Raw genomic sequence first — 72,089 nt, forward strand, 5'->3', positions numbered from 1 at the left:
AAAACACCCGCGTGTACGAGATTTCGGCGCACGTTACAGATCCCCAGGTGGTCAAAAATAACCCGGAGCCCTCCAATACGGCGCGCCTCATCGCCTGCGTTGCGTCGGTGTGTTAAACCCTACAATCAATCAAGAGCCACCATCTTTTAACAGGCCACCTTCGGATGGACTTATCGTTTTTTTTAGATTACCATTTCGTTTCAGCATCATGTCGATGCACGCTTTGATGGGGGTAATGCCTAGAACCATGCCTTGTGTTGTTTACTTGCGTGTTTTATTGCCAGAATCTGGCCACGCTTGACTGTCTTATCAATGTTCGAGGGGAAGCACGCGTTTCCTTCTTTTTTTTTCATATGCTGCACAAGCCCAGCATTCGATTTGCTGACGCTCGTCTGTGCACGCTATTTTGAAGACTGGTACTTTTTGAAGGTCAGAAAACCTTTTTCTTTCGGCTTGCCTCAAATATAGCAGAATGAAAAAGGCAGTGGACTGGGACTAGAACATGCACTTTATTACGCTTGCGGCACTTGTGGGAGCACATTCAATACTAACTCGTCGTGTTTGTAGTTATCCTCTTCCCACTGCGCACTGTCCTCACTTCCATCTAGTGTGTTGGTGATACTGCACTTGCAGGGGCCCGTACGGTTAGCTTGGCCAAAATTTTTTCCAATGCTGTGGTCACTTGGCTGAGTGAAGCGCACTTGATGCGCTCGGTAGGTGCGAGTTGGTGGCCTTGGAGTGTCAGCCAGTCGCAATGCCTTCGCAGCCTGTCCCTCAAGGGACCCTAAAGGAAGGACGAAATAGTTTGAACTGGAGGATCATGTTTAGTAGCTCTCAGCTGGCGTTTGTCACCTTCTTCCCTTTCATTTTTTCACCATTGCGTCACAAAGTAGGGGCGAAGCACAAGCAGCACTGGTGCGGTCTATAGTGCAAATTCTGGTTACGGTAGCATTTAAGTCTCCAAGCCATTGCTGACTACAGCAACATTTTTTACCGAGAGAACGCGAAACAGTTTTAGATGGCTCGAGAAGCCGGTGTGCCTGCCTACTCCCGATTTCCAGACCCTATCCAGCCGGCTCCTAGCAAAGCCTTTTTTTTGGAAGCAACAAGTGCAGCGTCCTGGAGGGTGCCTTCATTTCATCTGGCGATGGTGGGCATCTCATATCTTCTCTCACAAGGCGAGAACCTAACGTCTGCTTTGAAGTCACAAGGGCGAATATTCAAATGAACTTCCCGTGCGTCATTAGGCTCTGCAGCCTTGCTTACCGTCAGTCCTCCCAAACGGCGCTACCATACTGGGCTGTGGACCGGTGTCCACCGTTGCCTTGTTTTTAGGGGCCAAGCTCCTTATTGCGTTGGTCTGTCCATCCTCGACGTATGTATGTAGCCACCTCTAGTTTAGTTCTTGGATTGTTTACTAGATGGCGTGGCTACCTCTAGTTTAGTTCTTGGATTGCTTACTAGATGGCGGTACTTGTATATGATGAAAAGATGCGCTTGGATTGTTTACTAGATGGCGTGGCTACCTCTAGTTTAGTTCTTGGATTGTTTACTAGATGGCGGGGAGCGTTGTAATAAAATCCGTTCGCTGTTGGCGCGCGCTCGGAGTCGCCCGATGGATAAGGCTGCAGATGTGCGAGCCCGCGAGGCAGAAGCGCTCCGTGAAGCTGCGCGACGGCGCCGCCAAGATCCTGCCGTACGAGAGCGGGAGGCCGAAGCGTGTCGTCTGGCTGCGCGACGACGCCGCCAAGATCCCAGCGTTCGAGAACGAGAGGCCCAAGCGTCACGGCAACGGCGCGAGGACCCTGCCGTACGCGAAGCGGCACGGCTGCGGCGCGAAGAGGATCTCCAAAACGTCAGAGAACGGGAAGCGGCGAGAAAGCGCGCGTATCGGCAGGCAGACCCCGATGCAGTGAGAGCTCGTGAGGCGTCTGCAAAGCGCATCAGGCGAGCTCAGCCCCAAGGTGCCGACGCGCGGTTTAAGCAAGACTTTCTAGACGTTACGTTCGGACACAGATGTAGTGGGCGAACTTTCACTGAAGAGTCACGGTTTTACCGATGATTTCCCCTCAGGAGCTTCGCCCACTCATCATCATTCACCCCGTGGATATGCTGTGAATTTTTGACCGTATTTGCACCTGGCCTGTTTTTGTTACAGTAATCGTTTCTTGAAACATGGGGTATGCTCGACAAACGGTCACATAAGACAACGCCACTTACTCCAATCGGCCAGTGTGGTGTAAGACAACTCCAAAGCAGCGGACTGCTGTGCAGCTAAAACGAACATAGTACGCCCAGTACCAACAGCAGTGCGCACAGCTGGTACTTCCGTTCCTACTGCTCGAATGCGCCTAGCTCAGAGGATAGGTTTATTTTATTCGCAGTTTTTGCGCTGAGAGTTTGAGAGGATACCGGCGTGGGAGACTGTGCACAGTGCGTTCCTCGCAAATGCATCACGTCGTTGGCCTTGAAAACGGCCTTTCGGAAGGGAAAAAAATGCAGTCGACTTCCTTGGCTCATGGTCTGGGGAAGGTGAGAAGACAGCGGGAAGAGCCCTAGTCCGAGTCAGTGGCAACATTGCTGGTCGTTGCCTCGTTGGCTTCAGACTCCTTATCGTCATCCCACAGAAAGTGGTCTTCAGGGGCATCCGGGGCATTTGATAGGCCCGTCTTCTTGAAGCTGGAGGTAGAGGCCCAAGCCACGCACCAGTGAGGCGAGCTCACCCGCCGCGGTGGCTCAGTGGCTACGGCGTTGCGCTGCTGAGCATGAGGTCGCGGGTTCGATTCCCGGCTGCGGCGGCCGCTTTTCTGATGGAGGCGAAAAGCAAAAACGCTCTTGTGTGCGAGATTTCGGCGCACGTTAAAATCCCCAGGTGGTCAAAATTAATCCGGAGCCCTCCACTACGGCGCGCCTCTTCGCCTGCGTTGCGTCAGGGCGTTAAACCCTACAATCAATCAAGTGAGGCGAGCTCACGCTGGCTTCCTCTTAGTCATTCAGCCCATGGACGAGTGGGGGCAGCGAGATTGCCTGCTCTGTACGAGCTGCGCCTTGCGCTCCCTGGCTTCGTCCTTTGATGCTGGCCTAGTGCAGTTCTCAGCCTCTTGTTCAGACGCAAGGAACTTGGTGCTCTCGCGGCTGGTCCTGTACGACTGGGTCTCGCACCGTTGCACCGCATTCATCATCAGCTCGGCCACATATCCTGTGAACAAACAGTGCATGGCAGGCAATTTTTCAGGAACTCAGCATCGTAATATTTACTGTTGTATTTACTCGAATCTAGGCTGGCCCTGATTCTAAACCGACCACTGAAATTTTGAAGGCCAGGAAAAAAAAACCTGAGTGGGAGGCAGCTGAAATAAGCAAGGATGACAATAGCCGTAAAACTGAACTGCGTTTATTCGCAACGAACCTGCCTGGATTGTCTCAACATTTTCCTCGCTGGCTTACTCCGTCTCGCCTTCATTAGCGCATGCGCAATATTCTGTACTGTAAAGTGCACATGCAATGCTGTACGCTTTTGAACAAGCTTCCAGAGAAATTATCTACAGCCTACCTCCATCACAGAGACACCTTTTATCAATGTTACGTTGCAGTCTGATAACATTACTGAACAAGCAACCACAAGCTGTCGCAATTGCTAGTTAGTTTTGTTCATGTATCATAACAGACAAGTGGTCATAACAGTGAACGTGCTACTGTCCGCCTGTCCCTCGGTGGTATTGTTGGCTAGCAAATACAAAAAAGGCTGTCTAGAGGCTCAGTGGTGATTTCTTAACAACTTGGAGTGCAAGCTCCTTCAGTAAAACATTTTACTGGCACTTGCTGTAGCTTCTGTCCTTCACTGGGCAGGCGGTATAGTGCCCCTTCCTCGACTTGGATGACTTGATTTTATACCTTTTAATCCCATCCTGTGTCTCTGCCTGCTCCCGTGACGCATTCTCGTTAAAGTGGAGCACAGCGAGCCGAGTCCTGCAGAAAGAGTTAGCAAAGCCCTTAGCTCAGCTCGGTGTAATTTGCAATAGTTAGCTCACCTGGCTTTCATCACCCCTTGAGTGAAAGCATTCGATTTTTGGGCAAAGTGGATCAGCACGCTGTGGAAGGATTCCGGAGAGAAGGTCTGGGCTGCAGGCGCTATCTGTGTCACGTCACGCAGCAGGGAAGGGCTCTCCACGATGCCTTTGAGGGCAGCAAAAGCTCGGGACGCTAGAGAGGAGACAGCAGAACAGGGCTTAGGAATCCCGTACAGTAGCATTGCGTGCACTGGCCATCATTTAGCATGCAGTGACATTGCCAGTGTGCTGCGAACTCCCTCCTTATACATTCCATGACAGCTGCAGGTGTACGGATGCCTACCCCCTAGTCACTGCTTGCAAGTTAGAACAGTGTGGACCCACTAATATAGCCACTGAGCTGCAATCCAGAGAGGTGTGCTTCTTCAAGGCAACTGCAGATAACTTCGGAGCTGTTGAGACATTCCATAAAAGGTACATTGAAGAAAGAGACATGCAATGCAAACAAACACAAATCAGTTTAACTCTTTTGGTGCTGCCGGAAAATTGACCAATTTTCAGGAGTCCAAGAAAACATTTTTTCCTCCTAAAAACATTGGTTAGGCACTAATTACAGGAACGCAAAATGCAGAATATTTACCTGCCTTCCCAGTAACACCAGTTTTTTAAATGTTTTTATATATCATAGTTGTGAAAAAATATATATCAATCAAAATTTCTGTCAAGTTGTCGAAAAAAAAATGATAAAAAAAGAGTTGTGTAAATCAAACCACCGATAGTAAAAAAAAATTAGAATATACTTTTGTCGGGAAACATTTCAAAAACATTGCGCAGATCAGTTTGTCAGATACATAAAAAAATATTAGCACGCACGGTGCTCGTGTCTTGCGGTGAAGCCCAACCTCCAATTCAAAATGTGCAATTTCGGGTGGTTCCCTGGAATAAATCTGGCGGTTTGACATTATCAGAGGCACCAATTTGCCCCCACATAATGTAAAAACATCTTGTCAATGACTGACTTTGCATTTACAGCGAGCACAATATTTGGGACAAGCACGCGATGCGGAAAAAAAACATGCATGAAGTTGAAAACGGAACGCCGTGGTTGATGCTTGTGGACGCTCACGGTCAGTTATCTCAAAACATAAAGCTGAGCTTTATTATCATCTTCTTCCTCGCAATTGTAGCCTTGCTCGCAAAAATGAGGTACGATGCCCTAGAATCGTGCCCTGTGATCTTTGGCCGAGTAGCAGTTGTGCGATAAAAAAGATCAGCACAACGAGCCTCCTCTATTGCAGCGCCCCCTAACAGTTTTCAAATGAAACAGTAGAAAAACTTATCGGGGTCTCTTTCCGAATAGACAGTTCAACTACGCGGCAACATTAGACACCCGGATATACCCTCACATGGTAACGAAACTGGAAGGCGAGCAGCTGGCAGTGTAATGCCTGTTTGAAGCGCTGTCCTGGGCGTAACAGATATCTGGCGACTAAGTGTAATATTTTGACTTGCATCCAAAGTTCTCATCGCACAAATCGGGTTAGGGTGGGAGAAATCAGGAGCGGCGTGCTTTTTTCGAGGATCAGTCGCGGACGCTGCAGGTGCCATGGCAGGTAGCCTTGAAGTTGGGTAACTGCGTAGTAGCACTAAATATAAATTTTGCGATGCAGAAACGAAACTGAAACTTGTAAACTGTTCGCGACTGGTCCTTGGGTAAGTAGAACTACCACATAACGTAGAACAACGTGCGCAAAGGCAATAAAACTGCCTAAAATCATAAAGTAGCTTTCCAACCAGGCACTGCTTGACATTTTCAGCCGATTTCTGGGATTATTACAGTCAGAGCGCGAACCTGACGATTGAAAATTGTTTGCTGGCTCACCATTCACGCTCTCATAGCAAAAAACAAACGCTGGTGCAGAGTAATTACGAGTGACATGCATTCTTCGTTGGTAGCAGTGACGCGCGATGACCACGCCCCTTTTCCACACCCAGGTGTTTCAAAAGCATGTCAAAAATTATGTTTCCGTTCAAAAATGAAAACAACACTGATTTTGAAAGGCCATTTTCTGATCTAACTCCGAACAGCTTTACTTGTTCGAGCAACGCCTGAAACGCAATGAAAAGGCGCTCCCAAATTATCGATCAAATTGATCGATGTGGTGCTAAGCGACAATACAGGCCTTTTGTAACTATTACAAAAGGCTTTTCTGGGTCCTTTGAAGAGCGCCACTTTTCCTCCATCTCCTGCACTGTTTTCCCACTTGCTGAATATTTTGCAAGGCTAGTGACGCATAGCAGCCTTGCTTACTGGATGAAACACACAAGTACTAACCAGTGAATTTAGAGAGAAAAAAAGAGGAACAAATGCATTTTAACTCTTTTGCTATCGCACCACTATAGCGAATCAGGGGGGGGCGGCTCGCCGTTGCGTCAGCAGCGATCGGCTCGCTGCGGCGTCGCGCTCATCAGCTGAGAAGGGCTATCTTCAAAAATTGTTTAAAAATTATCCGTGCAACGTATGGGGCTCACACTTAGCTCAAAAATCCTCCGTTATGTGTTCTACCACCTGAATGCATTTGATTGTAATCTTCACAAAGCTTTCTGGGGTCCCTTTAAGCTCGTGACCTTACAATACTAAACAGGTGGCATGTAAGCACTTCGTGTACTTTCCTTTTTTTGTGGCATCTGCAGACACAGGAAAGATAGAAAGTAGAGCTGGTACAGTGCCAAGCCAATGTCCGAGGAAAAGCATGTAAGCACAGTTTGGCAACACAGCCATTTTGTGCACACGCTTGTGCTTCTCCAGCACATGCCACGAGCATAACCCGTAAGGGGCAAATGTTTGCTGGATAACTTACATGGTTTGATCCACCGTCTGTCCTCAAGGGGCTCGTGCAGGCATTCAGCAAAGGGCCCGTCGTGGCCAGTGTGCACATCACACACATGGTTCAGGATGCTTTTCCACATGCTGAGGATCAGCTCGCTGTCACCTTGGCCCATTGCAGCCACCCAGCATAGATGGTTGCCTATGGGCTGGATCCAGCACTCCAGCACCGCGTGCCTTTTGCTGGCAGTACGGAGCTTCTTCTTGACGCCTGGGATATGGATACACAGGAACTCCGTCAGGCCGTGCTTGCGACATTTCCAGCTGCTCTTAGCTGATAAAGTTCAGGACAATTACCCTTGGCGATGTGCCAGATGTCGAAATAGTGCCTCATACCAGGCCTCTCCAGCCTGAAGTATCGCCTGATGCTAGGGTGATGGTCTGAAGAAAAAAGTTAGCCACATGAACTGTTTTACACTCGGAGCCAGTAAAGTTAGTTAAGCTTTGTACAGTTTTTTAGCACACTACTTGTTAGCCATCGTTAACGGTCAGATAGGACTGGTTTTGGTGCCATTTGGTTGTTGGCGAAGGCACACGACGAGTGAATGACCAAGCAGATATTCAACGCTTTTGGAACTAATCCAGGTTAGTAGAATGTGTTCTAGAGTAATTTTAACCTGCTCTTGTTGCCCTAGTGTAACACCTTTTTCTTTTGAGTACAATAGCGAAAGCATTGACGAAGTCATGCAGGTGTGGTAACTGCTCCACTAAATGCAGTTGCATCATCACTCGCCACAAGTGTGATCACCGCCTCACCTTGTGACACGCGTTGCGTGACGTGCCCAAGTCGCAAGTAGAATGTGCCTTTAGTCCGTGTGAAGAGTACACTACTTATCCCTTCAACACACACCATCGACTTCATCAAACAGATTGCCTTCTCCTGCCTCCAGGCCACTCATCTGCACTGCTGCCTCTATCGTTAGTACCCAGAATGATGATGATGACCAGCTGCACTATGCTGACTGAACACATGCACCATTCAACACACGTTATAAGTGCCCCTTAGCAGGCAGCTACAAAAAACCTTGTAAGGCTTCATTTAAGCTTAGACTTATTTCCAAAATATCGAGACTAAGTGGTACGAGTATGCTGCTGTAGATGAAACAAGTTGCTATATAAATGTGTGAGCTATCTACAACCACTAAAAGACACCTGCTAACCTAATGTGGCTTGTGCGCTTCTATAAGAACCAAACTGGAGTGGTTAGCTGTTGCACGTCACTTGGTGACTCGGCATAGATATGCTGCTGCTGTTTTTAACTTGTACTGGCCATAGGCATGTTTTTACCACACTAGCCTCTGGATTCTGCACCCTAGCTGTTGTAGCCAACTAAGTTGCAAAGTTATGCAGCATCTGTCTCCCTTTCTAATGTCATTGACTTTTTTTCCATTTCACTAGAGTACATTGGTCTGATGTGATGTACCAAGTTTTTTTAGGTCGCGCACGTCATAATGAAACTGGCACTAGTCTTCCATGTTTTTCCATTTTCCACTGCACATTTCTGTGACACAGGAGGGACTGTGTTCATTCCCTCCTTTTCCATGGAGACACTGGTGGTCACAGCGCTTGACTGCAGGAAAAAAGCAACCGAGTTTAAGGTTACCTTTTTCTGTGCGTATGTGGAGGGCCTACCTCGCCAACCCGGATTTGCTCGCTGAGAATGATGCGGCCAACCTCTGTGGCCAGCACACTGCACGTCATGTACGTTGCACTGAAGCCGGGAGAGTCGAAGCGGCCGTCACCTGCCAGCTCCACCTCAGTCCCTTCCAGGTCAGCTATGAGCCTGTACTCGTCCTCTTGGAAAACCTGCATTCAAGGGCACCACACACACACGTCTGAGCCAGCAACTACCAGAACTGATACTGTTCTCCAATAGTTAGCTTTTATGCAGACAGAAGCTACAATTACTGCCACCCATGGGCATCGGCAGCGGGGTGCAAAAGGGGCACTTGCCCCCCTCACCCCCAAGCCACCATAGAACACAATGCCCGGCCCCCTTGCCCTCTCCCTCTTACCCCTCAATACAATGGGTTTGCCCCCCACAAGACCAAATCCTGCAGACGCCTATGCTGCCACCCACTGTTCGTGTCATGAGCAAGAGATCGAGCAACTGGCCGAAAAAGATATGCAGATGCAGTAAAACTCCGTAAATTTGGATTATTCATTGTAGTGGCGAGAATGTTCAAATTAACTGAGTGTCCGAATTATCGCAAGTACTGTCATAAGAACTGAAAAAAGCTGTTAACGTAACCAAACTTTTGTTCTGTTAAAATAACAGTGGCTGTCGTTTACTTTGCGGAGGTGACGATGTAAATAATGACACGAGAGTGTTCAAAACAAAAGAAAAAAAAATCAATGGTTGCTCTCTAGGCTGATGGCTACAGCGATGGACATTCTGCCTTTCACTTGCTGGTGAACCATTGCCATGCATTCTTTTGTGCCTCCGAGAAGTACACAAGCTTGATAGCATCCCGTTCCATTCTTTTTTTACGTGCGCCTTTCATTTCTGCTGCGAATACGTATTAGTTGAACTCCGGAAAGCTCAAATTAATTGAATTGTGCCTGAATCTGTCCAAATAAATGAGTTTTCAGCCATAGAACAATGCACAATTTGGATGGGACCAGATGCCTCGTCTAAATTAACCAAAAGTTCGAAATAAGGGGTTTTAGTGTATTTTGTATTTCTCGCACATAGCGAAGGGATTCGCCTCTAAACTGCTTTAAAGTTATGTCGCCAGACACAAAAGCTCGAGATAGACAAGGTGCAATAGTGCCCCACCTCATTTACGGCAGGCACCAAGTATGCTCGCTGGTAGTTGTAGAACGTCCTCTCCGTAAAAATCTGAATGTTGATAGACGCCAGCAAGCGGAGCACTGGGGCTGCGAGGCAGCCCGCGAAGAAGATGCCCGACACCAGAAGGAGGTTTCCGGCGGGGTTGCCACCCACACTTGGCTGGCTCTCCCAGGTTGTCGAGTGGGCCACAGAGCACAGGCTCACGACCTCCAGCTGCGTGCCAGTGACGGTGAACTTGTGTGTGCACTTTCGGCAGAATGGGCAGCTCTCGCAGCAGGCACGGCAGTGTACAAGAAGCTTCTCCAGGCACCTTTCAAAAACCAGAAATTTTCGTTCCGCGTGCACAGCAAGCTCCTGGGGCTGGTGGCTGCTGCATGAAAATGCACACCAACTTTAGTGCCTTTCAATCTCACACGTACTACCCTCATTTTTGCCACAAATGCTAAAATACACAAAACGCTACTTCTCTGTTCCTTTGCATTGCCTTAGCGGTTCTGGAACCACGGAAACTGGTACTGTGGAACTAAAATGTGCTCAAACAGAAGAAAGCGTTCAGCTGTTTAATTAAGGGCGCAAAGTGATCATAAAAGACATAATTTTGAGAATGGGGCAAAGCAGCAATTTCTGCGCCAAGTGCATTTCGGCATGCATAAAAAAGTAGCATCCTTTTGTTAACACCTTTTTGTTACTACCAGCCCACAGTCACAATGCTAGCTAAACCAGCATCAGAATGGACAACTCGGTGAGTTTGGACTGGTTCATGGCTACTAAAAGCACTGCATAGATGCGGGTTGAAGAAGCATCAGGACAAGCACTGACTCACAACAAAAACTTATTGCAGACCACACCGAATGGAACCACCTTGAACACAAATCGAGCTGCCACGTGTGGCAAGCAGCCACCACAAGAACCACTACAGAAAGAAAAAAACCTAGCTGTGGTTCCCTATGTGCCTAGCATTTTGCACAGACTAAAAGCGCCCATTAAACTAAGTTGTCTGTTCGGCTGTCTAAAAGAAAGATGCCAGCAGAAAGCAGGTGTCAGAGCTGCAAGGTAAGCCACAAAGCACGATTTGTGCAGGGCAGAACAAGTGTGGTTTACAGTGCTCTATTGATGTGCAGCGGTCAATATGTGGGCGAGATACGCCGTTGTTTGAATGTGCGCATTATGCAGCACAGGAGTGGCCTAGGGAAAGGCATGCGGGAGCATTTCTCACTGCACTGTTAGAACTGTTGCTGCAATCCTAATCCTAATAAAACTAAAGTGCTGTTTTCACTCAGAGACAGGTCAAAGCATACGGTGGTTGAGGCATTCCATATTCTGGGAACAATGTGCGTAAACTGCCCATCGACTGTGCTGAGCAAACAAAAAAACTGGCCGCATATCTGCTCCTTTCATTGCAAATGTTGACAAAAAACTATAGTCTTTGTCGACTTTTGCTTCCCTTTGCTTTCCCACTCACCTCCCATGTTACTTCTCTTACGGCGCGCTCCTCGTGAGGTAAAAACACCAAATGTTTGCTTAAATCATTTTAAATTTACCGCGTTCAACTGCACCAGGCCAGGTGCATCTATGCCAACGCTGCCGTACGGCAAAGACGCGCGTGAATCGAGACGCCCTACTTCAGCATTTATAGAACCCCGTTGTCCCAATCCACGTGCGTTACAAGGAGAACGTGAAACCTATCTAGTGGGATCTTATGTAACTGTCGCTAATTGATTTCTTAAAATGGCGCAAGAAGCTATAGTGGCGCTGGCGACAGCAGGCGACGGTGGGGAGAATTTTTTTTCTGCAGTTGGTGAAGTATTTAATTTCGCAAAAATCAATCATGTGTGATTTTTTATAAAGAAACGCTGCAAATATCATTTCTGTATCAATTTCTTGTCTTATATTTGCGTAATGTCTTGTTATTCTTCAACAATGTTGACAAGTATGAACACTACACCGGACTTAGACGGGTAGATTTAGGTGTGACTATATAAGACTATTGCGCAGGGCTTGTTCTACTTTGGCCGGGTGGCTGAATCGAGTCACGGGCAGGCAGACAGACATACAGACAGACCAAAATTTCTGGGTTTAAGTAGCCCAAGAAAGACTATCGTCTTTAAAAATTGAATAGTGAGATGAAACAAGGTCCTGCTCCTCCTGGCTTGGAGTCGCCTGCCACGCACAGTTTGGTTTGTCGTAGTATAAATTCAATTGTATTGTTCAATGGTGTTGATTGTGAATCAGCATGTTGCTTCTTTGTTCGTCCCTCATTTGTGTGGGCTGTTAGTAGCCATAAAAGCATAATCTTGAATACCTGCTGAAGATGGCATCCAAGGGGAAGTCAGCATCCAAGGGGAAGTCTGACGGGTCGTACGTTGGGTCATCTGTTTGGCACATCTCATCCCCTTCAGATGCCAACGTAGTGTCGCCCGACATGTCTTGTCCTCTGGTGCCTTGCGTCGCCTCATCCTCTAATCGAGGTGATGAACAACGAGCTGGCCTGAAGCTCGCCGGCAGAGGAGTGACAGCCACTGCTGCAGCCACTCGTGAAGTTCTGGCAGGTTCAAAATCGGGCTCAGCTTCTCCAGGAACTGCCTCCACAACAGGGGCATCAGTTTGTGTCTTGGCCGACACGAGAAGCCGCAAGGTGGTGTTGGCCTGTGTGGCTGCAAAATGTCCCCATAGATACTCAGCAGTTGTGCATTACCACACGGGGTGAATTAGATTGCGTCACCAAACTCATTACAAACACTTGCATTCAGTTGCGAATATTTTGTGTCTTGAAGAGGGTGCCATGTTGGGCTATTTGGTGGTCAGACACAACGGAAGGAATAGCGCACATTTCGACGAAGGACAGGCAGAAACACACACCACAAGTGCTGACTATCAACCGATCACTTTATTACAAGTTGCAGATAATAAATAGTACACTTACTGGGAAAGATGCAACAAGCGCGTACAGAAAAGAGAGAAGGTTGCCTAACCTGTCAAACCATTATGTCAAATTCGGTGATATCAATGGTTTGGCAGGCTAGGCAACCTTCTCCTCTATCTTCTGTACGCGCTTGTTGCATCTTTCCCAGTAAGCGTACAATTTATTATCCGCAACTTCTAATAAAGCGATCGGTTGATAGTCAGCACTTGTGGTGTGTTTCTGCCTGTCCTTCGTCGAAATATGCGCTGTTCCTTCCTTTGTGTCTAGAAGCTGGTTCACACAAGAAAATATCTCTCGAATGTCATGCTGCTACTTCTTAGATTCCATTACAGGCACTAATGGGTGCTGTTATTGCTGTGTAATGCAAACTAGGAGTTCTCCGTCACCATATGACATTTTTTGCCATAAGGCTTCTTATGCTGTTTAGCTTACCGATGGATCGACGCTCTGGTGTTGTCTGGGTGCCCACACTGCGCCTCTCAGCAAAGCATGTGCATGTCCGCAATGGTCCCTACAAAAAAATGGGCATATGTGAGCTCCCCTCTGATTGACGAGGCAAGGGCAGTTAGTACACACCCCGAACACTGTATTTCATTTAGCAGCACACACTTCAGAAGCTTGGGAGTCGAAGAAAATGAAATGGTAGATTGGGTAAGTTGAAGGAAAAATGAAGGGCAGGGTACGATCGGGGGTACAAACCATTGAGGGCAGTAAGGTTAGCGGCATCAGAGGAGCTGCTTTTACCTGGGCAGGGCCGATTGCAGTGGCACTCGCACTTGCTCCAGGCACTTGCATCACCAGCACCTGAGCCTGCGTAGCAATATAAAACAAAGTGCTATTTTAATGAGGTAACACAACATCGATATTAATGGTTTTTTCTAACTACATTCACCATCTATATGCAACTGTTCAAAGCCCGCATACTTCTTACCTGAGAGGTAGAGGCACGGGTCATCACAACAGCTGGCCCTTGATTCTCCTGGTGAAGTATCTGCGTTTTGAGTAACACACAAGTGGTTGTGTGGAGGTTCTTCTCAAAGCACGCTCAAGTTACATGCATGAAATGTTGTTCTTACGAGAGAGGTAGAGGCCTGGGTCGTCACATCAGCTGGCCTTTGACTCTGCTGGTGAGCCAAGTGTGTTTTGAAAAAAAAAAATGCCGAGGTGGTTGTGAGAAAGTCTAGGAGCAAGTGTAAAATTCTCCCTCACTTATTGGCATGTATTCATCGACGTACGACATGAACTTTCAGATTGCAATTGCCTCCAATGATACCAGCTGCACGCCTGTTTTTTGCATGGCATCAGTCACAAATTGCTCCATCTTAATTAGGAAAAATTTCATTTTGTTGTGTACAGTAGTTGAAATCCACTGTGCTCTGTCAAATAGTTTTTGCCCATGTACATCTTCAAGTAAGGCCTGCAGTAATAGTTAGCCTGTAATTTTAGCTAGCATTGGGCTGTCTCCTTGGAGGCTGTGTTCATAAACTCTACCCTCTCAAAAAAAAAAACTGCGAGTAGCGTTTGCAGGGTTGAAGTTTTACTCCGTTTACATATATGAAGCTTTTAGGAAAATGTCAGGCAACTTTGCAGTCATTCACTGGTATTTTGGACGTTGTGTTATTCAGCATATGAAGATTTAATGATGCCGTTAGCTACGTGTTCTGAGAGTCCTTGCTTGCCTGATGCACTGTGCGAATTGCAAGTCATCAACATCGAGCAATCTCCATCTGCAGTACGTGCACCCCCCCCCCCCCCCCATAATTTGCGACTTGTGTTCCGCTGCAGGTTTTGCATTTTTCGAGCTGAGCGAAAACAGCATTCCCGTTTCAAAAAGACATTTCGTATGATTGCTTTCCCTGCCATACAAACGTCTTCCGCGAACACAACTGATACGATATATACCAGTTAACTTGGCGAAGTCTTATAAACGAGCTTTCGCACCCCGCTCCCCGAATTCAGCGTAAAATGCGGTTGTTCTACAATATCACGGGAAGTCTCTTCCACGTTCGGTAGGACCGAAGCTACTGCACATACGAGGCTGTGCGCTGTACATGTACACCCGCCCAATTTTTTACCAATATCACGGGAGCGTCGACCGTTCCGCCGATCAGCGCCGTATGATGGGGTGATACGACAAACTCGGCGAGAGTAACCGCATGCGCACTAAGCGAAGGCCGCTGCTGCCGTCGTCTGCTAGGCTTTTCCAAGAGCCGACAGCCACCCCATACTGCTCTTACCACTCGCTTCCACTTGCCGTCTTCGCCCCGTTAACGGCGGGTTGGGGGGCAGTGTGATAAGCGAATAAAATAATCGGGGGTGGTTGTTTCCTCTTGGAACAGCCCAGCACAAGACGATAGCAGCGCCGTTTGCTTAATGCGCATGCGGTTAGTCTCGCCGAGTTTGCGTATCACTCCATCATACGGCGCTGACCGACGGAGCGGTCGACGCTCCCGTGATATTGGTAAAAAATTGGGCGGGAGTACGTTCACCGTCCAGCCCAAGCAATGAGCGAGGCCGAACTTGATGTCGTTTCGATGTGAAGGGTGCAGTACACCCGCCCAATTTTTTACCAATATCAAGGGGTCGTCGACCGTTCGGTCGATCAGCGCCGTATGATGGAGCGATACGACAAACCCGGCGAGAGTAGCCGCAAAGCTGTTGCAAGATCAGACGGCCGCCCCTGATTTTTTTATTCGCTTATCACACTGCCCTCCAACCAGCAATTAACAGTATCAGCCGTTAACGGCGCTGATCGACGGAACGGTCGACGCTCCCGCGATATTGGTAAAAAATTGGGCGGCCGTTCATAACCACTGTAACACCGGTTAATCTGACAGACTCACCCGTGTTTTGGGAAGTAACAATGTTGGCACGGTATTCTTCTTCAAATGAAGATGTTTCATGCCCACGGCGCTCCTCTGCACAAACTCCAGGTTGTAGTGGTACGCTTCGGGCGGGAAATGCCTGCCACAAACACGAACACTTCTAGGCGCCGCCGACTCGGAGAGGCCGATGCGCTCCAGCCAAACAGCTCGCAAGTGCGGATCCTTCGGCAGAGAGTGCCTCATTTTGACACCACTCCAGTCACTGGCTTTGCAGCCAACGACGTGGCACGGATAACTCATCTTGATCCAGACCCAGAGGACGCGGAGCGCTCGTAACATAACGTCGCTGCAGAAATCCGGAACTCTAGGCCTACTCGGGATCGCGCAGGAAGAAAGGAAAAGCACCCGGAAGCCGATGGCAGTGACGTCACCGGCGGCTTACCATCGGCCGAATCGGGGGGCGCCTCACCGTTGCGTCAGCAGCGACCGGGGATACGTCATCCGCGGTCGGCCTTCCGTCAACCGCGGTTGGCTCGCTGTTGCGTCGCGCTCGTCGGCTGAAAACGGCGATCTTCAAAAATCGTTTACAAATTATCCGTACAACGCATGGGGCTCACACTTGGCTCACAAATCGCCCGTTGTGTGTTCTACCACCTGAATGCATTTGATTGCCACCTTCACAAAGCTTTTCTGGGTCCCTTTAACTACGATTCGGCCTATTCCAAGATCGTGAAAAGGTTTATCACCAAAACCTGCATGCGCGCTCCTCTCAAAAAGTCCTGTGACCACCAAGTGGCATGTAGCCTTCAGCACCAAGCTCGACGCCTGCGCAATGCTGGTTGTCCTGCGGAATTGCTGGCTTCCACAGCAGGAAGCCTGATTCCACCTGAAGGCCAGAAGGAGCGGCCTGTCGTCGTGCCATACGTAGACAACCTGTCCCACCGGCTCAAAAAAGTGGCTGGAAGGTGCGGCACCCAGGTTAATTTTTCAGTGCCAGGCAAGCTTGCACGTATGTGCAAAACCGTTAACAAAGGAGCTGGAAAGGCTGGCTGCATAATTAAGCACTCCACACGCTTCGTGGATTGTAAAGTAGGTGTGGTCTACAGGATTCCACCAGATTGTGGAAGATGCTACGTCGGACAGACCGGACGCTGTATTAATGAACGATTGGGAGAGCATCGCTCAGCCGTAAATTCATGGACGGGGAGAAGAAATTTGGCAGATCACTGCCGGCGGTGCTGTTGCACGCGCGAATTTCAGGGAACACGCGTCCTCCGCATCTTTAGGACACAGTTGGGAATAGAGATCTTCCAGGCATTCTGGATAATCAAGAAAAATGACGAATGCGTGAGCACACCGTGTTTGGCTTTGCACACAAAAGAAAAAGCATATCTGCAGCAGCTTGAATCACAATTTCTGTGAAACCTGCCCCTTCCGTATCCTTTTAGCGTTTCTGCGCATTGACATTTGTTGCATTTGCTGTCAGTAAAGCCTCAGTTGATGTCTAGCGCTGTGATGTCTCTTCTTCTGTCCCAGTCTAGTGCGCTTTTTACCATGTCCAAGGGAGTAGCCGTCAGTCGAGAGGCAGGTAACAGTGCGTGCAACACAGAACACCACAAGAAGAGACACCAGGCTCACGAAGTGCACTGTCCAAGGAACTAGCTGTCAGCCGAGAGGCAGATTACAGCGCGTCAAGCACAGAACACCACAAGAAACGACACCAGGGTCACCAAGTTACCTGTCCAAGGAAGTAGCTGTCAGCCTACAGGGGCAACAGGGTGCAGAAAACACTGAAGACCAGAACAACGGCAGCAGGGTCACCCAGTTCCCTGTCACAGGGACTCACAGTCAACCAACGGGGGCAGAACATGGTGCGGCAAACACTGAACACAAAAGACTCGAAGGCCATCAAGCTCCCTGTCAGAGGGACTCGATGTGAGCCGACAGGCAGATCACAGTGCGTCAAACACTGAACACCACAAGAAGAAACATCAGGGCCACTAAGTTCCCGGTCACAGGTAGTCACTGTCAGCAGATGGGGACAGAACATGGTTCCGAAAACACTGAACACCACAAGAAGAGACACCAGGTTCACCAAGCAAAGCCAAAGCGGAGCGCGTAAAAACTGAACACCACAACAAACGATACCAGGGCCACCAATTTCCCTGTCCAAGGGACTAGCTGTCAGCCGCGAGGCAGATCACAGCGCGTGAGACACTGAGCACCACAAGAAAGGATACCAGGGTGAACAAGTTCCCTGTCACAGGTACTCTGTCAGCTGACACAGCAAGAACAGAGTGCGTCGAACACTGAACACAGCACAAACTCCAAGGCCACTAAGTTCCCTGTCAGAGGAACTCGGTGTCAACCGGCAAGCAGTCCACAGCGCGTAAAACTCTGAGCAGAAGACACCAAGCTCCCAGTCACGGGGACTTCCTGTCAGCCGACGGAGGCAGAATATGGTGCGGCAAACACTGAACATAGCACAAAGCACTCCTAGGCCACCAAGTTTCCTGTCACAGGTACTCGCTGCAACCGACAAAAGCCACACTCCCCTTGAGCTGGCCACTACTGGTGTGCAAATAAAACCTGCTTTTTCAGCTTGTGCCTTATGTAGGAGCCTTTGTTTTTTCAGTGATGCGGTGAGCAATTGCCTTGAGGCGGAGCACGATGTTCTTCTGGATGACCACCCTGATTAAGCTCGTGACGTGAGAAGGTTTGTCACAGTAGTGCACTAGGCCTTCGAACAAGTAGCTATACTACTGGGCGAAGTTGCTGAATGCTTTCAATGTTAGCACATCAGCGCGTAGTAGGTGGGAACTGCTGATGTCGCGGCGTATGATGTTGTTTGACACCTGGACGGCAATGTGCACTAACCGAAACGACTCAATCAGGCTGTTATTGTCTTTCAGTGCTGCCAGAGGTCGCGTGATGTCTGAAACTAGGTGGCCACCACATTCTGTGCAGTGCAACTGCTTGGTGGTGCTCCTCACAACATAGCCGCCTATGTATTGTATCACCTCTCGTAAAAACTCACTCAGGTGGAAGTAGCGATGGTCAAGCGCAGCATGTTGTGACACAGTTGGAGTGAGTGCCTCAATCAGGCCGTCATTGTCTTTCAGTGCTGCCAGAGGTCTCGTGATGTTGTCTGAAACTAGGAGGCCACCACATTCTGTGCAGTGCAACTGGTTGGTGGTGCTCCTCACAACATAGCCGCCTATGTATTATCGACCTCTCGTGAAAACTCACTCAGGTGGAAGTAGCCATGGTCAAGCGCAGCATGTTCTGACACAGTTGGAATGAGTTCCTTGTCTTCGTTGTTTCACGGCTGCAGGCACTCCTGCGCTGCCCCTGGCTGCTGGACAGGGTTATACCTTCCAGCGGTGCTTGCACGTTTGCCTTCCGGGAAGCCAGCACAGCAGCATGAACGAACGTCTTCCGGTAAGCGAGGCGAAACTGCGCTGCAGAAGGGTTTGTTGTTCCAGCCTCCGTGTTGCTGGATGCAACTAAAGTACATTTCAAGCGGGTCCTCGCCCAAATTGCTTGCTCAAATGTACCTACACACAGCAAAAAAAACAGGCACATAAAAACATTTGTAAGAGAAGTTGTGGTAAAGTTTTCTTAACATTACTTTGTAGTCGTTTGTATGCAAGGCATACATTAGCCACTTTCATCGACGTCATGCAACTAAACAGAAATCTGTTCTTCAAAGCAGACCTTAGTAGAAAAATTGCGGGGCTTATTCATATGGTGGTGGATTACCCAGTGAAACTGTTTTGGGTTCATTGGGTTGCACACAGTCACAGAACGGAACACTACCGACCAGAATATAGTTCAAATGCGTGCGTGAAACTGCCTGGTCTTGCCAACTACTGGAAAGCAATCAGGGGTTGCATTTAAACTTTAACACCTTCCCTTTGAAACAATATGGCGCCCTCCTAGAACTTTCTAAAAATGTCTTGGCGGAAGTCTAGTAGGGTTTCTGTACCAACCATTTTGTGTGCTCCACAACGCTCGTGCTCGAAATATAGATCTAAAGCTGCCCCCTTAAAAGAGCGTGTGATGAATAAAGGCTAGTAGCTTGCCGTGGCAGTCATTGGTAGGTGACAGTTATTGTTTCATTGCGTGTTTTTCCCACAGCAACGCTATAAGTTCAAACTGTTCGTTGTTTGTGCACTAAAAGACTGGTTAAGCAACCGACAATACCACTTTGCCTTAAGATTTACAACGCAAAGAAGAGGAGAGGAATAATGGCGAATGAAGAAGGGCTTATACACGAACCTTGCAGCAGGCTTCTACTTAGCCCATGCATCAGAGGCAAAGGTGTGATGAAAAATGCCTGTCATTTATATGAAATTCGTGTTGGAGGTCCTACAATCAAATTAAGCTACTACCGTAAGCATTTCAAGCCTTTCATTACTTCATTGCACTTGCTTTACCTAATGTAGTATACCTATGGACTAAGTACTCCTAACATAAGCGCTTCCACAGGAATTACAGTGAGGTAATTTTAGTTAATGGTTATATAACCATTGTAGATCCCGTTGCGTCATACAGCACCCTCACAAAGGCAGGCAAGTTGATGTTGTCTCTACACCTCAGCTCTTGTGACTTTATTGGATGTAAGGACAAATCCCATTACATGCACTATGGAAACGTGTGCCTGCCAAGCTCCCATCAGCTTTGACGTTTGTGTGCTGCTCCAGCGCGCAGCACCCGTGAAGGGATTGTATTTGCACGTGCAAAAGGACATGAAGGCCAAACGACTCTGTAATATTGGAAAGATGCATTAGTTCATAATTTGCTAAGATTTTGTTTGGCATGGAGTGATGTCGTTAATATTTGGGCATTTACTTTGCATATTCATAGATCCTATTTCAATCATCTCACTCGCTGAATAAGAACTGACGCACTGGGCGATGTCATACCTGGCGAAGTAGGCAAACATTGCATATTCTGACGAATGGATGAATTGCCGGGAAAGGGTTAACCTGCGCCTGTGCAATGCCATGCCTTCGCATGTGTGCCTCATGTCATCAGCCTGAAGTTCAGATGTTCATTCTGCTAGAAATTACCACCTTGCACCGAACTGGCCTTAAAAGTATGTCATTAAAAACAGATTGTTTGACCCTTATGATTTCGACAGGGGACATTCTCAAGCCTTCAGGTTCAAATGTGCATAATAACTTCAGCCATATACATCCTGTTCACAGCTATCGCATTTTGTGAACCAGCGTTTATGTTGTTTTGCGCTTTCTTTTGTTTTGTCTCAATGGTTCCTTAAATCCCTCGGCCACAGGGCTGGTAGAGTTGAGGCCGTCAAATGCCCTAAGGAAAAGCGTTATGTTTTAAGCAATGTTGCTCCTTAGATAAGTACTTCAAATTGACTGCTCAGCGCACCTACTGAATTGGGACTTCGTTATTACCAAGTGCTTGTTTTTCTGCCTCACCGAGGGCACTGCAAGGCGCGCAAAAACGTTGTCGTGTGTCTACTATTTCCGATTGAGGCAACTGCTGCAGTTGAAACTGTGTCTATAGTCAGCTGAACCAAAGCAAAGTGTCTCTTCTTTAATGTGGTATCTGTCAGCTAGCACTCTAGCTCTTTGTTTTTTCTGTTCTTTGTGATATTCTGGGAGCATATTACAGGAAAAAGGGTGGAATATGAGGTGATATCGGACATGCGGAGGGATAACAGTTGTATGGTATGGTAGGAGTGTGGCTCTACGTTTCAGCTTGCAGAGGATGTGCCCACTCCATTAAACAATTGTAGAGCCAACAGTTTACTTAGATATTGAACTTCTGTTTGCTTTTCTGCATAATTGTAGATTTCTAACTGTTTGAGTCTGTTGAACGGTTGTTCTGTAGGCTTTGCGGATGAGACGATTGAATTGACTGAGGATAGCGGAGACGTTAAGGCCTACGGCTTACAACTAAAGCTTGTGCACAGTGTATTCTTTGTAATGCCTTGATGCCTGCCTTATGATATCCTGCGTGTGATTCCTGTGTATTGGATTGATTGGATTGATGGCTCGATTGATGTTGTGTTTAATGTGTGGAAGCCATGACCTGGGCTATAGGTGCCATGGTGTGGGAGCCTGCATTAAGTTTGACTACCTGGAGACCTTCAGCGGGCATCGAAATATCGCTTCTCTAGTGGTTTCGCTTGTTCCCTCCATTTGAAAAGCAGCCACTGGGGCCAGGAACGAACTCACATCTTTGGGCTCAGCGGTACACCGCCTTATACCCCTGCCACACGGCAAATTTATTGTCATCCCCATCGAATGTCATTCGTTCAAAATGACATTTGTGCTCTGCCACAGGAGAAAATGTACTGCCATTCAATAAAAAATGACATTAGGAACTTAGTGAGCCTGCGGAAACCATTCGACTGCGTTCTGCCAGCAAACACATTATCTCGACACCAGAGGCTCGGCGGGAATGCCCACCCAAAACAAATTACTAAAGTGTCAGTAGCATTAAAATAATTTTATGCGTATAAGTTTTCAGTGATGTATTTATCCATATGAAACAAGCCGAATCGAGTTAAAAAAACAAAAGTGCTAGTCTCGCTACCAGGCCACCCTCAGCCGATATGGTGGGCGCCAGCTTCCGTGTTTGTATTTATGCTCCATGCTGGTGCTAGGGCAACGGGCGACGCTGAAGTGCTCCAGTGCCACTAGTTGGAGTTGCTACGCTCGCAACCACTGTGCTTGTCGGCTCTGTGCCCCCAAGCACAGAAGGGCTGCGAATTCTTTGCGCTGCCGTCTTAGCAACTCCACTTTGTGCTTTGCGCTGTCCATCGCAGGGCATACCACATGCATGCCGCTCAAGCGTTGGCTAGACTTTGCGTGGCTCATGATGCTTAATCGTGTTCAATAGGCTGCTGCAATTGTATTTAAAGTGCATTAAAAATAGCAGTAAAAAATAGTTGCTCCACGGAAGTTTTTACCCATTGCGACTGCCATCATTTGCAAATGACATTAATTTTGGCTGCGTAGCAGCACGTCAAGAAAATGGTATTAGGTCGACCGAATGACATTCTGTGGGAATGACGTGTAATTTGCCGTAGTCAGCGGTATTAGCCACTGAGCCACCAAGGCGGGTTGGTTTAGATTGCACAAGAAGTTACTTCAAGATGTACTCATGAGGTTGCATTCATGAGGTTGTATTCATTCATGAGGTTCTATTTTGAGTAGGCCCGGTAGCTGCATTGCATTTACCGCGGGTATTTCTATTCCTACAATGTAGACGTTCTTAGGGGTGGTGTAGGGAATGTTTGTTTAGCAGGGAGAGTCAGCAGCTCAGATGCAGAGGGAGGGCAGGGTAGGCCAGATTCCTGGGCAGTTTCATTTACTATCCGGGGGCACATCATCCAAGTCGTAATGCTAGTAGAGTGGGGTTTAGGTGAGGGATTTGCTACAGGTTGGGGGGAGCTGGAGCAGGGTGAGGTGGAATAAATAGCAAGGGAAGTGACTGCTCCTCGAGAGGGGTATTTGGTTAATAGTTTTGTGATACCTTAAGGGAGATCGCAGACTTAGTTCACTCAGTGTTTGTTTGAAGAGTCTGTGCTCCCAACGGTTTGTATTAATTTCTGTGCAGTTATTTTCAAGTAGTTCTACGTGCTGACTTTGCTGACGGAGCTCCTGAATGTTTGCGCTGCCAGTCTTACTTTCATCACCTGTTCAAAACAAAATCTGTAGATTACACGCATTTGTAAGGTATCGAGCGCATCTCACCTGCTGGTGGTATTGTACGTGTGCTTCGAAAGCTTGTTGGCGGCATGAAGGCCTTTTTTGGTCTGTAGTTGGTGAAGCAGGAGTATGTACTTCCACTGGATGCTATGAACATTAAACGAATGTGCAGACAGAGCTCGGAGAAGTTGTCGGTAGTTGCGAGCCTTTTGTATGGAATAATAACAAAGCAGAAAGGAGAACATTTAGAGGCAGTAGGCCCTGTAATCTAAGCATTGGCGTTCGTAACCGGCAAATTCTTATTGAGTTTATTTAATGACCTCAGGGATCAGTACGAGAAAGCACAGCTTGATTGGGCCCTGTCACGCTAGGCCATTTTTCACATAGTATGGCTTGTGAGCCCAGGTTAGTGAGGTCAGTAGCATGGCTCTCTAGTGCAGCTATATTGTACTCACCCAGTTCTGAAGCTATTGATGTTGCAACTCTTTATGGCCAGAAATTGCAGGAATGCGAACAGCGCTATCGTGTTATAACAACCTGATTGTACGTTCATGGTGGCACAACTCACTTCTATGCATCAGTTACTTAGCGAACTCTGGGTTTTTGTGTGCGGGTGTCTAGGTTTGCCTCATGTCATTTCAGTGTGCACTCAAACTAACTGTAGTCGTGGTGGTTCTGTCACTGCCTATTCTCTGCTTTTTTTTACACCCACATTGCAGCCATTCTTTGCTTGTTGCTGCCTTGCATGCAGTCATCAGCATGTCCTGAGGGAGCCTATAAGCTTCCGAAACTCCTGTGTTCTTTCAACCACTAGTCTGGGATAGCACTGGATAATCTTAAGGCTATTTGTGCCATAGAAATGCATAGGGAAAAAGTACTAGGGCACTCCACGACTGTAAATTGGAGACTTTCGTTATCTGGGGCAAAATGCGGAGCTTAAAAGAGGTAATCAGCGTACAAGGTGTTGCTATTTGTGAAAGTAATGATGTGGAATCCAGGGTGTCTTATAAAACTGGCACTAAGCATTACGCATGTTTTATTCATTCTTATGTTTTAGTAACGCTTTTCGCTTTTAATTTGGCAAAGCACTGTTCAGTGACAAAAATTTTTTGAAAGTTTTATTTAAAACAGAAAATTTGTCCCAAGAACAAATGCCCCATATACACATATGAACGGCAATATACTATGTATGGGAAACCCTTGGCAATAGTAACAATGGAAAGGTTCATTCGACGTTTTGGCCAACAGTCCCGCCTTCGCTAAAAGTAAAAATACAATCTAGTTGGGCGCATTTCTATAATTCCACCACAGTATCACAACTACGGTGAAACAAATGAACCAAAGAGAAAAAGGGAACGGAGAGAAAAAAGCCAAAAAAAGAAGAGGAAGTGCTCTCGTATGAGTGAGTCAGGCAGTAGGGGAGTGATAATTGCAGAAATTTTTTGCATGGCGACAGCACCTGCCCCCACTGCCATTCCCCCTGTTTTCGAAAAAAAGAGCGGCAATGGGGGGAAAAGAGGCCGAGGGTGTTAGAGGCTTTGAAAAATATGTCACTGATTGGCAGGGAGTGACCCAGAAGTGGTCAATATCCTGCGTTTCCCCTCTCGATTTGTCTGGGAAGATTGGGGAATGAAAATAAAAGAAGGGTAGGCAGAGAGGCCAGAGGATATTTCTCCTTAAGCCCAAGCTTATTACCACAAATAAGTTTTGAAGTGTAAAAACGAAATGTAAAAGAGCAATTTGCAAATAATACCGATGTTCTGGCACAAAATGAAAAGTAAAGGGAAAGCAGAAATAGAAGAAAAGTGGGCAAAAAATGGGGCGATGAATACAAAGGAAGCATAAAAACGGGAAATGCTGCCACTTAGCCGATTCTCACGCCTAAACGGTTATTTCAATAGTCCAGTGCCATGTGCATGGTTAGAGAGATGACAATGTTTTAATCGCCGCAAGTGGCCTTAGATTTTTGTGCATATAATTTTTAACATGTTGCATTGGTATGGCATATGATTCACATTGTTGCAGCTCTAGCTTTGACCTAAGCCAATATTTAAGAGTGATGCTTAGTTCATCGAAAGAAAGGTTTGGAAGGCTCGGGTGCTTCAGAACAAGAAGGTTTGGGTTTAGTTTTGAGTGGGCCGTCTGATTATTTCACGTGAGCTTTAAGAACTCTTGTGTTTGTCCCATATACGCTGCACTCAAGCAAATACGTAAAATTGGAGAAGTAACATGCCAAGTTCCTCCAAATTAGCAGAGTGCAAGGTTGAGGGAGCCGGTATGCGTGCGTATAGATATTTCACATCAGGACTACTTCTAACGAGCACCTACACGTAGTTTACTATGCCCTCGGCTGCTTGCTTAATCACCATGTTACGTTGACTTTCCCTTTCATTCAAAGAAGTAACGTACGCGGAGCATCAGTAGTTCTAGTCTTTAGGCACTGTTACACTGCACATTTTTGTTTATGTATAGAACAGGAAGAGGCTAAGGTACTTATAAGAAATGTGCTTACATATATGCCAACATTCAGACTTTGTATTTGCCAGCCAGGGCACTATCAACACAGGCCCACATGTACAACCATAAATACCCTGAATGTGAAGCCCCTTATTCCAACAACCACCACCTTGGTCTGCCCAGGTTTCTCGTGTGTGAAGGCCTACATCTCACCAGTGAAACAATCTGCCGCCGCCACTGCCAACTCCTTAAATTCCCCCGAAGCTACGCTCAAACTGCCACTTTCTATGGAAGATCAAGTGGATGCCCAATTTTTCAAGCATTAATAACCCAAGGCACAAAAAGGAGGGAAATGCCTTGCCACAAGCCAAGAACCTCTGACGTTTCATATTACCTCTGGTGAAAAGAAATTTCCAAGTGGAACCCCAAATGGCAAAGATAAAACCCGTACAAGCATCCTGGCGGCAACAAAAAGGTGAGCGGTTCTAATGCTTTCTCACACTTTGTCCTCATACACAAGCCACTCCTCTCTCTCCGCTGCTGTAATAAGAAACATTTATAGCCTCATAGCAGAGACTGTTGAGACAAGCAAGGTTTCTTTCTGTTTGGAAAATGAAATCCTCAAACCAGAAATATATAACCGTGCTAAAACAAAACACTCACAAACACCCCACCCCCTTCCAAACGCGTGAAGGTCTCTGGGGCCACCCAGGTTTCTGCAGAGAACACCATGCGTGGTGAGCGGCTCGATCACAGAATCACTGTTTAAACACAAAGCGCCTAGTCAACTCGAAAAATCCTGCGTAAGCATAAAAATGAATATATCGAGCTTCAGCAACACCACCGTCAAGTGTAATGTTGAAGCTAACACATAGAACCTCTGTACTCAAATGGACATGTGTATAGGAGAGATCCCCAACAGCATCGACAACCTATATGGGCACATCCCGAAAATTGGCCCCCGAATAAGAAGTAGCTGGATTCTATCCATTAGAGCTGTAACAATGGGTCAAACAGCAGGTTCCAGACACACGAGCTGTAATAGATGCAGTCAACCTTGATGATAAAGGAAATGCGAAAACGCAAATATGTCTTCATTGTTGATAGGATCCCCTGTAGCCCCCCAAATATGATCCTTTCTGCTTTGAGATTATAAGAGGTTAATTGACCTATGTGAAGAGCATACAAATCTGCTTTCAACCTTCTTTTCAACACACCCATTGCCATTCTCAAAGGTGTTGGAGAGCACAGTATGGCGGGGACCTTACTGAAGCCCACCTTTCCAATCAGGCGGTCCGTTTATCCGAAACTCCTACTGGAAACTACTTGCTTAAAGGAGCCATGAAGGCAAAACACAAGTTTGGTTCATTCAAACGATTGCCTCGTTAGAAGCATACTGACACCGCTTTTAACGTAAACTTCGCAAAATAAGCTGTATAATTAGGAAAAAAATGGGAAGGTCATGTGACCCACTCACTTATTTCCCGGAACAGACCATGTGATGTCATTCCAGCCAGCTCGGCAATTGGCGGAGGTCGGCAAAAGCAAACGAAAATTAGGCAGAGCTTATAACCTTGCCAAACCGGCTATTTGCGCTTAAATTTAGGCCATATTATTTTTAGAGCAGTAAGAATTGTGGGACCCACTGTGGAAGTTACGAAAGCACACGTAAACACAGAAGTACCGATGCGTACTGCTGTTGGTACTGAGCGAACTATGCTTGGTTTACCTGCACAGGACAGCGGGGCTCTAGCGTAGTTTTAGACGACTAGCCGATTGACGCAAGGGACGATGTCTTACGTGACCATATTTGTCCAGCGAGCACTCTGTTTCCCGAAACGATTATTTTCTCCCTGAACAAAAAACAAGCCATGTTCATATACGGTCAAAAACAAACCAGAGGCAGAAAACGGCTTGGCACGGTATGGTGGCACCATCTACGTTCACTAACGGTAAAAAAGGCTTTCTCATCTGCTGCAGAGCGATCGGTTGCTGTGATGTCAATGCAGACCACGAAAACACACGATTTAACGGGAAAATCGAAATTTTAACGTACATTCATTAACTTTTCAGTGAATAAAACATCGTTGGCATCCGGAAGAGCGCTCATGACAATATAAAACACGAATTCTTTCGAATAAAACATACTTGTACTTTGTCTTCATGGCTCCTTTAAACAGCTAAGTATAGGTCATAACGACTACGTTCTTCGGTTCTCCTGTGTTAAGCCATGCAAACCTTGCCAATAAACCAAAAAATTAGCAGTGGCTTAGCTCGGCTATGCCACGATATACGTACCGTGAGCTAAGGTTGAGCTGGTTATTCTTAGCATTCCTAGTTGTCTAGAAAACGCCCCGCTTTATGTATACCCCCACTGATAACTCTGCGCATGCGCACAATATGACAGGCGCTATTAAGTGGCTCCGGCGCAGCGTCAGACTTGGCTACTGCGCAACAAAGGAGCACAGCTGGGCACGCGCCGGCGCCAGGGCGTCTGCCCCGGCTATGACGTCACTCCTCTGGACTGCGCAAACCGCCGAGGCGCGCGCGAAGGCGGCAAAGCGCGTGTTGGGGGCGGTTCCGGTGCGCCAGCTGTGCGCCGTGTGACGTCACTGCTCCTTGCGCATGCGCAGCACGGCTTCCCATGAGCCACGCGAAACTGATCAACTTCGACCAGTGTAGATCACGCTACAATACCCACCACCATGTATCCATTTACCGTGCATGTCCCAGGGAACAGAGAACACAAGCCCTTGAGAAAGTCCTTCTTTGGTCTGATGCACTCTATGTGGATGCTGCAGAATCGACACTCTGCGCCACATTTGCCACTACAGTGATAACAACACTGATAACCTCCCTGTTGACTTTGACCCCGTCAATAACAATTCACTTCAAAAGGGCCGTTCAAAAATTTCCCAAACACCATGTTTTGATGCTAGCATTCGAAATTCTCACTGCCACCTACTCCACTTCCATAGTGAAATGTGTCCACTCTGACACTGCCCTCAGGGTTATCATGCTGCCTATAATACGGGTTGAGGTCTCACACTCCAATCTGTGGTCAGCCTCAAGCCTTATCACGGAGGCAGACCTTCCAGGCATACACTTGTTACATGCAGAAGAATTGCAGCCTTTCCCGCCTTGCGTACCTCCCGGCTCACACCGATCTTACAAATTCCAAAGAGCACATGCCGTGTCTACTCCGGAACAATCCCAAATGCCACTAAACTTCACCCAACCCACCCTTCATCATACTTTTCCCCAGAATGCCCGTGTGTGCGCACCCTTGCAACCCTTTCCCGAATCTTCTGGGGATGCTCCAAGTGTCCATTTGTCCTAATTCTTTCGTCAAGAGGTGTAGGGAGGAGGCATAGGAATTACAGAATAAAGATATAAGCCTCCTTAGTTTGCACCTTTAGCTGTCGATGTTGCCTGCTGCATCACCCGGCAGATACAGACGCCCCGTGAACCACGTTATGCTCGGCGAAAATGTATCCGCTTTCTCTCTCTCTGCCATTGAAAATGTTTTGCAAGTTTTCTGTAAACGTTGGGATGCCTTTTGTGGCTCTGAGTTAAGAATAGCATGACCGCCGACTACACATTTGTGATTTTCAAACGCGCTGCTTGTGTTGCGCTGCATGTGTTCCGCTGCACACTACACAACCACAAGACACCCACGCGTAGATGAAGCCACTCAACTACTTACGGCGCACATCCTCGACGCCGCCCGAAAGTCCATTCCCCACGCCTCTGGTGCCCCGCGCAACCAGGGGATGCCGTGGTGGATTGAGGACTGTGGGCGGGCGCGAGAGGCCCAGAACCAGGCGTGGGGTATCCTTCATCGGTACCCCACGTCGGGTAACCTTATTTTGCTCAAACGGGCCAAGGCGTTCGGAAAACGTGTGTGCCGTGAGGCAAAACGCGATAGTTGGCGTTCATTCATAAGATCAAATAACTCCTACAACACAGGAAAAGTGTGGACACGTATACGCAAACTCAAAGGACAACAAACACACAGCCTGCCGCTGGTCAGCAAAACAGGCGACACATTTAAAAACCAGGCTGGCACACTTGCACAACACTTCCAACACGTGTGCAGTTCAGTACACTAGACAAACACTTTAATCAAACATAAACTCTCAACTGAAAAGAAGCCCTTACATGACAACGAAAAATGAGCCACTTCCTATAACTCTAGGTTCACACTTCATGAGCTGTGGGGTGCTCTGAGCGCGTGTAAACCCTCAGCTCCGGGCCCAGACAACATCACATATACAATGATACAGCACTTGCACACACATACACTTGTTACACTCCTTCACCTTTTCAACAAGATATAGCTTTCAGGGCACATTCCAAAGTCTTGGAGGGATGCCATAGTTGTAGCATACTTGAAAGAAGGGAAGGATCCTTCCTCTCCCGCTAGCTAGCGACCCTCTGCCCTGACTCGCTGCCTGTGCCAGCTTCTCGAGATGATGATAAACCGGCGGCTCGTGCACTTCTTGGAGTACAACGGCCTTCTCGAAAGCTGCCAAGCAGGCTTCACGGCGGGGAGATCCACAAACGATCAACTCGTGGCACTATAGTAATACATCAAGGATGCCTTCATTCACAAACAGTTCTGTTTAACTGCGTTTTTCGACCTCGAAAAGGCCTATGACACCGCCTGGCGTTATAGAATTCTTATTTACCTCAAGTCATTCGGTGTTTCTGGTAATTTTTTTCACACCCTTGCTAGTTACTTGTCGGAAAGAAGCTTTGACGTCAGAGTTAGTTGTGCACTGTCAAAGATTCATGTGCTAGGTGGAGTGTTGAGATGCACGCTTTTCATAGTTAAGAAGAACTCTCTTGGAAAGGCATTGCCACCTACAATCTCTTATTCCATGTATTTAGACGACGTCCTTTAAACCATGTGATGATGATGGTTGGATGTTTATGGCGCAAGGCCAACTGGGGCAAAGAGCGCCAAAACAATAGTCATTTATGACGGGTGAAACCTTAAACACTAAGTAAAGTCAGCAAAAACAAAAGTAAAATCACAAAACGACAATGAGCATGGCTGGTGTGTAGGGCCAGATTTCATTATGCGTGATAGGAAATGAGGTTTAAAAACTTGACGTCTGACAAATACTCAAACACACGTTTCACGGAAACAATGGCATGATCACCTAGAAAAAACGGTGGATGTAGGGGAATAGGTTGTCTGTAGAGTTCTCTGAAGTGTTTGCGTCGTGTTGTGCGAAGTGCCTTGCATTTGATTAGTATGTGCACTACGGATAGGGCTTCTCCGCACCTGCTGCACTGGGGTCTAGAAGATCCCGTCAGCAGATACGAGTGCGTTGCATGGGTGTGCTCTATCCACAGCCTACCCCAAGGCGACTTCCGTGTGTCTGTTGCGTGAGTCAGCTGTGTACCGACCCAAGTGTGGCTTTATTACTTGTAGTTTGTTGTCTGTATGTTCAATCCAGTGTGTGTGCCATGTTCTGCGCAGGTGTTGTCTTATGTGTGGCTTGAGGTCTGTGTAGGGTATCGTTGTAATGCTTACAGTGTTCCTGAGTGCAGCAGCAGCGGCCCTCTCGTCTGCCAACTCGTTCCCAGCGTGTCCTGGGACCCAGCAGAGGACCAGCTCATGCTTTTGTGCATACATGGACATGATAGTGTTAAATACAAGATTAACTATGTGGTTTTGGGGGGCCTTGTGCGATGATAGTGCGCGAACAACACTCAAAGAATCTGTATAGATTATTGGAATTGGGGATTTTATTTTCAAGAATGTGTCGTACAGTCAGTAAAATTTCATACGCTTCTGCTGAAAAAATTGTTGTGTGCACGCTCATGGTTCTGGCTGCATTGAAATGAGGACCATGAGCAGCGCACGACGCCATACTGGAGGTTTTAGAAGTGTTACTATAAAATTCTGCACATGTGTATTTAAACTGCAAAGACAGAAAGTGCTGCAGTATTGCAGCTCGTGGTACCCGATTTTTGTTAAGTTTCATAAAAGAAAGGTCGCACGTCACAGGGCGAACTTGCCAAGGCGGCACGATGTTTGAAAAGGATGACCTATACACATCTAAAAACGAAGAACTGAGATCCGAGGCTCGCTCTCTCACTCTAAGTGAAAAGGGCAGAGGAACGGATGGGCGATTTACAAAGAGCAGAGATGTTGATGTATCGTTAAAGACAGGATAGAAAGGATGATTATTCAGTGATTAAATTTTAAAAGCATAAAGCAAGTCCATGTACGTTCGTTGGTTCTCAAGGCTCCACTTATCACACTCGACATACAGACTCGACAGGGCTAGTTCGAAATGCACCCGAGGCGAGACGAAGCCCCAAGTGTAGCACTGGGTCAAGCATTCGTAACGCTGTTTTACTCACCGACCCATACACCACACTGCCATAGTCCAAACGAGACCCAACAAAAGCAGTATACATGCGTAGCAGGAGTTCTTTATCGGAACCATATGATTGGTGGGAGAGAACCTTAAGGATATTCATTGTTTTAAGACATTTTTGTTTTAGTTGTTTCATATGAGGGATAAACGAAAGTTTTTCATCAAGAATTATACCGAGCAACTTGTGTTCTTTTTTGACCGGAATCGAGACACCATATCTGTATCCGGCCTGATCCCACGCCTTCTGGAAAAAACACAAGTGCTCTTGACTGGGTTCAGCTTAAAACCGTTCTGATCAGCCCAGCCTGCTAGTTTGTTGACACCAAGCTGGACGTGGCGTTCGCAGATTGACATATTCCATGATTTAAAAGATATTTGCACATCATCTACATACATTGTACAGGAAATGGTTCGTGGCAACGCCTTTCTAAATGAGTTCATCTTGACAATGAGCAATGTGCAGCTCAAAACGCCACCTTGAGGCACGCCGTTTTCCTGCAGACAAATATTTGAAAGGGCAGTGCCAACTCTCACACAAAAGGTTCGCTCCGCCAGGTAGCTATGAAGAGTATTAAACATATTGCTCGAGACACCGAAGGCTTTGAGGTCGCAAAGTATCCCGTATCGCCAAGCGGTAACGTAGGCTTTCTCAAGATCAGAAAAGACCGTAGCACAAAACTATTTATGGACAAACGCATCCTTGATATGCGACTCAAGGGCTACGAGTTGGTCGTTTGTGGATCGCCCCACCCTGAAGCGGGCCTGGCAGCTCTCGAGAAGACCATTGAACTCTAAGAAGTACACGAGTCTCCTGTTGATCATCTTCTCGAGAAGCTTGCCCAGGCAGCTTGTGAGGGCGATGGGTCGGTAACTGGCGGGAGAAGAAGGGTCCTTACTCTCCTTCAGGAACGCCACTACAATAGCCTCCCTCCAAGATTTTGGGGATGTGCCCCGAAAGCCCTATGTTGTTGTATAGGTGTAGGAGTGTTTCAAGAGTGTCCGAGTGTAGGTGTTGTATCATGGTGTATGTAATCTTATCTGCGCCTGGAGCTGAAGGTTTACATGTGCTCAGGGCAGCCCTCAACTCATAGAGTGTAAATTCAGAATTGTAACCAGATTTTGACCTGTTATTGTCATGTAGGGACCTCTTTTCACAAGTATTTTTATGTTTCAGGAAAGTGTTTGTGTAGTGTGCAGAGCTGGAAACGTGTTGGAAGTGTTGTACAAGGGTGTTAGCCTGGTCTTCGAGTGTGCCCCTGTTGTACTAACCAGGGGCAGGCTATGTGTATGTTGTCCTTTAAGTTTGCGTATTCTTGTTCATACCTTGTGTGCATCTGTGTATGAGTTAATGGATGTAAGGAAGGTGCGCCAACTCTCTCGTTTTGCCTCACGGCGCACACATTTTCCGAACGCCTTGGCCCGTTTGAACAAGATAAGGTTACCCTACGTGGGGTACCGACGAAGGATACCCCACGCCTTGTTCTGGGCCTCTCGCGCCCGCCTCCAGTCCTCATTCCACCACGGCCTCCGCTGGTTGCGCGGGGCTCCAGAGGCGTGGGGAATGGACTTTTCGGGGGCATCGAGGATGTGCGCCGTGAGGAGTTGGGTAGCTTCTTCAACGTGTAGGTGTCCTATGGATGTGTGGTGTAGTTTGGATGTCTCTGTAAATGTATTCCAGTTAGCTCGTGCTTCATCGGACCTATTATGGGAAGATCGACTGCATGGGCCTTTACCTATATACGTTAGTGACGTGGGGAAGTGGTCACTGCCATATGGCTCAGTGCCCACACCCGACTCGAGAAGAGGAAAGAGAACTACAGAGCCAATAGCCAAGTCAAGATATGGGTATGTGTTGTGTCCTATGTTATGGTATGTAGGCTGTTTATTGTTGAAAAGGCATGCTCCTGAAGGTATAAGGAATTTCTCTATCAGTCGACCTCGGGCATCCGTTCTGGAGGAGCCCCAAAGAGAGTTGTGTGCATTAAGGTCGCCTGGTAGAATGTACTGTTCGGGCAGCTGGTCGACCAGAGCCTCGAAGTCAGAGCTCGAAAGTGCATAATCATTAGAATGTAATTGGAGCATACCGTTACCAACCTATTAAAAATTATTGTGCAGATGGCTACAGCCTCTAGGACAGTATTCAAGGTGACAGGGTGGCATGCTAAGGATTTTCGGGCGATTACGCCCACACCGCCATAAGAGTGTGTGCAGCCATCCCTGTCCTTTCTGTATACAAGGTAACTAGTCAAGAAATTTGTGGGTTTGGAATTCAGATGTGTTTCCTGGACACACATTACCATTGGCACAGATTAAGCGCCAGGCACAACTGGGGGAAGTAAAACAGAGAGGAAAGGGGTGCACTAACAACTGACCTTTATTCGTTCCGAAAGCGATTATAAAGCCACAAAAAACACCATGAGACACTAGTTCCACCACGTGTGGAAACGATTACAGCTGCCGCACACGCCTAACTAATCATCCAGATAATCCACCTCACTCCAAATAAGGTCAACTGAAGGTTTGCTGAGACATCGGTCCCCCATCTTTTTTATGATGTAGGCCTCGAACACTTCCCGTTCTTCTTTTTCGCGATATGAATGCAGCACTCGGGTCCTCTCAAACGCTGGTTCACAGCCCTTTGGCTTGCAGTCAGTCTTACAGTGAAGAGCCAGATTGCTTCCTGTTCCCGTCTTCAGTGTCGCCGCATGTTCACGCAACCGGTCGTTGAGGCTGCGCCCCGTCTGTCCTACGTATACACGGCCACACTTCAAGGTGATCTGATACACTACGTGTTTTGAACACTCCACAAACGCAGTGGCATGCTTCTTGCTGCAGACAGGAGGCCTGGGTCCGCATCGGTTAACTATGCGACACATAGCTACGAGTTTGTTGGGAGCGCTGAAGACCACGCGCACACCGGCACGCTCAGCATTTTTCTTTACGCGATGCGATATCCCATGTATGCATGGGTTGACGGCAATCTTCTGCCGTTCCTTCTGTCCGATGTTCTACTGGCTGGCGCCTTCGTGCTGCTCATTTAAAAGCTTTCCCGCCAAGCCGCAAAGCATCGATGCAGGGAAGCCCGCCTGGAATAGTCTCGCGACCTGCGAGACCAAACTCTCTTGTATCTGGTGCTGGCAGGACCTTACAAGGGCGTTCCTGAAGGCAGCGACCGCTATGCCCCGCTTGACCAACTTGGAGTGTCCAGAGGTGAGCGGAAGCAAGGCTTTTTTGTAGCGGGGGGAGTACACCCAGCAAACGTGGTCCTTCAAGAGCGTCAGCTCCAGGTCGAGGAACCTCAGGCGACGCTCAAGTGGCAGCTCCATGGTCAGTGTCATAAAAAAGGCCTACGTCATAAAAAAGATGGGGGAGCGATGTGTCAGCAAACCTTCAGTTGACCTTTGTTCGAGTGAGGTGGATTATCTGGATGATTAGTTAGGCGAGTGCGGCAGCTGTAATCGTTTCCACACGGGGTGCAACTAGTGTTACATGGTGTTTTTCGTGCCTTTATAATCGCCTTCGGAACGAATAAAGCTCAGTTGTTAGTGCGCCCCTTTCCTGTCTGTTTCACTTCCCCTAGTTGTGCCTGGCGCTTAATCTGTTCCCATGATGAAGTACCAACTAGTTCGCATCGACACATTAATTCAACACACTTGGCTGATTGGTATGCAGAATCTCATCATACATGTCGTCAAGATTACTCAGAAGGCCTATGCAGTTGCATTGAACTATGTTTTCTCTTCCCATTATTTAGTGTGAGAGCTACTGGAGTATGTATGTTTATGTGTCGTCTTTCGGGGCTGTGACTCTTGGATTGGGCTTTCTGGGCCTTTCTGTAGGCTTGGACGTCGGAGGCCGATCCTTGCGCTGCGTTGCAGGCAAGAATGGCACGACGTCCATCTCGTCGTCCGATGTCCTGAGTGTGCCCGTCGAATTGGGCCCCCCGGGCTTGGCCCCCCTTTGGGGGCCCTTCGTTTGACCCGCCACCGCCGCGGGTGTCGGGGGCACCAGAAGTGGCACGAGCGGTGCGGGGGCGGTGGAAGCCGGTGCGGAGCCCGTGGTGTCCATGGCACCGTCCAACGCACTGGAGGATGGGGAGCAGGGACGGGAGCGGCACCGGTCCCGACAGAAGAGGTTGCCACCACAACCGCTGCTGGCTCAGCCAGCGGTGCGGAGGCGGGTTGGCCTGCCATAGGCAACGCAGGGGGGGGGGGGGGCGGGGGCGGGACCAACTGCGACTCGCGGTACTGGGTCCCCGCCGAAAGCAGACGCCGCTCTGCCCCCCGGCGAGCTGCGTCGGCGTACCTCCCCAGGGGGAAAGAGGCGAACCTCTTTCGCGCCTCTGGGAAGGTGATGTTTTCCGTGACCTTGATGTTTATTATTTTTTTCTCAAGTTTCAACCGCTTGCAGGTTCGCGAATATGCAGCGTGAGGTCCTTGGCAATTGGCACAGAGCAATTGAATGGATGTACAGTCATCAGTGAGATGATGTTGGGCACATTTAGCGCAGGTTGGCTGGCCCCGACACGAGTTAGTACCGTGCCCGAAACGCTGGCACTTGTAGCAGCGACGTGGATTCGGCATGTACGATCGGACGGAGCACGAGATGAAGCCTGCTTAAATGGATTCAGGAAGTGTGGAGCGGTTGAAAGTCAAGATTATATGCTTCGTGGGGATTTCCTGCTTGTCTCGTCTGATGGTGATACGCCTCACTGCAGTTACACCCTGATCTTTCAGGCCTTCGAACAGATCAGCTTCGGTCTCATTCAACAAATCGGTCTCCGAGATCACACCCTGAGAGCTGTTGAGGCTACGATGGGGAGTGACTCTGATGGCCAAATCTGCCATGCAGGTTTGCGACAAGAGGTTAGTGGCTTGTTGCTGCGTCTTGACATTTACTAGGACTTCACCGGTACGGAGTTTCTTAATATCGAACGATTTTCCGAGGATGCCTTCCAGGAACTTAGTGATCAAGAATAGGGACATGAAAGAAACAGGGTTTGTTTTGTCAACTGCCTCGATAACCAAGAATCGAGGATAGTTGTCAGGTTTCGGAATGTGGATTGTTGGAAGGGATGGAAAGGAAACTTCGGTGCGGACCCTTTTCGGGGGCCGATCACGTCTGGGGGGGGGGGGGTTGAATTATCCATATGGCATAGGAAAAAGCAGGGAGACGGGGGTACTTTCTTTTTTGACCTTACCCTGGTAGTCAAAGAGGTCCCGGAGCTCCCTGCCTGGTAGACAGTCAGGGAGCCCATCGGCCGGAGTTTGACCAAGGCTCCGACGGCCGCCGTTAGAGGTTTCTACCCTTCACCTTAAAAACACATCACCACGGTAGGTCACAGCTTATGTTGGGGGGCTCGGGGTCCGCGGTATCGCCAGTACCGTCACCAAGATTACTCAAGGTGCCCCGTGCGGGGCCTTTAAACCATGTAATATGTCCATCTGTGAACGTAAAGTCCAGCTCGGCGTCAAGAAACGTGCGGGCTGGGCAGACAAGAATGGTTTTAAAATTAATCCTGGAAAGAGCTCTTGTATTGTGTTCTCCAGGAAGCGTGGGGTCCACCCTGACCCAGACATCACTCTTAAGAACGCACCGATTCCTGCGAACAAGGAGCACAAGTTTTTAGGTATGTTATTCCATGAAAAGCTTACATTCATTCCTCATATCAAACAGCTCAAATGCAAAAGCTTAAAAACAATGAACATTCTTAAAGTCCTCTCACACCAACTTATGGGGCCGACAAACAAATCCTGCTGCGCCTTTACACAGCCTTGGTGGGGTCTCGGCTTGACTGCGTCAGTGTCGTGTATGGGTCAGCGACAACAACAGCCCTTAAAATGCTCCACCCAGTGCTGCATCTTGGCGTTTGCCTCTCATGCGGCGCTTTCCGCACTAGCCCTGTCGAGAGCCTGTATGTCGAGTGTGACAAATGGTGCCTAAGACATCAGCGGGAGCATGTTGACTTGCTGTATGCATTTCTTACCAACCATCATTTAAATCCTACTGTGAACGATACACCAAATTTACAACTCTTTTAACAGCCATCTATCTCCCCACCTTTCTCTCTCAGAGTTAGGGAGGAGGCTTGTGCACTCACGGTCCCTCTGTCAGACACGCCCAAGACACCCACCCATAATTTAATTCCACCATGCATCTACGTCCTATATCATGCGACCTATCATTCACACTAGTGGAAAAAAATTGGGTACCCAGGAGTGCAATTCTTCAGCACTTCCTGTTCCTGCAGCACAAGTACAGGTGCGCAGAATTCTATAGCGACGCGTCCAAAACTGGTTCTGCTCTCTCTTGTGCAGCGCACGGAGAAATTTTAGAGTCAGCAAAACAATGAATTTTCATAACAGTAATTACACGGCAGAAGCGTATGGCATCTTACACGTTTCAAATCACATCATCAAACATAAAATTCCCATGTCCATCGTGTACACAGATTCTCTAAGCGTTGTGCTGGCACTGTCATCAGGAAGGTCGTCTAACAACTATGTAATCGATGTTTTTTAAAGGTTATAATGACTGCGTATGCTTCAAATTTAGAAATAACTATTCTGGGTACCAGGTCACTGTGGGATCCCTTGCAATCAGATCGCTGATCAAATGGCTGGTGCGGCTGCTCTCAAGACCACAGTTGGCATAACAACAGTACCTTCTTACACCGACCTAAAGACGCATCAGACGACAGCTTCGTAACACATGGCAACTACACTGGAGTCAACAGACAACAAACTACACGTCAGAAAACCACAAGTGGGACGCTACATAACTGACTCACACAACAGATACACTGAAGTCGCCCTTTCTAGGCTGCGGATAGGACATACACATGCAACGCACTCCCACCTGCTCACTGAATCTTCGCAATCCATGTGTAGCAGGTGTGGAAGGGACCTATCTGCAGTCCACATACTAATCACATGCAACGCACTTGACATAACCCGACACAAACATTTCCCTGAGTTATACAGATGGCACATTCCACTGCACCCATCATACTTTTTAGCCGACGAACCAATGTTATCTCGTCAACGTGCTTTTAAGTTTTTAGCTGAGGTAAAATTTCGGCAGCTCTTGTCATGTCACGTGTAATCATCCTGGCCCTATACACCAGGTATCTCCGATGTTTTTTTTTGTTTTTCATCACTTCTACTTCTACTCACAGGTTTTAGGATTTACAGTCTCATCAACCATTAAATAACTTCTTCTTTGGCGCTCTTTGCCCTTATTCGGCCTTGCGCCATAAAACCCAACCATCATCATCATCATCATTCGCAAAAAAGCTCCGAAGCCCAATCCAAAAACGAACCTCGTTTTGACCCATTAGGCCTCTTCCCCGAAACTTGCATCCGTGCTAAGGGAACACCACAATATCCTTGTTCAAAGTGAACGCCTAAAAAGAATATTTGCCGAGCCGCCACGGGTTGGTTATAGACGCAGCAAACGTTTGGGCGACGTTCTCACCAAATCCAGCATCAGCGGACCGCAGACTACTGGTTCCATGCCCTTTAACAAACCACGGTGTACGGTATGCCCACAAATGACCACCACACAGCGCGCCGCCAGCACAGCTTCAAACTATTATGGTAATGTAAAAGGGCACTTTAACTGTGATTCCGCCAACGTCGTATACATACTGGACTGCACCCTCTGTGGCAAACAATACATCAGCCAGACTGAAACACCCTTTCGTCTCAGGTTTAAAAATCACCGCTGTCATACAAAAACCTGCCCTTATTTGCCTCTATCAAAGCATGTTAACACTCCTGGTCAATCTTTTGAACAACTGAAGGCCACAATTCTTCAATCTAGTTTTAAAACGCAGAATGATCGCGAGGTTCGTGAGTCCTACCTCACCTATAAGTTTAAGTCACCGCCGTTGGCATCAATGAAAGTTATGGGAAATTGACGTGTCTTTCCTCGGATTAAAATTTCGGCTGCATTTGTCAGGCTAGTGTTATGCCTGTTCATTTCTGTCCCTCGATAATATTCTCCCATCAGGTGACCCCCCGTAGATGGTTATAGTTTTGTGCTAGCACCGCGTTTTTTAGCACAATGGCTTCACTAAACCAAATTTGACAAGCAAGTCTGGACATTATCTTCTGGGTAGAAGGCTGCGCTACCATTGTTAGCTTTGACACTCTCACCTTGTAATCAATTTGTGCACGCGAGCATGTGTGATTGCTTTCCTCTCCCCCTTCTTTTTTGTATTGCTGTTTTCTAATATTCGTTGCTGAGCGTCTCGGCGTTCCCTGAACTGGTACCATGCGCCGGCAAGATGCATACCGCCCGGTGCCGCGTCATACGCGTGCACCTGCCTTCTGTTTTCTTTCTTTTCATGATTTGTTTGACCGTGTCTTTTTTTCTGCTCTTTGTATACCAATGTACACTCCTTTCCCATCGAAAATGACTGTGTTCCTGCTTTTGGGAGTGACCCTTGCCTCCCACCAACAGAAGCCAAGTGTTTCATGTTTCAATCGCCTCACCCTGATTCTTAGAACGGGTGTGTATGAGCAGATGTTAGCCCTTTCTGTGCATGGGCATATCTTCTTTGGACCTTCATCGTTCCTCGTGACTGATTTTTTTGCCGATGTCAAACACGTGCATGCGCATATCCTGTTTTGACCCCTCTTTCACCCCTGTTGCCACGGGGGGGAATTACATTGTTATATTGTTTTCCTCGTTGTTCCTTTTCTTGGTTGGCTTTTTTTCTCTTATTCATACCGCGTGACTGTGAGTTATTGTTATCCTTTTTATATTTTTATTTTAATTTATTTTTCCCCTTGTCTCTTCCACTTCTCTCATTGTTTTGCTGCCCACCAACCATGATCCCATTGTACAAACTCTCCCTTCCCTTGCCCTGCCCTCGCCCTTGTTACATTTGCAATATATATATAACCCTGAAACACACTTATTCTGTACTCTGAAGAAAGTAAATCCTCTTCCTGAAACGTCAGTAGACTTAAATTTTTATTTTTAATTGCTTTATCGTGTGTCGCTGCCTCTACTGACCTTCGGATCCCAACCGGCGGGAATTCTTTCACCACTTTCTTTTTGCCTCAAAAAATTCTTCATGTGATCTGTTTCAATGACCTAACGCATTTCCTCCTCCCACCCTCCTCCCCCCCCCCCCCCCTATCCGAAAAGGCAGCGCGCTGGCGGGCAGCACTCAGCGCGCGCCTGATTTCCCGATCAGCGCGCGCGTTTTCAAGCGGCGCTGTGCGCTCGAAAACGCGTGCGCTGCCCGCTCGAAAACGCTTGTGCTGGCGCTGAAAATCGCGCGCGCTGGCGCTGAAATTTGCGCGCGCTGGCGCTGAAATTCAAGTGCAATGGCGCTGAAATTCCCGCGCGCTGGCGCTGGATTAGCTACAGCAGGATATTTCGGAAATTTACATTCCCTTTTATTGCCTCCTCATATCTTTACAGAGGACATCTCAATGTTGCCAACTCTCGCGCGTTGACATGGAACTGTATTATCCATGCGCACAGGCTTCATTTTTATTATATACAACGCAGCAGACGTATTCGAAGATCCCTTGCTTGAAGGCTGTCTTCACGACTATGCAGGATCCCAAAACAGGAGCCCATAAACCGCGTAGAGCTGTTGCTGTTTGCGATGTACCTTGCTCCAGGGACGTCCCTTGTCTTCTTTTGTCCTCAAGTTCCCATTGGCACCTAAAAAAAAAAACAAAACAAGGCAAAAATGAGATGTAGCTTTTCAGAAATACTGCAGGTAAAAAAAATTCAAGTGGTTACTTGCTATTTATGCCTGTAGGTAGCACCACATAAAATGTTTTAGAAAAATTGCGCAATGCCTGAAGCTGGTGTGCAAGGCATGCAATTATGGAAAGCTATGTGCCCCGGTTCACTGTTAACATGGAATGTTGCGAGGGTATTTGTTCAGCATTGCGTGCAGCTAAAGACCTAAAAAATGGCAAGGCCCATTAACCCTAATGTCCACTGGCCAACAGGCTGTTGGCCAATGATCTCCAATGATGTCTTTTGGCTAATGTGGCCATTGTTTGTTTGCCAACATGTTTGTTGGCCAATGATATCGCTTGACCAACAATCCTTTGATATCCATCAGCCAACAGTCTGTATTAGCAAGCTCCCACCGACTCGAAACTGTGCTAGCATGAGCTCATCGCCATAAAATGGGCTGCAGGAGCTCACCCAGCCAAAGCAGACGATGCCGTGCATGGGCCAATTGCCTTTCAAGAGCGCAGGTTGACATCTGGATCTGTCACTTCGGCAGAGTGATACATCACATGAGCTATCCCTGTTCTTAGCTTGTACCCAAGTATAAAGAGTTTCACTGCAGCTACGAGATAGACGCATCACCACACTCACATATTGCCATTATATTTAGCTCTTTGAGTAACACCCCATGGCTGTTATGTACAATGTAACATTTATATTACTAAAGAAAGCACCTGCTACAGCACAGGTAGCATTCCAAAGACGAAATTAAAAAAAAGTTTAGTTTACCAACTCATAATTCTCTTGTAGAATCACGTGTTCATGACTGTGACTTGCTTAGGTGAAATTTCTCACTAACTGGGAGTTCAAAATTACAGCAGGATGTTTAAATGTTAGTTGAACAAGCCTAATTTAGGCAAACAAGGAATAAGCAAACAGTCCTGTGCCATTTCATTACTGCAACCAGTGTCATTTTAAGTGACACAGTGAAGGTGCTTGCATATTCTACATGTTCAATGCAGCGCAAGCAACCGAAAAATCGTGCCTCCCATACGCAGCACACTCAATGTGGCTGATATGCTGCATTTGCCCCTTCCGTGGCATTCACAAGCATGGACCAGCATTTTCTCCCACCTCCTGAACCATTTACGAGTGCTTGTCAAAGTTCATCTAGGTAAGCCTACACATTCAATTTTAATTTTGAGAAAACTTCGGTCGGATGGAAAAAAAGGCTATACAGCGGCAGTCTTTCAATTCTGTCTTGGGTCATGGCCAAAGTCGCCTCTTCAGCCCGTCAATAAGCTGGAGCATTGTCAAAGGTGAAGACGGCTTTGCCATAGGGGTCATGTTCTCGGGCTCGCTGCAATGATTCTTCAAGAAATTCATCGAAGATGGCCCAGTGTGCCTTGTTGGCGATACTCCAGTGAATGACGCTGCTGGCCAATATTAAGAGCAGGATGTTTGTTTCCTCTTCGGTGTCCGTCACAAGTATTACAGCTGGAGCACCCCTCTTCGCTCGGGCAAAACAAAACTTGAAGTACACCACACATTAAAATTGGTCTGATTAATGTAGTCCCATTACACCATCGTGCCCACCTTCAGCAACGATTCTGCATACTCACGGCGCTTCACTGTGACCAACTTCAGCGAACTGCCACGGCTGTCAATCCAGTGCTGAATGCAGACCGCATCCGAGAAAGCATGAAATATGGGTGGTTGTCAACAATTTCAGTCAGCACTTGCATGAAAGTCTCATCGAAAAACTGTTCAACAACAACGCTTTTTGGCGGTGCTGCGGTTCGTTGCTGCAAGAAATGTGGCCGTCTTGACATTTATGCCAAGCATCTCGGGGAGAAGCTTCAAGCCGCCACCGCGCCATTACACGTGAAGGATTCGGTCTGGGTCGAAATTTGAAACGGAGTCGTAGTTCTCTCCACCAGGAGCTTTTTCAGTGTTCCACGAAAACATTTTTTTTAATCCATTCACCATAAAACATCTTATGCGTAGAGATTACAGACATTCACTAACATGCGGCAACCAGAAGAGCTTTCAGTCGGTGCCTGCCATCTAAATCATCTGCTCGCGTAACATTACACACGGAAGTTCCTTTGGTAAAACACAATTCTTAAATGCCTTTGTTATTGAGTTCTGAATCAACATTTTTTCGCAGTGTTGGCTGTTTTGTAATAGTGGTTGAGAAACAAGCCTCAAATTCAAGGCAAAGCACCTTGAGTAGGAAGAATCGCTGCAGACACTATCGTGCCCTTATTGTGCAGCGATTCTTCCTTGACGTTCCGACAGCTTTTCTTGACCAGTATAATAAAACAACAGCTAACACTGTGAAAAAACATTGATTCAAAATTCAATAACAAAGGCATTTAAGAATTGTGTTTTACCAAACGAACTTCCCTGTGTATTGTTACGTGAGCAGGCGATTTAGACGCGAGACACTGACAGACGCTCTCCTGGTCTTCGCAGGTAGTGACTGTCTGTTAAGCTCTACATGTAAGATATTTTTCACAAAATGGATAAAAATGCCACGTTTTCATGGAACACCAAGAAAGCTCCTGGTGAAGGGAAGAAGCACAATTCCATTTCAATTGTCGATCCAGCCAGAATCGTTGACGTGTATTGGGGCGATGGCGACTTAAAACATCTCAGTGATGTGCTCAGCATTAACATCAAAATGGCTATTTATTGCTGCAACCGACCGCAACGCTGACAAAACGCGTGGTGGTTAAGCAAAAACTTTCCACGAGACTGTCGTGCAAGCGGTCACTGAAATTGCTGACAATTACCCGTCTTTCACTCTTTCTCAGATTCAATCTGGTCTCAGCAAAGCCATGCCACGCCTTGAAATTAGTTCCTCTAGCATTGAGCACTTGCTAGACTGCCACAGCTATTTGCTGAAGTTGGCTACGCCAAGACGAGTTGAGACAACCTGCTGAAATTATCCTTGCTACCGGAATAATGAGTTAGTTGGAACATTTTCTATGCCCCTTTGGAACAAGCGAACTAGGATTGCATTGTTGTGCCATGAGTACGCAGAATCACTGCAGAATGAGGGCAATATAGTGCAACTACATTGATAAGACCAATTTTAATGTGTGGTGCACATAAAGATGTGTTTTTCCAGAGTAAAGAGGGGTGTCTAGCTGCAGAACTTCTGGCGGCCACCAAAGAGGACACAAAACATCCTGCTCTCTATGTTGGCCAATGACCCTATCCACTAGGGCATCGCCAACAAAGTACACCGGGCCGTGTTCAACAAACTCTTAGAATTGTCGCAGCAAGCCTGAGAGCTCATCCCTGACGGCGAAACTGTCTTCCCTTTTGACAACACTTCAAGCACATGGATGGGCAGAGTGGCCGTCTTGGTCATGACCCAACACACAATCCAAAGGCCGTCGCCATGTAGCTTTTTCTCCAATCTCACCGAAAAAGTTATTTCAGAATTCCGATTGAGTGGGAAGGCTTACTACTTACCTAGACAAACTTTTACCAGCACTCCTGAATGCGCCAGCACGTGGAAAAAAAGGCCGCCGGTCCATGATTCCAACGCCACAGCAGAGGCAAAATGCAGTACATCACGTGCATTGAGTTTGAAGCATATCACAGGCATAATTCTTTGTTTTAAAGATAAATGAGCGCTATGCTTAAATGAGAGCTAATTAGCTGCTTACTTAAAAAAATGGCACTGTAAGTGTTAATGTACCACATACAGCTATATGCCATGTGCTCGCCATGAGAAACCAGATTCATCACTTACAATGACATGCACATTTAGTGAAAAGTGTAATCAGACCGTTCACATAAATCATTTTCTGTGTTACGTAGCCTCACTTGAATAAGAAGCCGTTTTCCAAAACACGTACCTTGAGTGCGCTAAACATCTCTTCACAAACATACAAGCTCTTGTTGCTTGCACTGCTGAAGGGTGTATGCACTGGACTTTCGACCATGCAACGGCGCTACCTGCATGGCGGTGCCGACGCCATAAGTGTGTTTGCACTCTGTAGCATGGGCAGCGCTTTTCCCGAATGAAATGTGGTTTGGAGCATGGTGTTGGCAATAACGTTCGTCTGGACAGTGTTTTTTTCTGTTAATCCGTGGGCTTGCAAATGCCTTATCGTAAGAGTAGCCAGCATTGTTCACACTTAGAAATTCCAGGCTGCGCTGTTCACGCCTTCAACAGCAGACTCTAAGCAGGCCGCACAACAAAAACAAACAAGCCGTTTCTTTTTAATTTTTTTTCTGCTTTGAAGTGAACACTAGGGGGGTGCTTGATGACGGTCTTATTTCATTCGACGAATTCGCAAAGAAGTTATTCAGCCCCAAATCTGTTGCACCCGTTTCATTTCAGCTGATTCCCAGGATGATGGGTGTCTAAGCTTTCACCTCGCGCCTCGTCACATTGTTGAAACATTACATAGCGCTAATATGTTTATAAATTAAGGTAGCCGGTGTACTTCATGGGTGAGACGAACCCGACTGGGCACGCAGCCTTAACATAGGCTACTGCAAGTGTTTTGAGGTGAACGCGCCTACATGCGTGCAATGCAGCTTCTCAGGTAATTGTGGGCATCTAACCCTTTTGTCGCATTTGCCTCTTTTCTAATGCCCAAGGGTGTTTAGAGGTAACACACTACAGCTTGACGCTGGGTGCACAGCTTGAATACTTCAAAAACAGCGCAGAGACGAAGATGTATAGAGTGATAAGCTAGAGCGCTCTTTATTTTTGACTTGTGTCTGTGCTGTTTTTGAAGTAGTCAAAGCGTGTCCCATGATCTTGTTCGGCTGATAACTTCCGCTTCGTCTACACCGAAAAGAAAACACTTGAAATTCGTTCATCAAATCTTTCGTCACTGCTGCAACTAATTTTATCACGTAGTTACCTCGCAACTGTGCCCATCGAGACCCTGTGCATGAAAGCCCAGCTTTATTGGAGGACGTTCATGCGTGCGACACACCAGAACACTGTCGCCACACCACCTCACCATCTTCCCTATTCAATATGCGTGCAGTATGCCTTGGTGGCTCATCTTACACGCCGTCATAACATAAAATATCGTTGCAGCCATGGACAGAGAAATTGGCCTTACTCGAGCTACGGTTTGAAGCAAGGCAAGAAATAAGGAAATAAGCACATGGTAATGATACCGAAATAGCACGAAACAGGTGCGTTATCCGCGCCACTGTGTCTGTCCAACCATTTGACGGTTGCATCCGCTGCGCAAAGTTCTCAACCACCGCCCTAACATTCAGGAAGAAAACAGGAGGAAAAAAATGGCACGCTTGTTTTTGTTGTGCGGCCTGCTTACCATCTGCAGTTATAGGAGGCGTGAACAATGCAGTCCGAAATTTCTAAGCCAAAACAATGCTGGGTATTGCTTACGACAGAGAATTCGTGAACCCACGGATCACGCAGAAAACACACCGTCCACACGAACGTTCTTGCCAACACCCCGCCAGAAACCACGTTTCGCATTGGGCAATGTGCTGCCCGTGCGGCAGAGTGCAACCGCACTCATGGCGTTGGAGCCGCCATGCAGGTAGTGCCATTTCATGGTAAAAGCCCAGTGTATACACCGTTCAGCAGTGCAGGCAACAAGAGCTTGTATTTTTGTGGAGAGATGTATAGCACACTGAAGGTATGCGATTTGGAAAAGGGCTTCTCATTCAAGTCAGGCTACATATACATAGAAAACGATTTATGTGAGGGGTCTGTTCACACTTTTCACTAAATGTGCATGTCATTGTGAGGAAGCTGGTTTCTCACGAAGAGCACGTGGCATACAGCTGCATGTGGTACATTAACACCTACACTGGCATTTTTGAAGTAAGAATCCTATTAGCACTTATTTAGACAATGTTGGAACACCACGAGTCCTTAAAGAAGTCTAGTCCAATCTGCATTCATGACATCACAAAATGCAGCCCTCCTTTTAACAACCATGTTCACTAAGCACAAAAAGACACTGAAAAAAAAGACGGATGTAAGCACAAACAGGGTGCCACTCACAACTACAATTTATTTTGAAAAGAACAAACATATATAACACTCCTGGTGCATGTTACACATTCATACTATGAATTGCATCACATGTCCTTACCTAAATACACTACGTCTTGCTGTGAGAGTGCTATAGACGGCTGGATGGCGCATTTGTTGCCTTGTTTTCTGATTGTGCATTTCGAGTATTTCCCCGGTTCTTTGATCTTTATGTTTGCAAGCAAGTGGTAGCGCCAAATTTTGCGGTGCATTTACACTCGTCAAAATAGGTTGCCAACTGTAAGACGTTGCCTTTGTTCGTGATTGTCTTGTAGGAAGCAGGCGTGAAGCGGATGCGGCTTCCCACATTTATTTAGGTCGCGTAGGCCCGGCCAGCACGAGGGGCCGCCCAGCTGCTGAGTCGACGTTCGATCTGCCCTGTGGTGCGTGGCACTGCCCACGCAGCCCGGGCAAGCCCCGCTGATGATGCTCGTGGGATGACGCAGATGATGATCGTGTGCGCTGTGCATAGTGACGAGGTCGGCGCTTACTGATCGCCGTTGGACGTCGTCGGAGTGCCGACGTGGAAAAGTGGCCACGAAAGAAGTGCTTGAAGCGCTGCCTACGAAGCCTGTGGCGCCGAAGATGGAGCACCGGGTTGTTTGTCAATTGAAATCTCGAGCCGTCCAAAAGGGTGTCTTCTGCACATGTGTTGAGATGCTGAGGAAGCTGGGCATGGCAAAGACTGGTACTTCCTTCACACCATAGTGCAGTCGATTCAGCCGAGGCTGCGGTGTCCTCGATGCACCTAGGTGTGCTGAGGGCCGCCATGGACGCAGGGACTGCAGGTGTACCGATGACATCATCCTTGATCAGAGTGTCAGGACCAGAGGAACTGGCACGGGATGACGTTATCAGCGTGCGCGACACAGGACTTTCGCAGCATCGAGTAGGCGCAGACGATGTGTCTTGCCTGGCAGGACGCCCTTGCGATAGTCCCGACTTCTGTACACGACGCTGTTGGGAATGCCTCTGTCTCGACGTCACTCGAGGAGAAGCAAAATTTGGTAATACTGTCCTTGCCATGGAAGGAGGTGGAATGGCGGGCGGTTGCGGCCAGTGAGCGTCTTCAATGACGTCGGCTGCGGCTTGTGGACAGAGGGGTGCCTTCTCGGGATATGGTCGGAGCACACAAGGCAGGCTGTGGTTGGTTAGCGTCCACTGTGTCGTCGTCGGCCGGTCCCGTCAGTAAAGGTGCAGCTGCCACGCTGGAGACGGAGACCAAGGTGTCGGCGTCGGTGGGAGCGAACATCGCTGTGCTGGGTTGCACGGAGGGTACCGTGTGTGGCGGCGTAGTATGCGCGAGCCGTGCGGGTACTTCGTGTGCTGCAGGCGGCGGCGAAGCGTCAGCGGACCGTGCCGGTACCTCATCTGCTGCAGGCGACCGAAAGAGCTCGTCCGTGAGGCCGTAGTGCGCGAGCACGGCAGCGCGAAGGTCGTCGTAGGGGGTTTTGCTGGGCGGTGGTAGGGCGAGGACGCAGCGGAGCTCTAGCGGAAGCGTCTCCCAAAGGATGGACTGCTTGAACGGCTGCATTGTGACGTAGTTCAGCGAGAACGTAGCCTCAAGCTTGATAAACCAACCTCGGAGGTTGCGCGGCTCGGACTGCGGAATGGGCGGGTCCCCCCACGTCGCCATGTCGGTGGGCCGCTGGCCGGGTCACAGGCGCGGAAAGTCCGGGTCACCACTTTGTAGGAAGCAGGCTTCCCACATTTATTTAGGTCGCGTAGGCCCGGACCGCTCAAGGGGCCGCCCAGATGCTGAGTCGACGTTCGATGTGTTCTGTGGCGCGTAGGACTGCCCACGCAGCCCGGGCAAGCCCCACTGATGATGATTGTGAGATGATGCAGATGATGAATTGGCGCTGCTAGAAAATGAGGTGCACGCCACTACAGTCGGTTCGTGTTCCTTTGGTCTTACATTGATGCATCTTCCCATTTGTTTTAGATAGCTCACTGAACCGATAATCCAATATCATAAACCACCCCATGGCCTATCTGATATGCTGGGACTGAGGTTTTATGCCACCGCCTTCGCTTCGTGTTGCGTCCATTGTTTGAGCTTTCTTTTTGATGGCTGCAATATGCCTCTCAACTTCTTTGGTGCCTTAAACACCACCCTTACCCATATCTTGACGCCACGTTCTTCAGCTTGTGTGAAAGCTTGTGTGCATTCGGAATCAACATGTAGTCCCAATTATTTTCTTTTTCCTGATGCAAGCTGGATGTTCATGCACCTGCTTTCACCTATCTGGCCGTTTTTTTCGCAGGCTAGCGTGAGTGCGCATTTTGGATAACCATCACCCCTCAAACGCGCCACCAGTCCCAGTCAAGAGTGGTTTTTGATATTGTATTGTTGGTCGAGTGAGCTATGTAGGACAAATGGGAAGATGTGTGAATGTAAAACACAAGGAACACGAGCGTGCCATCAATAACAAAGACAGCCTTTCACACCTGGCCGCCCATTGTGATGACTTTAAATACACGGCAAAGTTTGGCACTACCACTTGCTTGCACAAACATAGAGACCAAAGAGCCAAGGAAATACTTGAAGGCCACACAATCAGAAAACGAGGTGACAAATGCATCATCCAGACATCCGTAAGACTATCACAGCAAGAAGTAGCGGATTTAGATAAGAATATGTGGTGCAATTCGTAGCATCAATGTGTGACACGCGCCAGTGGCAGATCCAAGGGTGTGGAGGAGAGGCAATCGCCCACCCAACCGCCCACCCCAAAGCCACTAGCTACTCTACCCCACCACCTTTCACTCCCCTCGGAAGTGATCTTTCGGCACGTGTAATTTTTTAGGCCGCGGTGTGGACCGTTACCATCCACGGCGAGCAAAGCACCCCTCATTTGTTGTAACTAATGCAACCACTCCATGCTAATCACTTCCTCCCCACAAACAATTTTTCCCTTCAAATAGTTGAGTGCAGCAGCGAGGAGGGTACCTTCTTTAAACTTGTCACACGGTTGTCTGAAATATGTTGATTAACAAGCACCTCCTGAGCAAGTGAGAACGCATCACGGCATTTGGTTGTGCCTACCCCCCCCCCCCCCAAAGTCCCCTTGATCCGCCCCTGACATGCGCCGCGAATGTGTGCATATGTCTGTTCTTTTTATAGTAAATCCCAGTCGTGAGTGGCAGCCTGTTTGTGTTTACCTCCATCTTTTAATCTGTCTTTTTGTGCCAGTGAACATGAATTTAAACCTACTCACCCAGTTATCTGTTTTGATGTATTTTAACATGTATTCAACGGTCCTCAATTGTACGCACCTGGTTACAAGCCCAACATGGTGTGTTTTGATGTGGCACATTGCAGCAGTCGAGGTTATTTCGCAGGGTGATCACTGAAACCGAGGAAAAAGACTGGCATGGAGATGTGAAAGTACGCAAATATGCACTGCATAAGCTTTACAAAAGGCGTGCGCCATCTGAGACGATGCATCATGACAGTCTTCTAAGGGTTCATGTGACGTAATATTCTGCAGTCAAGTCAAAGTGCTGTGGTTTTGAAGTCAAATTTGGGGCTAGTGCACAGAAGCTATAAACATGGGCAGTAAGATGTACTGCAGAGTGCTATGGATTTATTGATACCATGAGGTGTTTTGAACTTGGGCTAAAAGATGCGGTTTTGTATGCTAATGATTGAGCTAGCACAAGTGGTAAGTAATAGAAAAACTCTATTCACACGCTGGCAATAACTAGCAAGGGACACCCTACTAACCCGTTCACTGCCACTCCCAAGATAATTAGGCAGGTATTTATACACACCCCCTAACACCCCCCCCCCCCAGAAGGACTTTGACACCCCCCCAAAAAGATTCCACAACCACAAGCACCCAGCCTAGGGATTTATACAACACCCCCCAAACATCCCACCGACACCCCCCCAAAATCGAAATTCTGCATAAACCCCTGTAATCAGGGCAAACACACACGTACACCAGTGTACCTGCGTTGCCTCTTTATCTAACTCCCTGCCACTTCTAGACAACTCGTTTAAAAAATATTGTGGGTGTGCCGTGCCATCCATTGATATGCCACAGAAATGCTTAAACCGTGTCAGGTAAAGTTCAGACAACTGCATTGGATGTTTCTTCACCCGGGTTATACCTGTACTACACGAGCGTTTTGAAGGACATTTCAGTCGAATAACCTTAGAAATTTCAAATGTCATTCGAACTGGAAGGAGTTCTGTCGATCTACACGACCATTCTCAAAGGCAGTTGAAAGTTTCCGTGTTTGCCCGCCATGTTTTGGTGTCGCCACTGTTGCATGTCTCGTTGGCGAAAATTTAATTGTACAGTTAAAGTCGGAAAAAAAGCAATTATTCGTGATTAAATTTATAGCAATCTCCAAGCACGCACGAAGCATGCACAATGCAGCCAGTTTTTGTCTTTTTTTGCACTTCTGGTATTGCGAGTTCTAAGTTACCTCGTAATCGTAGAGCGAGTGACAATGAATGAAAACAAGTGAAAAATTGTGAAGATCTTGCATTTCAAACAATAAGTTTTACTCGTAAATAATTGGTTTTGTTATTACGGCTTGCAGAAACTGAGCCCGAGGGTACGACCGTTCGTGTTTCAAAGGCTTTTGAGACTCTCACATGTAGTTGTTGTGCTCCTTTGACTCAAATGCCATTTTAACCAAATGACTGAAAAACGTTGTGTAGCAGCTCAAAGGTGTCATTTGAGTCAAATGACATTCGACTCAAAGGCCTTCGAAACGCTCGTGTAGCACGGATTTGTCTTATCTCAGTGGCATGGCCGCACTGGCCATGGCGAGTCAGGTACGACCCGGGGCCCTATTCTCGACTGCACAAATTGCCGGCAATTTAGGCAATTTTCCGGAAGTCTTTTCTGATTGGCTTTCAATTTTGGTCACGTGCTTCCGGCTGACAAAGCGGTTGTGTGTGGTGTCGTCATTTTGACGTTTCATGTCGTCAACGGACACCAGTTCTAAAGTTTGCCTTATTTCTCGTTACTAAAGGCGCATAATTCTTGGCCGGCAATGAAAAACCAGACAAAATGCGGCGGACATGACAACGTAAGCCTGTCTTTGCTATTCAACAACAATACTGCTTGTAATACACACCCCCTCTGTGATTGGCTGAGAAGGCGTGACGTAATTTAAACAGTTGGCGGGAACGATTACGTCATGCATTGGCAACTTCAGCCTGCGTAAAAGTGACGTAATGCTACGTAACAGCATGAAAATGGCGGTTGTTTTTGTCGCAAAATACAAGCAAAATAGGGCACAATATTGCCCCGGCTTACGGCGCCGCGAAATGTGCGGCAATTTGCAGCAGGCGCTGTTTCGCATGCGCGCTGTTTAAAGCATGTTTCCTACCGAAACAAATTATAGTTTCAACTGCTTCCAAGTCAGCGATCATGGGACATACAAATAACATGCAGTATTTTGCTTTTATGTCTGGCAATGAAATAAAAAATATTTGTTCGGCGTAACCGCAACATAAGAGGGCAGTACAAGCCTCTCCATGACGAAGAGAACCCAATGCAAGGCATTTGTCCATACTTGTCCTAGTAAGCTGTTGGGTCACATGATCGAACTCAAGAGAAAAATAACAATGAAAAGTGACTATTTAGTTTATTACAGCGCTGATTGCAGTCGAGCTTGACGAATGAGTGAATCGGTGACATCGGTGTGCTCCGCGGTTATCAGGCGTAGCGCTTCGCTGCTCTTATATGTCATAGAAGCGATAGTCGCGGCCGTCTTTTTCTGTGATCACGCCATAAACTTGTAACATAGCAGCAGACGATGGCGTGGCGGCGGTGGCGGCAGGGAAGGTGATAACGCAACAAAGCTTGCATTGAAGCAGAGAGCCCAGCTAGGTTAATAAAAGCGATTGAAAGAAATAAATAGATACGGTAAAAAAATTCTGTGATGTTCTTTAGCTCGACATCCGCCTTTCGCTCGCTTTTGGATCAACGTTACTCGATCGCCTTGTGGTGTTGGCGCCAAGTCTGACCTCCAGAAATGTGTTTTTCTTGTCAGCCTCAGCTACCATCTTAATTTTTATAGTACATGCCAAGTGTTTTTATATCTTTCTTGCACAATATTTGATACCTTGGTAGCGATCGTTATGAGTGACTCGTCAAATTACACTGCATGTCGTCATAGCTATAGGTGCAGCACGTCACTGATTGCTTACGTCGTGCTTACGCAAAAAAACATGGGCGAAATGCCGGCAATTTGTGCAGTCGAGAATAGGGCCCCAAAACACCAAAGGGAGCCTTGCTATCTGTGTGTCAGCTGCCAGCTGCCGCTTAGTGTGGTGCATTATTTTAAACATTACACTAAAAAGTTTTCCAAATATCTTGACATCCTAATTAACAAGTAATTATTCGGTAACTAGTTGAGTGCAACCTTGAATAGACTGTTCACATTTTGCAAAGAATAATACTGCATTACTGTAAAATTTCTTATAATTGACCAGTTAAAAGAAAACCATGGCAGTGAAAGGGTTAAGTGTCCTTTCGAATATGCGGAACTGCTGACAAAATTTTGCATTCCACGAAATCCTGTGGTGAGCAACTTCGATGCAGCACTTGACGATTGCTTGACACATAAGCGGCCCCTTCGTGCTCACATATCTGTCAAACCGTTGGCTTCAGCTACGCACACTGCCGCATTGAAGGATCCGTGCTGAGTAGCGCGTTATGAACGACCCACCAAGAAGCACACTGCCATTGGAGAGAAACAGCTGCGCTGAACTCGTGCACTGTTGAGTGAAGCCAGCCTGTCACAGCAGGAAGTGCTTGGGCATCAGTTAGTATTATTTTTTCTTTACACAGCCAAAATTTGAGCATTTCATAGCTGACAGCCTTGACTAGGTGGGCCTTATTCACCCACCTGACACACGCAGTCCATCCATCGGTATCACTAGCCTTCGTTAGGGGCTGGGGTGTGCTGGTAGAGGCTCCTCCATTGCATTCCTTGTCTTCTTAAGTTCGATTAATAATTAACAATAAATCTTGAGTTGAGTGAGCGCCTACAGTATTCCTTGTTAGTTTCTGTGTGGCCCGCGGTTTTCGGATAATGGTACCTTGCAAACTCGCTTAACTTTCTGCACTAGTTTACAACGATACAGGTGCCTCTAAAAACAAACCCCACACTCACCGCAAGCTACTTCCGACGGAATCAAGTGTAGCTTTTTCGCAAATATTTCTGGGGCACGTCCTGTCCAAGTTATTTTTTAAGTCTAACGTGGCTGTCCACCCGGGTGTAGTGGCCACGGCGTTGCGCAGCCCACGCTAAATTTAGACTTCGATCCGCAGCCGCGGTCAATCCTGGATAGACAGGCTACACACACACGCCCCGGTGTTAAAAAGCATCGCGTCATGTCAAATAAACTGTAGACCTGTACTACAGCGCCATTATCGTAGTTAAGGTCCAGCTTCAGCATGATTTGATGCTGACTGTCGCGGTAACTGAACCGGTAAATCCAGCAGGCTCACCTAAGCCTTCAGAGCAAATGAGGTGGGGGGTCTAGTTAGTGAACTGTGTGGTAGGGTTTAACGCGCCGACGCAACGCAGGCGATGAGGCGCGCCGTGTGGAGAGCTCCGGATTAATTTTGACCATCTGGGGATCTTTAACGTGCGCCGAAATCTCGTACACACGGGCGTTTTTTGCTTTTCGCCTCCATCAGAAAAGCGGCCGCCGCGTCCAGAATCGAACCCGCTACCTCGTGCTCAGCAGCGCAACGCTTTAGCCAGTGAGCCACCGTGACGGGTCAGGGTCTAGTGAACTCTGATCCACAAATAACAAACATAACTTCCAAACAAGTACTCCTTGCAAAAAACGCGTAGCACTTACCCTACTACAAACGACGTTTCCAACGCGAAATCCTCCTTTACTGCAGTCTTCAGGTTGCCAACAGCACACTTGGTTCGGATGCAACGTTATCCATCACTGACGCGTGAAGCAGACGGCGATGATCGTAACACCTGCGTTCACCCGGCCCCGCGTGTCCAACACGCGCGTGTGTCGGAAGAGCAGACATAACCTTGTGAAAATTCTATAAAGATGACTTAACATAAACGAGAAATCTAACTATAAAACTGAACAAAACGAGCCCCAGCACTAGGCAGCTCACATACATACAAAAAAAACATAGACAAAGTGAGAGGTAGTTGCCAGACTGCAGTAATAACAGCTCTGTTTTTAAGGAAAGTCATGTTTGTACGCTTATATTGGTAATAATCGTTCTCATTTAACAGATATAAGTTTAAATGTCACACTTGCGATTTTTAGATGCAAAAGTAAATACGCATGAAATTACCCTGAGAAGTTTGCGCTGATGGAAATAAAAAAGTTGACTTTCTTTGTTTAATTAGTTCATGGTAGTTTCTTGAGGGAGAGAACTTTACCACTCTGTGATTAGGTAGGGGGTGGCTAGCACTTGCTGTTGTAAAAGAAGGGGGGAGAAATAATAAAACACTGAGTGCAAAAAGAAAATTTGTCATTCTTGCTTGTTTCGCCTTGTTTACAAAGCAAGAAACGCAAATGCTTGCGGAGTAGTTAACTAACTAACTGACTGACTGACTGACTGACTGCAACGGCTTACTTGCACGAATGCTTTGCTCTGTGGACAGCCAATGCACTCGCCATTTGTACAAGTGCGGCACGCACACACACAGCTGGCTGGCGCCGCATCTTTTCAAAGTACTACGAGTTGTGCCGCGCCTCCGCCAGATGGCGCCACGGGTCCCGCGACCGAGAGAATACGCAGTGAAACATCCCCCTCGCGAGGGGCACGATCAAATGCAGAGCATCTCTGGGGGCGCACGACGTTAAGTAGTTTGCGTTACGTTAATGTTGTTGCACTTATGGCAACTGCAGACGAGAGAGCGCTCGTCAGCAGTAATTTGAATGAGTCAACGATATAAGGCGCGTTCTTAGTGTCCCATTCTGTGTCGGCTTTGTGGCGCAGTGGGTAGAGCACCATCTACATTGCGTTCCGCCCGCATGGTCGAGGGATCGAAACCGGGCGCCGGAAAGTATTTTTTTTATATATAGTAGGGACAACGACGGTGCGGACTACGGACGTCAACGCGGGTGACATCGTGAGTTACTGAAATGCTCTGCATTTAAAAGAATTGCTTTACGGTGATTCGAACTACAGGCACTTTAGGCGATACAGGGATGGTCGAGTGTTTAACCACTGAGCTACCGCGCAGAACACGCTTTTAAGCGAGAAGTTTATACAGTTACTTTCGTCCTCAGTGATTGTTGTCGCTTGTGTTTAGTTTCGCCCGCATTTGAGAAATTATGGCAATTATCACGCTTGTTTGTCACGCACCGATCTTGCACCCGAGGCCAAATATACTTGTGCTACAAGTGATTTCACGAAAACTACCGTATGTACTCAAGAAAAGCTTTCGCAGATCATCTCCGACTTCTCTGCAAGCCACGAAAGCCACGTTTTAAATGCAATATGCGTCGCTGGCTTCGATAACGCTTGTTTGTCACGCACCCATCTTACAGACAAGTCGCATCATGCTAATTATTATTACAAGCGATGTCACTCCTGGCACGTCGAGCGCAGCAAACTCGTTGTGCAAGACGACCGCTGACAGCAGTGCAGACCTGTGATATCCTGCCAGATGTGTTGGGATGTTGCAAAGGCCAACAAAGCCGCCCTCCGCTATTACGGAGATGAAATTCTCGTTGGTTCAACTCCAACAAGGGCAGCCGCAAGTTCCACAATTCTTGCTTTTGTTTCTGGCTTTCTGCCAATTTGTTACCGTCGGACTTGTCTTAATTGCTGCACCTGATTCACAAGCCGCCTTACAAATAATTACTTAGCTGCAGGCCTCAAACAAGCCGCTACTTTTAACAATACCGTTGTTGCATTTGGCAGCTATGTGAAGAAGTGTGATCCAAACAACGTGCAGTGCCTTCTACTGCCGTGACTGAAGCAATTACTGCTTAGTTATAATAACGAAATTTAAATGGGAGATACACGAGGTAATCTACTGATGTTACCAGGAACCATTTGACCACATGGAAAATAATAAATAGACAAGTATATTGTCACGGAGCATAGTGGTATTGCCCACCACTATGCTCCGTGACATTATTGACTATGTGACCATGACTATGCTCCCTGTAACAATATTGACCACCATCACAGCAAGAGCCCTGTACGAAAAACCTAGGCATGCTTGCAATATAAAAAAGCAAAAACAAATGGCCTCGTTGAAAAAAGTCCTGTCTGCTTAAAGCTTGTCCTCTAAGACATATGTATCGTCAATTCAGTTTGTCATCAACGAAAAGCATCAAAGGCTGAAGCAATGAACAACCGTGCTTGCTGTGGTATGAGCCAAAACATATCTTGAAATGGCGGTGTGAATACTCAGAACCCAAACGTCTACGTCCAGCCTCTTATTATACGTTGTCGGATATGCCACCGTATGCTGTGGTATGCAGTCAAATATTTAACAGGGAACACTGCGCAGGGCGCGCTGCAAGCCGTTGTCGATGCGATAGAACACCAGCTGGAAGGTATCGTTCTGAGATGTTGGCCGAGCAAATCGGAGCTCCTAATACTTCCACCCGCCAACAGCAGAGGCAAGGCCAGGCAATGCAAATATGAAAGATCCGAATCGTGACCAAATCCGGCAACGTGATCCCAGAGGTCAACAAAATCAGGATCCTAGGCATGGTCATAAAAAAGCACGGAAGGAACGGCGTAACCATTGCCCGTCTCACAGCAAAAGCGGCCAACGCGATGCGACTTCTCAAACTAGTCTGGTCCCCAAGGCAGGCATGAAAGAGGAGAGCCTAATCAGGCTCGTAAAATCCTTCATCAGCCACATCACGTACATTGCAGCCTACCACAGATGGCTGCGACACGAACGCCTTCGCGACAGTCGTCATCGAGGTGTCGACCGGTGCTTTGAGGGTGGCAACGAGCGTGATAAGCACCGGAGCAGAACAAGTGGGGAGGTGGCCATCGCCAACACAGACTACCACGCGGTGCTGAATGACTGGAGACGGGCAGTGTGAAACGTCACCAAAGGCCAAATCTGCAGGGAGGCCGAGCGCGTATTGAAAGCGGCCAAACTGCAAGACAGAAAAGTGCGGATAAAGTGGTTCCCGGCGCACGCGGCGCATGTGTCAAATTGCAACGCACAAGGAGATGGCACACGCAACGGCGTGAGTGCTAACAAACCGCGCCCCGGCGACTGACCGTCCGACGTGGTTCGAAGCGAAGGACCACATAACGAACTACAATGACATCACGAAGGCCTACCGCATGGCTCTCAGGACTCTCCCATCCCTACACCCAAGGCTCAGTCGAGCGGAGGCGGTACTACTGAGACAGCTCCAGACCAGATCGCTACCGAGCCCAGGACTGATGCATCGCATGTACCCCGAGTCATACCTGACCGACCAGTGCAAGGTCTGTCAGAGGGAGCCAGCAGACCACAGGCACATCTTCTGGGACTGCATCACATACCCAGAGGAAGCAAGATCAAGAAACGATCTGCCGCGGCTTCAGGCAGCTGCGAAGAGCCACGACCAAGACCAACAACTTTGAGCCGTTCAGCAGGTCAACGGGCGCTCGAAAAGCAGGGGCCCGTGCCGCGCAACGGTAACCCTGAAGATGACGTAGGCCCTCGTCGGGGCGCGCGAGGGCTATATGTGTATGTCTCCGAGTGTGTTTAAAGGGACACTGAAGTGATATGTAAACATTGCGGGATTACTTGCGCAAATTGTAGTCCGGAGTCCCGAGGCCATGTTACGACCACTCTGGGCGCGTTTACGCGATTTTATTTAGTAGAAAAATTAATTCGAAAATGCTGTCCTCCTCTCTTTACGCTCGCCCATTTTCTGCGGCGTTTTCGTGTGACGTCGCGAGGAGCCGAGCTCGCAATTGGCTGCGCTACTGCACGGCTCCCCGGCCTTCAGACAGAGTCAGTCGGCCCAGCATTTCGTCCGCCGGCCGCCGACGGGTCGTCGCAATTCGTTCGCTCAGTTGAAACGAAGCCAGGGCACGTTTGTGAATGGAAGAATGGGCCTTTCTTTACTTGGTTAGTTTGTACACTGTATCTAGCTCCAAGTCAAGGTCGCTTCACACAAGCGCTGCACAAGCGCACATGCGACGCTTCGCTGTCTGGTACGCCAGTAGGAAAATATAAGGCCCTTGAAGGCGGGAGAAGAGTCAGCGAAGTCAATATAGGTACTAAGGAAATAAAATCAACTGATATTTTTACCGTACTGCGTAAAAATAGGGTGCGGGTTTTTTGCGCTCGGCGAACAAGCACAGCGGTCAGCAGCATGACTACGCATTTGCGAACGCTTTTCCGTCTACGAAATGCAATTGCTAGACGTGAGCTATTGTGGAAACTCGGGGGACGCTTACTGCACGAGCGCAATACAACAAATAGTCACCTAAGCTGCTTGAAGTCCCAAAACTAAATAGAAGTGTAAACTTGTTGTACAATATATACCTTCTATTACCAAGATCGGCGGAGCCCGTCCCGTGGCCGAGTGGTCTGGGGCGCTAGGTATGTCACAGCAAATGTTTTGCAAGTCAGGACTTCGAGTCCCCCGCGGGTACGTGCTTTATTTTTTTTTTGTAAGTTAACTTTTTCGTTTTCTGCCGATGTTTTCTACATTGAGTTCACCTTTTTTTGGGCCGCAACGTTCATGGCTCCACGAACTATTTCACAGAACGCGCGCAGGCTGGCACTGGCGCGCTAGCGAGTTCTCGTTGGCGTGCTGTTGCCATAAGCACGACTGCTTGCGGGCAGTGGGCATAGGCCAGAATGAACAGACCCTTGGCCTGGTGCGAACACGCTTTTTACGGTACAGGCATGAGTGAGGCAAGCTCCAAATATGGGGAAAAAGCGCATAACATTTGGGCGTCTGCGGGTACGCGGAGGGCGTCCATGCACTGCGTAGGCCTCGGCTAGTGAATGCTACGATTCCAAGCCGTCCTGGGAGGCTTATCTTTATGCATTTTTACAGCTGACAACATGGCAGAAGCGTGGTACGATGATTACTGAGTTATTGAGAATGCCTATCCAACAACGCCACCGGTTGTGTTTTACAGAACCGAAACCGAAACTTGTTTAGTTGCTCACCTTGGGCATCGTCCAATCACGGTGCCCGCTCCTCCCAACGTCACAGCTTTGGTTGGTGCGGCCGCCGCAAACCGCGCATGGTAGTTTTTCTTTCGCGCTTTGTAAAATAAGTACCGATTTGTCAACCGGATAAACGATGAAAAGTGTGTTAATTTGAGCCGGTCTACGCAGTGCAAGCAAAAACGGGAGCTTGACAAATTCACTTCAGTGTCCCTTTAAGGTTTCAGAATGGTTCACTAAATGGTCGACGAAATTGTCCAAGTGCCAGCACACGTAATGTGTCATGCCCTAGGATGGGTACCGGTGTGCTTCCAAGTGTGGTAAGGTGAGGAGAGGGGTAACTGACTGAGAAAGGAGAGGACTCAAAACACAAATGTTGACTAATAGCATCCTTGATAAACATGCACCGGGGTTGCCCCTAGAACCGGCGCGGTGAACAGTACCCCATGATCGTCACTGCACCGGCACGGAGCAGTGATCGAAAACAAACTGACTGGTTCTACCCTAGCGCCAGCTCTAGGGCAGTTAGAGCACCTCATAGAAGCATTTGTAAAAAAATGTAAAATGACGCCAGATGACAACAGCTAACAATGATATATACATACAACTTATATCCCTCACTCATATGCAACAAGGTAATTCCACTCTTCTACTGAACAGCTGCCTACAAGCAGCTTCTCGTCTTCTTTCTGCGAGCCAGAACGTGAGTGCCTGTTATTACACGTTCCCCCCTTCCGCTACGGCAAAGCATGTGGGCCATTCATGGTCAAGGCACTACAGTTACAGTTCGGGATAAATCAATCGAACAAACCAGATGTAAAGCTGCAAAATTACTTTTGCTGCAGCCTTCCTTGCAGTACAAAAAGTTCCTACATGGTAGAGTATGTTGGCGTGCTCATTTGCAATCTCTGGCTGTTATTAGCATCCCGTACTGAGTACATTGCATCATTGTCTGATGAATTGATAAGCAACTCATCCGTGTTAGCAATATACAGCTGATTCCGCCTTCACACAAGTGTGCTGATGCACTGTCGGTGCAGCAAACGGTGGACGAGGCCACTTTGCCAACGTCGTTTGCGATACCTGTTGGGATTGCACCCTGGCACTCCCTCGCCTCTCTCGGTGCGCGACGGGACAACCAAAAATTGCCCCACAGCGGTGCACCCCGGTTTATAGTGGACACATGGTGCACATTGGTGCGGTTTGTCGAGGATAGAAAGATGCACCAGTGCGTCCAGGTGAGCACCGGTGTGGTTTATCGGGGATGCTATAAAAAACGAAAAGATGTCTAAAACTCAGAAATTTCCAAGCAATAGTTGCATGCAGAGTGCATTAAGCACAGTAACACTAATGGAAGATGATGTACACAGAAGTACACAGAAGATACAGCCTAGAGATGTGACTGGGAGAAATTCAGGGGAACACACGCACACATGTAGCTATTTACAAGCAATCCGCTTGCAGCTGTCAGCTGACAATTACAGCAACACCCCAAAAGAAGACGTACCCTATAACCAGATTAAAAAAGATGTAGGGGACTTGCACATTGCAGTTTAATACCAAGCCCGTGCTGCGAATAGCCGATGACGCTAATGCTGAAGGTAACTAACAAATGCAGCTGCTCAGTTTCCTTAACTTTTGCTCATGGAAAAAAAATGCTCTACTTGTCGATTCTGCCTTGCACGTACAGTCTACTCACATTATTTACAACTTGAGGGGACCTGGAGAGTATGTTTGAATGACCAGAAATTCTGATTTATACGACTCCAGGCAAGGAGACGATGCACGTTATGGTTGGGCATGGATGTGAATTCAGGGCAGAAATTTGGGCTAGTTGGTGTTGGGACTTCCACATGGTAAAAAAGCGCACTAAAACGAGGACACAAGAAAAAGGCGGTGACACGGGACGAGCGCTAGTCTGACTGACTAGTCTGAATGACTGAGTTCAAATTATGTAGCCTTTCAATACATTGAATGAGTAGAAGCAGGTTAAAAATGAAAATTTTGAATTTTTTTAAAGAAATAAGACCACAAGTTAGAAGATTTTACTGTATGTCATCTTGAAAAAGTTGCCAGTTAAGATTTGTTCTCCTTTAGTAACAACTTCCTTCTAACATCTAAGAACTTTTCTAGGAACTTCTGCGCTACAGGTGTCCACAACCTAGATGCATAAAAAGCTTGTCCCCACCTTTGAAGAAGCAGCAGACAGGTGTTTGCAAGGCATGTTTCCAGTTCTGTGAAGCAAATGGAGTGCCTGCACTACATCCACATACCTGTGTTGCAGACGGCAGTTAAGAGCAACACATATGGTAGCCCGGTACCGTTAATGTTTTGTCCCAAAAACAAAAGAAATGCTTAACATTTTTACTATATCTTGCACGATCTTGAATGTGTTGACATGGAAGATTTCAAGAATGCCATAATAAAGTTCATTACCCGGAAAGTTTGTACGATATCATAAATCCAGTATGATCAATCACGTGGAGTATGCAGGTATTAATAGCAAGTAAAATGTTCAAGGCTTACTTGTTGCATGCCTAAATCAATCAGACTGCTGTTTCGATCGTTCAAAAAATCTGCCGTATGCTTGGTGTGCTCTATGTTGCGTTTTCTTCTTCCTGACATCATGTATTCTACAATATCTATATATTTCTTGCGGAACGCATTGCATGGTGCATGCTACATGGTACAGCGGCTTCATCGGTATGTTGTGTGATGGTATTACAATACACATTGCATAACTTTTCAACTATGTAGGACATTGTTACGTTTTTCGTTACATATATTCAGCAGGTTGGTTCTCTAAAGAAGGACATATTTCTTGTCCAAACCTTCAGACCATTCCGTTAAGCAATAAAATTGTAAGTTTTCATCATTCTGATCCATTTTTACTCTCTGGCTTCTCGTGTTCGCCGTGCACTCACAGGACAGGCGCTTGACTGGCAACCAGACTTCGTGTGATGTGGATATGATGGAGTAAATGCTGAGGCTGTTGTGCGTGAGTGAATGTGATATGCAACAACTTTGTTTAAAACAAAGTGAGCGTGGTGATGTTTCGTGTTACTGGTAGCACCCAGTCGAAGTACGTCGTCGGGCGAATGTCCTCGGGGAGTGTATCGAGCGTGCGAGCGCGGAAGAGAGCGTAACACTGGCAGTCCCACACCAAATGTAAGGCCGTTGCAGGCACGCAACACTGCAGACAGAGTCCTTCGCCGGGGTCATTGCCGTAGAATTTGTGGCGGAGCGCAGGTGAGAATGCGGTATTGGTGGCAAGGGGGCGAACCAACGTCTGTGTGGCCCGCGGTAACTTCTCCGGCATGGGAGGAACAGGGCGCTCATGCTCTTCGGTGCGGTCTTCCCTAACCTCACGAAGACACCGGAGTATCTGGCGGCGTCGCTGTTGTGCGAGTGCTTTCCTGACAGTTACCTCGGGCGGGCTTGCATTACTGATGGGCAATACTATCAGGGAGGTTCGCTGTCCAGCCGCAGCTCGCGCCTCGCTGCGAGCCCACTCATTGCCCTCAATACCCGAATGGGCGGGTACCCAAGCAATGGAGGCAGCTATGTTGAGGTTAGAATGTAACTCCAGGAAAAGTGCGATCAAGTCGGCGAGGATTCCCGGATATGAAGACGAAGCTTCGCTCACTCGCGTACAGATGTTGTATGCGCGAGCCGAATCAGTGAAGAGCAAAAGCTTGTGGGGTACGTCCCTCGGTTCGAAAGTATTCCTCGCCCACTGTGCAGCATGGAGGAGGGCAAGTAACGCAAGGTACGTTGTGTCGGCGCTGGCGGTACTGGTAAGGAGACCCGCATTAGCGACGCAATGGGTGGTGTCAACCCAGGCCACCGCACAAACGTGCGCTAGGCCACTATCGTCCTCCTCACCAGTATCATTTCGGGGAGGCACCGAAGTCACCGCTATGCCGGTATATACGATGGTGTGAGTGACCGGCGATTTGTGCGCGACGCTGAAGTTGTGCGCCTTGGCAAATCGAAGCCGGCTTGCTGAATTTCGATGCAGAGATCCCATGCCACGAGGAAGCGGCTTGCCATTCGTCAAGGGAATGCTGAAAGCCCATGGAGGGAGAGAGGAGGGTATCCCAACAGCCATAGTGGGTAATATCCCAAGCTCGTCTAAGATGGAAACTCCCGAGTTAGTGCTGCTAAGGCGGTCCCTCTGGGCTGAGAAGGCTTGCTCGGCTAATTCCGTCAGCAAATTCATCCCACCATGCGCATAAAGCTCACTTAGGGGTATGTATTTCGGCAACCCGGTAACAACGGTCACCACGCTCACTTTGTTATGGACCTCTCTTGCCGCGTTTGTCTATGCCGACGAGGGTCCAAGAGGCGTATTGGGCACCTACCACAGACACTCCTACCAGCCCACCCGCCCTCCCTGACGACTCAACCACCCTCACAGGCCCGCACTGATGCAGACAGCAAGAGTGCTCTCGCACAGGCCTCAAATAAAGCACGTCTTTCTCTCTCTCTCTTGTTTAAAACACGGAGCACGAACAAGACAGGAGGGGAAACGCCGCTTCCTAGCGCGGCCAGACAACGTGACAAGCGCTTGGCGATTAATTGTGCAGACGCCGCGTTCGGCACTTCACTGCGCAGCCCAGTAATGAACTGTGGCAGCTATCATTTCGTCCATCAAGGTGCCGCTACCCCCACCTTAAGCTTCGCCGTCGTAGCTACGGACTTCAGTTTTTAAGTCCGCTTTTCATTGTGGCAATATCTGATCGCTCCCCTACGCTTGCCCGGTTCCCCTCTTCCTAGTAATTACGTTTAATCGCGGCTATCGTAAACAACGGTTTTGGCTGTTGCACACGAAATTACAAGTGTCGAGAGCGGTCACTTGGTTGTGAGCGTAACAAAAATAAATTGACCAACTTTTAATTTCACGATGAAAAACAACAGAGAGGCAGTGTAGACAGAAGGAAATATCGTTAAGACAGTTAGTTGCTTCAGACCCAAACACACTCGCGCGCGGCGAGGAGAGGGGCCTCCCCAACAGCTCGCTACCGGCTTGGTTTGCTCGCGTCTGATCGGTGTTGGGAACTTTAGGCTTAGCATCGCTGCGGATATTTGATAGCCGCTATCTCTGGAACTCTGAATTACAATCCATAGCACAATTTTTCACCACACTAACATCCACTTTCTCGCATGTGGAAGTTTTTTCCGCGATCAGATTGATATCAAAGAGCGGCGACACGCTGTTGCTGCCGTGGTCTGGGCCGGTTCGAACCGCTTGCAGTGCCGTGCGGGCATTGGGCCGGCGTATTTGCAGGCACGGCCGACGTGCGCGCCGACCGTTTCCGAGTGCTGAAAACGCTTTACGATTGCCTGCTTCATCCATTGTTTCGGCGGACGACGCGCGGGATTTACAAATTTAGCACGGCTTTTGCCGTAGTTGATCGGGTGGATGATGGATCGGGAAACGAGCCGCTGCTGACGGGCAGTCGCGCTGATTGCGAGAGCGACGCAAAGAACGCAAGCACCTCTTGGGGGCAGCTTTGGGACGCCGGTTATTTGAGGGCCTTCGCCTCCTAGGCTCCGAATGCCAGGTGATTTTTTTTTTCGCCTCCGCTGATGCGTGCCGCCACGTCCGAACTGACTTTTGCGATTTTGAACACAGCGGCGGCGGAAACTGCGGTTAGCGTGACCGAACTGAGGTGGACAAGCTCAGTTTGCGCTAACCATGGTTAGCGGGGTAACCGCAGTTTCGTCTGCCACCTGCTCGTGGTCCCCCCCGCCAGCTGGCTGGGCGAAGGCGGTTTCGGCTGCCTAGCTTTGGTCAGTTGCCAACGGCAGCGGTGGGTGGGTGCCAGGTCCCACCCGGGGATGCAAAACCCCAAGGGAGTGGCAGCGACTCCCTGGAACTGTATGGGCCAATTCCTTGCCCCAGAGCCGATGCTGGACGCGGAGGCAGGCCCGGACAGCCTGGGTAGCTGCCGAGGTTGGCTCTGGGAACTTGGCTTAAAAGCGGTGAAAAAGGATCCCTTATTAAGGGTCCGCCGCAGTCACCCCACGCGGGCACGACTGCTCGTTGCCGACACGAAGGTTCCTGGACAACAGGATATAGGGCCTTCGAAAGGTGCTCATGATGGCCAATGTCTCTGCCCTTTGGTAGCGACCAGTCCACGAGGCGCGCACTCGCTAGGACCGAGGAAAGAGGGATTGGCTCACTTCTTAGGGAAGCTTCTCGTCCTGAGTATCGGGAGTAGGGCTGGTCATACTCTATAAGGATTACTCCTTCCACCTGATGACTGCTGCCCGTATGGGGAGGGTTTCCTGGTCGGTGAGTGGTTGGCATAGGAGCACATAAGAGGTCCACCGAAACCCTATAAGTCACATAGGCCTTCCTATGGAGATAGGTGATTCAGGTGCAAATAGGATCGACGGATGCGTACAGGGTACAGTTTGCCCCGTCTGTCAGACAGTTACCTTTACCAGTATCCGAAACCGTTGAGACGAGGGGGATTAGTACCTATGTAGGCTGGGCAGGTGTCTCTTGAGTACTCGGGGGACCTGGTGGGTGTTAGCCGGGGGGCTGGTTGTGAAAGGGGTCCAGAGATTAGGTGTCGTCACTCCGTCGCAGGTTCTCCCTGTTCTTCGCTGTCGGAGCTCAGATGGTTGGAACCTAAAGTGGGGTCCGCTGAATTCCAATTGGAACCGTCTGACGCCCATCCTGAGTTTTCAGGCCTATTTTAGGAGTCAGACATCTAAGGATTAGAACAAAAACCTCGCTGTCCCCATTCCCACCCACTTTCCCATAACCCATTCCTTATTACCATCATCCGCATCCCTCATCCCAACCTTTCCTGCTACCGTCCCAGGGGAGAGCAGGGGAGTCTCCCCGGGCCCGCTCTCCTGGCTGTGGTGTCGCTGTGTAGCATTTTTCCCTTTTATTTTCCACTTCGGTGGGTTTTCCCTTCTCTTCAAAACTCTAGTTGACCTCGGTCCAGTTTGTTTATTTTTAATTGGCGTCACCCGTGATACGTATGTGGTACGGGTTGGGCTTTTATTTTATATTATAGCCCTTTACCTTTATGTCGTGTAACGTAGCAAACTGTGGTTTTCTATAACTGCGGTTTGCTTAACTGTGATTGAAGAGTGCCCGTGTAACTAGGGTATAATCATTGCTTATTGATCATCGCGCGTTGTATGGCGGCGGATGCGCTCTCATTTGATTGCAGCGAATAATTTTAGTTCTAGCAATACCAAATATATGGATAGGGGTACAACCGTACCAAGTGCCTCAAACCCCACTGTCTCGATCGTAATCACGCACCTACGCACGTGCTAATATGGTAAGCGGTTGCTGTTTCTGCGACAGCAAAAAGGGCAAAGTTGAAAATTTTGGTCAGCTAGGCGCCTTGATTTTGTAATAACGCATTTTTCCAAAGTTAGCGCAGCTAGGCCAAGGTATCCCGGCCTATAGAAAACCCCCCCACCAGGCGGGTGCCCAGACATCAGCACCTAAGTCTCGCATAAATAAAGTTTTTTCCTCCTCCTCTGCACGCAAAGCTTTTCTTTGCTTCACCGCACAGTACGCGCGCGCACACTGCAGTGGCAGCACCGCTTGGGTCCAGCGTACCGCCCGCCAGCGACACGTCAATTGCAGCATGAAAGCGCAGTTCACAAGTGAGGTTCGAGCGCCTGCAGCACATTTCAGCACATTTACGCCACTCCGGCGCGCGTGACGCTGCTTGACAGCGTGGCTGAAACGACAAGCAGCTTTCAGCGGGGCCAGCAGCGCAAACCATCGCTTTCAGCGGATTTTAGCACAAAAATGCCGCTGAAATACACTGCCTTTTCGGATAGAGCCCCCTTTGCTTTCTGAGGTTTTCTTGACTGCCAACCCTTATTCGACCTTATATATATATATATATATATATATATATATATATATATATATATATATATATATATATATATATATATATATATAGATATATATATATATCTTCCAATGGTGTTTAATTCGATCAGTTGTCCAAGCGAGAGGCGAGGAAGAGCAGTCTCTTCAAAAAACGGCGAAGCCAGAGATCACCTTGCAAGACGCACAGACAGGCACTGATGATGACCGTTGCAGGTCCGCAGCACATACCCGCGCGTAGATTGGCCATGGTTCCGCACATACCGTTCCCTGCTCCAATTGTTCATTACAATCACCCCCCACCGAAGAAGGAGCCATCCTGGTGACTTACGGCGAGTCCAGGACGAGAGGGTCGTAGTATCGCTTTAAGCGGCTGACATGAACAGTTTCGCGACCACGACGGCGGAGATCGGCTGACGGAGTTAACGGTTCAACCACGTAGTTTACAGGTGATGGAGAACTGATGACACGGTAAGGGCCGTGGTATTTGCAAAGCAGCTTCGTAGAAAGACCTGGCGTTGTAGAAGGTATCCACAGCCAAACTAGATCACCAGCATGAAAAGTGGGCGAGGAGTGGCTCTGGTCATGATGCTGCTTCTGACGACCCTGGTCATTTGCCGTGAACGAACGGGCAAGCTGTCGGCATTCCTCGGCATGATGCCTCACTTCGGAAAGATGGCGGCGTTCGGAAGCGTCAGGGCTGTATGGTAGGATAGTGTCCATGGTACAAGAAGGTTCACGGCCGTAAAGTAAAAAGAAAGGTGAAAAACGCGTTGTGCTCTGTACCGCCGTGTTGTATGCGTACGTCACAAAGGGGAGTACCACGTCCCAGTTCGAATGGTCCGAAGCGATGTACATCGCAAGCATGTCCCCCAACGTACGGTTGAACCTTTCGGCGAGCCCGTTCGTTTGCGGATGATATGCGGTCGTAGTGCGATGCACAATGTTGCATTCGGTCAGAAGCGCTTTAACAGCGTCAGAGAGGAATACTCGCCCCCGGTCACTGAGCAGTTCCCGGGGTGCACCGTGGCGTAGAACAAGGGAACGGAGGATAAATCCCCCGACGTCGCGCGCAGCGGCAGCGGGCAACGCGGCTGTTTCAGCGTAGCGCGTGAGGTGATCTACAGCCACGATGATCCAGCGATTGCCAGAAGGGGTGTGTGGTAAAGGGCCGTAGAGGTCGATACCGACTCGCTCGAATGGACGAACGGGGCACGGCAAGGGCTGCAGCGTGCCAGCTGGCTTCGGAGCAGGTGTCTTGCGTTGTTGACACTCGGGGCATGCGCGAACGTACTTGCGCACGAAGGCGTACATTCCCCTCCAGTAATACCTGTGGCGCAGCCTAGTATAAGTCTTCAGGACTCCTGCATGGGCGCTCTGCGGATCCGCATGGTGGGCGAAACACACCTCCTTTCGTAAGCTACGTGGCACCACTAGCAACCACTTCCGACCGTCTGACATGTAGTTCCGGCGGTAGAGGAGGTTGTCTCGAATAGAGAAGTGGGCAGCTTGGCGACGGATGGACCTAGACGGAATTCGTTTTGAAGCTGGCGACAAGAAGTCAACGATTGCAGCAATCCATGGATCCTTCCCTTGTTGGGAGGCCATGTCTGTGAGGGTCAGCGATGCCAATAGGGGATCCGTGGCGTCGATGCATGTAGCATCAACAGGCACAGGGGAGCGCGAGAGCGCGTCGGCATCAGAATGCTTGCGTGCAGACCGATAGATAACACGAATGTCATATTCTTGTAAGCGGAGGGCCCAACGGGCCAGTCGTCCCGTGGGATCCTTTAGGGACGACAACCAACACAGGGCGTGATGGTCGGTGACAACGTCGAAGGGCCGGCCGTAAAGGTAGGGGCGAAACTTTGTAAGGGCCCAAATTATCGCCAGGCATTCTTTTTCAGTGACGCTATAGTTGCGCTCAGCCTTCCTGAGAGTTCTGCTCGCATACGCAACGGCATTGTCGTCGCAGTCGGGCTTGCGCTGAACGAGCACGGCACCGATACCAACACCACTGGCGTCCGTGTGCACTGCAGTAGGAGCGCTGGGATCGTAGTGGCGGAGAATAGGTGGTGAGGTTAGTAGACGTCGCAGGGATGTGAAGGCGTCGTCACACTCAGAAGACCACGCGGATAGACTGTTGTCGCCGTTGAGCAGCCGCGTGAGTGGGGCGACGATGGAAGCAAAATTGCGAACGAAGCGCCGGAAATAAGAGCATAGCCCTATGAAGCTGCGGAGGGTCTTCATTGAATTAGGCTTGGGAAAGTTTGCAACGGCACGCAGTTTTTCGGGATCGGGTGACACGCCGTCTCTCGAAACAACGTGGCCCAGGATGGTTAGTTTACGTGCACCAAAACGGCACTTCTTCAGATTGAGCTGTAGTCCAGCTGCAGTGAGACAGCTCAGTACTTGGTGCAAACGAGCAAGATGTGTTTCGAAGTCAGGAGAGAACACAACGACATCATCTAAGTAGCAGAGGCAAATATGCCATTTGAGGCCGCGCAAGATGTTGTCCATCATTCTCTCAAAGGTGGCTGGCGCGTTGCATAGCCCAAAGGGCATGACGTTGAATTCAAAAAGCCCATCGGGGGTCACAAACGCCGTTTTGGGCCGGTCACACTCAGCCACCGGCACCTGCCAGTAGCCGGAGCGCAAGTCTAGGGAGGAAAAGAATTCAGCACCGTGAAGACAATCGAGAGCGTCATCGATCCGAGGTAAGGGATAAACGTCTTTACGGGTAATCTTGTTAAGGCGTCGATAGTCGACACAGAACCTTAGGGACCCATCTTTTTTTGTAACCAAAACTACTGGCGACGACCAGGGGCTTTGTGACGGACGAATGACGTCGCGTTGCAGCATGTCTTCGACGTGTTCATTAATAATCCCGCGTTCTGACGCCGACACTCTGTAAGGTCGCTGCCTCAAAGGTGCGTGCGTCCCAGTGTCGATATGGTGGACGACCGTTGACGTTCTACCCAGGGGAGCTTGTTGACAGTCAAATGAAGAACGGAACGCGTGCAAAAGGTTCAGTAGCTGCTTGCGCTGGGTAGAATTCAAAGCGGTGTCGAGAGACTTCGTGAACACGTCGTCGGATAGAAGCTGGTCGGTGAGACGGGATGACGTCAGGGCGGTTAGCGGCAGGGTAGGCGCATCATTGCAAATGTCGAAGCTGAGAATGGAGGAGGTAGGTTCAATTTGGGCAATCGACTCGCTGCGAAGCAGACTGACAGGGTTGTCTGTGAGGTTGGTAATAAACATCGTGGTGTGTTCAGCACGCAGCGTAAGGACGGCGAACGGAAGAAATAAATGCTTTCGGCGAACAAAAAGGTCGGAT

At 48.2% G+C, this 72,089-nt stretch overlaps 1 protein-coding gene across 1 annotated transcript; it reads right to left on the reverse strand.

The window, feature by feature from the left end:
• Window positions 1-2,555: 2,555 nt before the first annotated feature.
• LOC144175685 (uncharacterized) lies at window positions 2,556-35,311 on the reverse strand. Its single transcript, XM_077704726.1, has 13 exons — window positions 35,135-35,311; window positions 17,178-17,201; window positions 13,359-13,424; window positions 13,047-13,125; window positions 11,994-12,345; window positions 9,614-10,061; window positions 8,535-8,703; window positions 7,195-7,278; window positions 6,872-7,108; window positions 4,032-4,203; window positions 3,824-3,969; window positions 3,028-3,199; window positions 2,556-2,679 (listed from the first exon to the last, which is right to left on the reverse strand). Exons 1-13 carry the CDS (start codon window positions 35,309-35,311, stop codon window positions 2,556-2,558), a joined length of 2,250 nt encoding a protein of 749 aa, XP_077560852.1.
• Window positions 35,312-72,089: the final 36,778 nt, after the last annotated feature.

This window comes from Haemaphysalis longicornis, unplaced genomic scaffold, assembly GCF_048455015.1.
Source record: "Haemaphysalis longicornis isolate Haplotype H1 unplaced genomic scaffold, Haemaphysalis longicornis Haplotype H1 scaffold_3, whole genome shotgun sequence".
Lineage (NCBI taxonomy): Eukaryota > Metazoa > Arthropoda > Arachnida > Ixodida > Ixodidae > Haemaphysalis > Haemaphysalis longicornis.

Excerpts from the sequence above, each read along its gene's own strand:
- LOC144175685 (XM_077704726.1), bottom strand. The coding sequence starts at position 35,311 with ATGGAGCTGCCACTTGAGCGTCGCCTGAGGTTCCTCGACCTGGAGCTG. Across the intron at positions 13,126-13,358 it reads CTGCAATCGGCCCTGCCCAG|GGACCATTGCGGACATGCAC; the intron begins GTAAAAGCAGCT and ends ATTTTTTTGTAG. Across the intron at positions 2,680-3,027 it reads GCGCAGCTCGTACAGAGCAG|CTTCAAGAAGACGGGCCTAT; the intron begins GCAATCTCGCTG and ends CTCTACCTCCAG.